General features: G+C 49.2%; 1 protein-coding gene across 2 annotated transcripts; it reads left to right on the top strand.

The window, feature by feature from the left end:
* Positions 1-18,227: 18,227 nt before the first annotated feature.
* On the top strand, positions 18,228-58,032 carry LOC140212112 (myotubularin-related protein 10-A-like). 2 transcript variants are annotated; one of them, XM_072282661.1, is made up of 16 exons: positions 18,228-18,349; positions 25,724-25,784; positions 33,610-33,737; positions 42,129-42,201; positions 43,332-43,462; positions 44,262-44,352; positions 44,459-44,609; positions 48,163-48,250; positions 48,332-48,417; positions 49,249-49,373; positions 49,454-49,532; positions 50,007-50,077; positions 50,729-50,901; positions 54,027-54,197; positions 54,674-54,937; positions 56,533-58,032. In XM_072282661.1, exons 1-16 carry the CDS (start codon positions 18,308-18,310, stop codon positions 56,944-56,946), a joined length of 2,148 nt encoding a protein of 715 aa, XP_072138762.1. In that variant the 5' UTR covers positions 18,228-18,307; the 3' UTR covers positions 56,947-58,032. The 2 variants fall into 2 exon arrangements, with proteins under 2 accessions (XP_072138762.1, XP_072138773.1); XM_072282672.1 differs by lacking the exons at positions 33,610-33,737; positions 42,129-42,201 and having other exon boundaries at positions 18,229-18,349.
* Positions 58,033-59,862: the final 1,830 nt, after the last annotated feature.

Here is a 59,862-nt window from a genome sequence, read left to right as displayed (position 1 = left end):
TTCACCACCACGGATTCAATCTGCAAATTAACCTTTAGGGAATCCTGCACAAGGACCCCCAAGTCCCTTTGCACCTCAGTTTTTTGCATTTTCTTTCCATTTAGAAAATAGTCCATCCTTTCATTTCTTCTACCAAAGTGCATGACCATCCACTTCTAGGCACTATTCCATCTGCCATTTCTTTGCCCATTCTCCTAATCTGTCTAAATTCTGTAGCCTCTCTATTTCCTCAAAACTACCTGCCCTTCCACCTGTCTTCATGTCGTCTGTAAACTTTGCAACAAAGCCATCAATTCCATCATCCAAATCAGACATATAATGTTAAAAGAACCAGTCCCAACACTGCTCCCTGTGGAACACCGCTAGTCACCGGAAGCCAGTCAGAAAAGGCTCCCTTTATTCCCACTCTGTCTCCTGCCAATCATCCACTGCTTTATCCATGCTAGAATCTTTCCTGTAACACCTTGAACTTGTAGCTTGTTAAGCAGCCTCATGTGTGGCATCTTGTCAAAATCCTTCTGCAAATCCAAGTACGCAACATCAACAGATTCTCCTTTGTCCTGCTTTTATTTGTTACTCAAGATTTTCCCCTGAGGAAACCCCACGCTGACTGCAGCCTATTTTATCATGTGCCTCCAAATACCCTGAAACCTCATCACTAATAATCGACTCCAATGTCTTCCCAACCACTGAGGTCAGACTAACTGGCCTATAGTTTCCTTTCTTCTGCTTCTCTCCCCTCTTGAAGAGTGGAGTGACATTTGCAATTTCCAAGTCTTCTGAAACCATTCTAGAATCTAGTGATTCTAGAAAGATCATTACTAATGCCTCCACAATCTCTTCAGCCACCTCTTTCTGAATTCTGGGGTGGACACCATCTGGTCCAGGTGACTTATCTACCTTCAGACCTTTCAGTTTCCCAAGAACCTCCTCTCTAGTTATAGTAACTTCACATACTTCATGACCCCTGACACCTGGAATCTCCACCATACTGCTGGTGTTTTCCACAGTGAAGACTGATGTAAAAGACTTATTCAGTTCATCCGCCATTTCAGTGTCCCCCATTACTACCTCTCCAGCATCATTTTCCAGTGGTCTGATATCCACTCTCGCCACTCTTTTATACTTTATATATCTGAAGAAACTTTAATACTATTGGATAGCTTTCATCATCATCTTTACCTAATAACTTTTTAGTTGCCTTCTGTTGGTTTGCAAAAGCTTCCCAATCCTCTAATTTCCTACAATTTTTTTTGCTCAATTATATGCCCTCTCTTTAGCTTTTATGTTGGCTTTGACTGCTGTTGTTAGCCACAGTTGTGTCATCTTTCCTTTAGGATGCTTCTTCCTCTTTATGATGTATATATCCTGCGCCTTCTGAATTACCTCAGGAAATTCTAGCCATTGCTGCTCTGCCGTCATCCCTGCCAGTGTTCTTTTCCAATCAATATTGGCATCTGTAATTCCCATTACTCCACTGGAATACTGATACATCTGACTTTAGCTTCTCCCTCTCAAATTTCAGGGTGAATTTGATCATGTTATGATCACGTCTATGGAAATGAATGAACAGTCAATGTTTTGGGCCAAGACCCTTCATCAGAGCTAGAAAGGAAGGGGGAAGGAAGCTAGCTAGAAGGTGATAGGTGAAGCCAGATGGGTGGAAAAGCTAAGGGCTGGAGAAGCAGGAATCTGATAGGAGAGGAGAGTGGAGGGGACAGGCTCTCCCTGCCCTTGGATTTCCTGAACAGATGTTGGTGCCTGCTGTGAGACATCAGCAAAACTAGAGGAGAGGTTGATCTTACAGAACATAGACACTTGTGGCACAGGAGACCGTGCAGTAAGAATCATATAGCATAGAAACAGGCTATTCAGCCCGTCTGTCCATGATTCACCCCTACATTAGTCCCTTTTGCTTGTGTTTGGCCATACCCCTCTAAACCAAAGGTTCCCAATCTTTTTTATGTCATTGACGTCCCACCGTTAACCCCTGCACTAAACCTTTCCTATCTATGTGCCTCTTCAGGTATCTTTTAAATGTTGCTGATGTACCTGTAGGTTTTCACAAATAAAACAAAGTGAAGCATTTTATGTTTAATGAAACCCGTAACACGTTTTGTTGAACTCCAAAACCTAAACACACAAGCACAGTATAACATAATCTTTACGTAACAACGTCATCGTCAGACCAGCCTCTTAAAATGAAACCTCAGCTCAATGGTGGTGGGCGTGAATTCCTCCCAATTATGTTACCCAACACAGCTCTACCCCCAGAGTTCACGAAAACTCGCACGGTGGGCCTGTCCAGAGCTTAAATGAGCTGACCAGCTTGGGTCCTGTGTTCCATGGGTGGAGGAACAACAGAGACCTCTGGCTCGTCCAGAGGTGTGTTGACGTGCTCATGGTCATGTCGTGACAGCAGGGCATGGTAGTGGAATCCTCCAAATCTTGCTGGGCCGGTTTAAGGCAATCTACTGAAATGTATTTAGGTTTACCCCTCTTATCTAAGATAAAAGTCTTCCTCTCCATTCCAAAATGTGGAAGCAGGCCATCATAAGGGGGCCTGAGGGGATGTTGGTGTGCATCGTGGTGGACAAAAACAAACAAGGTGGAATGTAGGTTAACAGGAACCCAAGAGTGCAGTACGCCATGGTGGGAGGGAGGAATAGGTGCAGAGGAATTTACTGAGGAGGGTGCAACGCTGTTGAGAGGCCGAACAGGCAGTCGTGGCATCAGGAATAAACTTGTAATGGCACCCGGTATACAAATTCAGCTGCAGACCCTCTTTTGAAGCTGTTCTGCCCCCCAACGGGACCCGTGGGAGACGATCACGCCAACACTCATCAGTCAGGGAAGCCCTCAGAGCAGCCTTTACAGGGCAAAGGCCATTGGACTGTGGGTGATACGCCATGGTGCGATGTGGCCTATCGTCGAGGTTCTGGGCCATTGCAGCCCAGGGGTCTGAGATGAATTGGGGACCACAGTCAGAGGAAATATCAGACGGGTGCCAACTGAGCAACGCAGCTGCTGATGAGCACCCGAGCCACCTCTGTGGCCATCGTCAATGCTAGGGGGATGACCCGAGGCCATCTGGGGGTACGGTCCACTGTGGTAAGAAGGTGCATGAAGCAGCGGGAGGGGGAAGGGGACCAACAAGCTCAGGGACCTCAAAAGGTGCCAATGGCGCCTGAAGACGATGGTTAATTTTTGCCCGCTGGCACTCCACGGGGGCTGCCGTCCAATCACGCACGTCCTTTCTAAGGCTGTGCAAGCAAACTTTAGTGCAAACAGTTTCTGAGAGGCCTTCCAGCCCGGATGTGAGAGGCCATGTGTGGAGTCAGGAACAGTCTGCCTCCAGTTTGCGGGCACTCTGGGGTGGGGGCAACCAGTTGAAACATCACACAGGAGAGAAACCCTGGCTTCCCTGAACTTAATGTCAGCCAACCACAGGCCCGTGACTGCTGTTCGGTAAACCTGGACTTATAGGTCAGCTGCCATGCTGGCATTGCCAACCCCTATGTGTACAGCCTCAGTGACCGGCCGTGAGAGGCAATAGGGCACAGCATTATTTTTCCCCTTGATACGTTGTGTGTCAGTTGTGAACTCTGATATGTAGACCAGATGGTGTTGCTGCCGTGCAGGCCAAGGGTCTGATATGTTGGCCATCGTGTGCACGAGGTGTTTGTGGTCAACAACCACTGTGAAAATGAAAATGGTGGACAGCCAGATCAGGGCCGAGAAGCTCACAGTCAAACGTGCAGTGCTTCTTTTCAGCGGATGGAGCCGCTGGCTGAAGACGGCAAGTGGCTGCCACATGACTCTGACCAACTGTTCATGCACAGCACCCACAGCATAGTCTGAAGCGTCAATAGTAATGGCTGTGGGTGCATTGAGGAGTGGGTGCACCAGCTGGTTTACATTAGGAAGAGCTTGATTGGTACATTCAAATGCCCTGGTCCGCTGACCAGTCAAGCATGTGATTAGGGGTACAGTATTGCCTTTAAGGGCCCAATACAGAGGAAGTGTGAGTTCAGCAGCTCGTGGAACGAAGCAGTGATAGAAATTCACCATGCTTCAAAACTCATAGTTTTTTAATAGTGTGTGGTGGTGGGAAATCCATATTAACGGTTACTTTTGACGGGAGGGGTTTTGCACGTTCTGCGGAGATGCGATGGCCGAGAAAGTCAATGACTGACGACCCAAACTGGCATTTAGCGGGGTTAATCGTCAGCCCGCGTTGGCTTAAGCACTTGAAAAGTGGTGGGGGGAGATGTGATGCGTGTTCAGATTTGGACACATTGGCAACAAGTATGTCATCCAGGCAAACAAGAAGAAAATCTAAGTCTTTTTAATACAGAGTCCATCAGCCATTGGAAAATCTGTGCTACATTTTCCAGCCCAAATGGCATGTGCAGAAACTTTAAAAGGCCAAAAGGGCTTTTGGGAATGTCCTCTGAGCACACAGGCACCTGATGCTAGTTGGACTAGATCAACTTTGGAAACAATTAATTTTCTGGCTAAACATGCCAAAAAGTCTTGGATGTGTGGGACCAGGTAACAATCGGGGGTGGTGGCCTTGTTAAGGCGTCAGTAATCGCCACGTGGGTGGCAACCACCATCGGACTGGGAGAACATATGGAGGGGTGAAGCCCAGGGGCTACTTGAGCGACCTACAATTCCGAGTCCTTCCACGATGGCAAACATGGACTGAGCAGTTGCCAGATTTTCTGGGTCCAGTCTACACTCATGGGCATGGACCGGTGGGCCAGTTGTGGAAATGTGCTGCTCGCACCCATGTTTTGTGACTGTGGTGGAGAATGTGGGCTTGGTGAGGTTTGGGAATTCGCCCAGCAGTCAGGTAAACTCACATGCGGTGGTTCACGTGCTTGACAGAGTCACTGTGGGGAACTTACTGGGGGAGTAGGGTAAGTCCTTGACATCCACAAGCCGACAGTTCAACAGATTGATCAACAGTCCTTGGATACACAGGAAATCTGCACCGAGCAGATGTCTAGCCACCTTAGCCAGGACCATGTCCTGTGTGTAACGTCACCCAGCGTGTCCCATGTCGAGTCTGGATCCAGCAGCCGTTGGCGGCCTTCAGTGAGGTTTCATTGCTCTTTGCCCTCTGATCAGTAGGCCATGCTGGCAGCACACTCACTTGAGCACCCGTGTCACACAGGAAACGTCGCCCTGAAAGGGTGTCCGTAATGTACAGTAGATGTCCCTGGCAGCTGGAACCCACCGTGTTCACAGACCTCTGAACCAATGAGCTGGCACTGTTGAAGCTGCAAGGCGATCAGCACTTCCTACTGTTCGTACCAAAGCGAGCGTGGTAAAAACAGTCCTGGTGCAGTCTGTTTCACAGCCGTGGGCATCCGTATGTTGAGAGCCTTGTTGACCGGGTTTATTGAGGTAGAGAAAGGAGGAGGAATGATGTACCAGTGTTATTTTAGCAAGCTTCCTATAGTCCATCACGGGTACATTAGTGAAGGCTATGCAGACTTGATCAGGCATTTCCTGCATGAATTGAATTGAATTGACTTTATTTCTCAGATCCTTTACATACATGAGAAGCAAAAATGTTTATGTTACATCTCCATCTAAATGTGCCTTGTGCAATCATAGTAATTTATAATAATTTATAATAAATAGAAGTCAATGTAATATAGATTACACTTAAATCAGCATGAGCTCATCAGTCTGATGGCCTGGTGGAAGAAGTTGTCCCAGGGCCTGTCGGTCCTGGCTTTTATGCTGTGGTACTGTTTCCTGGATGGTAGCAGCTGGAATAGATTGTGGTTGGAGTGACTTCGGTTCCCAATGATCCTTTGGGCCCTTTTTACACACCTGTCCTTGACAGCTTTGATAGCTTACCATCGCCAAGACCGGGCGAGGGGAGCAACTGTTCGGCACGCTCAGACTCCGATAGCCCAAGAGACTGTAAAAGGTGAGTTTCCAGCGATCGGTATTCATCCTGTTTGGGTGGGTGTTGTAGTAGACTCCCCACTCTCATAGTCATGGAACTACTGAACGAATATGTGGTGTTGTCCGCAGAGATTTTGAATTGGGCCTCAGATTGTGCAAACCAAGCGATGCATTTCGCTCCCAAAACTTCTGGCAGTTCCAAAGTGATTGCATTGGCAGACATGTTCAATACCTTCTGGGATTGTTATACAGTGTTCAGTTCACCAATGTAGGTTTTCACAAATAAAATGAAGTCAGGTGTTTTATGTTTAATGAAACCCTTAACACATTTTACTGAACTCCAAAATGTAAACACACAAGCCCGCTAAAAATCTTTACGTAACATCATCACGTCAGACCAGCCTCTTAAAGTGAAGCCCCCAACCCAATGGCAGTGGTTGTGGATTATGTACATTTCTCCCAATTATGCTACCCTACATACCTGCCTCGACCACTTCCTCTGGCAACTGTCTTCAGTCTCCTGTACCTCCTCCCCGATGGTAGCAATGAGAAGAGGGCATGTCCTGAGTGATGGGGGTCCTTAATGACAGACGCCACCTTTCTGAGGCATCGCCTTTTGAAGGTGTTCTCAGTGCTGGGGAGGCTACTGCCCATGATGGAGCTGCCTGGGTTTACAACTTTCTGCAGCCTTTTCCGATCCTGCGCAGTGGCCCCTGCATTCCAGACAGTGATGCAGCCCAGTCAGACTGCTCTCCACAGTACATCTCCAGAAATCTGCGGGTGATTTTTGGTGACATACCAAGCCTCCTCAAGCTCCAAATGAATTCTAGCCACTGTTGTGACGGCTTGGCCCAGATGGATGCTTGATGATAGAGACTGTCTTCTCGAGGCAGTACCTCCCGTAGAAGTACCAATCGTGGGGAGGGCTGCCTCTGAACTCTCTGCATCCTCGTGTTGGAATAGCCGGGATATAACCAGTCAGGATACTTTAAACAATATATCTGTAAAGTGTGTTCGGGCTCGGTGATGACCTTAACCACCTGAACCTCCTAGGAAAGACATTCATGTGCCTCCCTTGTCACTGTGTGCTGGGCCCAGGACAGATCATCTGAGATGTTAAAGACTGAAGCAACACACATCAAAGTTGCTGGTGAACACAGCAGACCAGGCAGCATCCCTAGAGGTACAGTCAGCCCGAAACGTCAACTGTACCTCATCCTAGAGGTGCTGCCTGGCCTGCTGTGTTCACCAGCAACTTTGATGTGTGTTGCTTGAATTTCCAGCATCTGCAGAATTCCTCATGTTTGCGTGTTAAAGATTGGCTTTGTTTGTCACACGTACATCAAATGTATTGTCGACGACCAACACAGTCTGAGGATGTGCTGGGGGGGGGGCAGCCCACAAGTGTCATCCTGATGAAGGGTCTCGGCCTGAAATGTCAACTGTTCATTCCTCTCCATAGACGCTACCTGACCCGTTGAGTTCCTCAGCATTTTGCGTGTGTTGCTCTGGATTTCCAGCACCTGCAGATTTTCTCTTGTGTTTATGGTGAGGGAGAGAGAGAGGGAGGGGTTGTCGAGCTATTACTTATCCAGTTGTCCTCTCACTGACCTGTTCAGGGCCGTGCTTAACCACACGATGGTGCGTGTTTAGGGGGCGGATACTCATGCAGCTTTGAGCCACACCTGCATTGATGGTCCGTGAGGAAGAGACGTTATTCCCAATCCATGGTGACTATGGTTTCCCGAGGAGGAAGTGCCGTGGCCCTGGAGGTGTGTCGTGGTTGGAGGGGGTTGACGCTGCTGAGCTCTAAACTGCATCTGATAAGCAGCGGACAGACACGTGTGTCCCTGTTACCCTGATGGTTGAGAGCAGCGTATCGAGGCCAGGAAAATCCCACCTGCAGTTGAACTCTTGACCAACACACACACACACACACACACACACACACACACACACACACACACACACACAATCACACTATCACAATGCTGGAGGAACTCAGCAGGTCAGGCAGCACGGAAATGTCAATGTTTCGGGCTGGGACCCTGCATCGGGTCTGGACAGGAAGCGGGAAGAAGGCAGAATGAGAAGGTGGAGATATCTCCCAGCTTCTCACATCATCCTCACACACCCTCCCCCATGTCCCACATTGAGCAGACTAAATGCGCTGAGGTTCCAGGGAAACAGGGCTCCTGTTAAACGTGTCATTTATTTTAACTTCTGTTTACCATGTTTGTAATTGAATTGACTTCACATACATGAGGAGTAAAAATCTTTATGTTACGTCTCCATCTAAATGTGCAATGTGCAATTTATAGTCATTTGTAATAATATTATGTACAACAGAACAGTCAGTATAGCTTAGATATACAATTGTATCAGAGTGAATTAATCAGTCCGATGGCCTGGTGGAAGGAGCTGTCCCGGAGCCTGTCGATCCTGGTTTTTATGCTGCGGTACCGTTTCCCGGATGGTAGCAGCTGGAATAGATTGTGGTTGGGGTGACTCGGGTCCCCAATGATCCTTCGAGCCCTTTTTTACACACCTGTCTCTGTAAATGTCCTGGATAGTGGGAAGTTCACATCTACAGATGTGCTGGACTGTCCGCACCACTCTCTGCAGAGTCCTGCGGTTAAGGGAAGAACAGTTCCCATACCAGGCAGTGATGCAGTCAGTCAGGATGCTCTCAATTGTGCCCCTGTAGAAAGTTCTTAGGATTTGGGTGCCCATACCAAACTTCAACCGTCTGAGGTGAAAGAGACACTTCTGTGCCTTTTTCACCACACAGCCGGTATGAACAGATCACATGAGATCCTCAGTGATGTGGATGCCGAGGAACTTAAAGCTGTTCACCCTCTCAACCCCAGATCCATTGACGTCATTAGAGGTGAGCCTGTCTCCATTCCTCCTGCAGCCCACAACCAGCTCCTTTGTTTTCGCGATATTGAGGGAGAGGTTGTTTTCTTGACACCACTGCGTCAGGGTGATGACTTCTTCTCTGTAGCTGCCTCGTTATTATTTGAGAATAGGCCAATCAATGTAGTATCGTCAGAAAATTTAATTAGCAGATTGGAGCTGTGGGTGTGTGGCGCGTGGCTAAGTGGTTAGGGCGTTGGGCTCACGATCCGAAGGTCGCGGGTTCGAGTCTCAGCCGAGGCAGCGTGTTGTGTCTTTGAGCAAGGCACTTAACCACACACCCCTCCAGTCCTCCCAGATGAAAATAGGTACCAGCAAAAATGCTGGGGGTTAACCTCGTGACAGACTGGCGTCCTATCCAGGGGAGAGTCTCGTACTCTGAGTCGCTTCACGCAACAGAAACTGGCATAAGCACTGGCCTGATGGGCCACAAGGCTCGTGACAGACTTTGACTTTGACTGGAGCTGTCGGGGGGTGACACAGTCATGGGTGTACAGAGAGTAAAGGAAGGGGCTTAGTACACAGCCCTGGGGGACTCTGTTGAGGATATTGTAGAGCTGCTAAAAACTCCTTTTTCTTTACCTATGAGAACAATAACCACCAAGTCCAACTGCAAAAGGAGGCGGGTTGGGCAAGGTGCTAGCAACCCAAACCCAGAACCACAGAAGCTCCATAGTCACCATCCTGGGAGAGGAAGGATCTTCAAAGACGGGCTACGCCTGGGGACATCTCGGAAGACCGGCCCAGCACAGAGAGCTCTGGCGTGCTCCTGTCAGCGGCCTATGCCCCAGTGGGTGTGATGAGCTTAAGCAGGTCACCTTCCCTCATCGTCATGACTCTTCATCTTAGCCAGCAGCCCTGCATGTCTCCCCTTTACACCAGTGCAGCCGTCCTCTGCAGTGTGGTGACCCGAATACATCAAAGTAAATTTATTACCAAAATACATATATGTCACCATGTACAACCCTGAGATTCATTTTCTTATGGCTATACAAAGAAACAAAAAAAAAACACAAACAAAATGATAATCATAAATAAATAAACAATAAATATCGAGAACCTGAGATGAGGAGCCCTTGAAAGTGAGTCTATAGGTTGTGGGAACAGTTCAGTGATGGAACGAGTGAAGCTGAGTGAAACTATCTCCTTTGTTTGAAGAGCCGGACGGTTCAGGGTTAATAACTGTTCCTGAACCTGCTGGTGCAGGTCCTGAGGCTCCTGTATCTCCTTCCTGATGGCAGCGGCGAGAGGAGAGCACGGCCTGGGTGGTGGGGGTCGCTGATGATGGAATGCTGCTTTCCTGTGACAATGCTCTGTGTAGATGTGCTCGATGGCGGAGAGGGCTTTACCCGTGACGGTCTGCTCCGTATCCACTGCTTTTTGTAGGATTTTCCATTCGAGGGCATTGGTGTTTCCATACCAGGCTGTGACACGGCCAGTCAATATACTCTCCACTACACATCTACAGACATCTGTCAAAGTTTTAGGTGTCATACCAAATCAAGCAGTCATAGCAAACGGCTAAGGAAGTCGAGGTGCTGCCGTGCTTTCTAGTAATTGCACTTACATGCGGAGCCCAGGACAGATCCTCCAAATAATAACACCGAGGAATTTATAGTTTTGACAATCTCCAGCTCTGGTCCGCCACTGAGGACTGGCTCATGGACCCCCTATAGTCAATGATCAGCTCCTTGCACTTGTTGTGGCACCACTCAGCCAGGCTTTTAATCTCCCTCCTGCATGCCGACTTGTCATCCCTCTGACTTGGCCAACGACAATGGTGTCACAAGCAGTAATCAGCTCCATATGCCTTTGAAGGTGTGCTTAGCCTAACAGTCATAAGTACAAAGTGAGTAGAGCCTGGGGATAAACACACAGCCCTGTGGTGCACCAGTGCTGATGGAGATTGTGGAAGACATGCTGTTGCCAATCCCAACTGACTGGGGTCTGCAAGTGAGGAAATCGACAATCAAATTGCACGTGGAGATATTGAAACTAGGGTCTTGAAGCTTATTGATTCGATTGAAGGGATGAGAGCAGTCAGTGAAGAGCATCTTGTTGTTTGTATCTTCGCTGTCCAGATGTTCCAGGGGTGAGTGAAGGGCCAATGAAATGGCATCTGCTGTGCCGGTCGGCAAATTGAGGTAGATCCATGTCACTTCTCGATCAGGAGTTAATGGGTTTCATCACCGACCTCTCAAAGCACTTCATCACAGTGAATGTAATTGCTACTGGACAACGGTCTTTAAGGTGGTCACCAGTATAGTTGAAACTTGCTTGAATCAGGTGGTTACCTCAGACTGCTGAAGCAAGAGGTTAAAGATATTGCTGAACTCTCCAGCCAGTTGGTCAGCACAGGTCTTTTGTACTTGGCTAGGTACCCCCATCTGGGCTGGGTGCTTCCTGTGCGTTTACCCTCTTCAGGGATGCACTCACGTTGGCCTCAGAGACTGAAATCACAGGGTCATTTGGGGGGGGGGAGGTCAATGGGAGGTTATGATGGTTCCTCCATGTCAGAATGACAATTGAAAGCATTGAGCTCATTGGGGAGCAAAGCAATGTTGTCACCTATGTCGCTTGGTTTCACTTTGTTGGAGGTGATAGCACTCAAGCCCTGTCACGGAGATTCAAGTTTGGTCCAGAAATGCCACTTTGCCAATGAGGTGACTTTCCAGAGATTGTACCTCTTGTATCTTACTCGGTCACCAGACCTGAATTCCACTAATCTAGTCCTCAGCAGATTGCCGATCTCATAGTTCATCCAGGGCTTCTGGTTGAAGAGACTCCAAATGATTTTGTCACCAAATAACTCTGTTGCATTTAGTATTTCAATAAGATTTGAGTAATCTTGTGTGTGTATATATTGTTTGATTAAGCCTTCTTGTTTATTTAAATAACTAATTACGGGCTATATATAAAAATATTTGAATCGCATATGTCACCACGCTACCGCGTGATACGTGGCACACCTCGCTTAAAGTAAGCATGAAGTTAAACTCACTTTTTGGACTCCCATGTCTTCCTTTGAATTAGTTTATTGTTTTGAAGTTACAAAACATAATATTGGCGATGAGGTAAAACAAAGCCTGAGGTGGCTATCTGGCTGTTGAAGCGAAGTAAGATGTTCAAACTAAAAAAAACAGTGAGGAATGGGGAGTGAAAAAAAAACACAGACCAGTACATATAGAGACTGCTGAGTTTTTTTTAAAAAGGTATTAAATGAAAGAATTCACGGTTTCATAAAGAGTGTGTACTAAGTGATAATAATCATTAAAAAAAAGCAGAAATGGCTGGCTACATCGGAAAGATTGACTCATTGAACAATGTTTTGAAGCAAATGCTATAGCCAGTGAGAAACTTTGCTGAGTGAATTGGGTTTAAAGGCATACAGTTTGCTTTGAAGTTTAACTGTTCCAACAAAACAATCCAAAATGAGATTTGCTGATATTGTGAAAGTAATGCAGGAGCAAATCTCATTGTCGATTGCAGAATGCTTCAGGTTTCATAGGCGGAATCAAAAAGAAGGGGTCTGTGTTTCAATGTACGCGGCTGAATTTAAGTAATTGAACTTTGTCAATTCAAAATGTATGTGGCTGAATTGAAGTAATTGTCTGAACTTTGTCAGTTCAATCATAGGCTTAATGATGCACTGAGAGATTATTTAGTTTGTGGATCTTACAAGAAAGCATTCAAAATCAGCCCCCAACTGAAGCACAACTTACACTGAAATTCCTGTATCAATGGAAATAGCAGACAGAGATGCAGTTGAGTTGCAGTCAGGAATGAGAATGAGTGGAACAAAATTGCAAAGTCTAAACAGAAACTGGTCTGGCCAAACAAATTGTGTTACTATTGTGACAGGGGCTCACATATACCAGAACAATACAGATTCAAAGACAAAACCTGTGGAAAATGCAACAAAGTAGGTCACATACAAGGAGCATGATGGGCAGATAAACTAAATGGATTGCACAAGGAAGAGAAAAAGTTGCAGTGTCGAAAAGAGCGGTAATCTGCTGTTGGTGAAAAATCTGATAATGATGTGTGAGGCACAGGACTGAGTACCCTTGACATTTACATGTGAAAACTAACAATAGATGAGCAATATGGCTTATGCCAGAAGTGAACGGCAAATTAATTAAAATGGAATTGGACACTATTTCAGTCATTCCACAAAATAAGTTAGAACAGCATGTCAAAGACACCAAACTGAACCTGTAGACATTCAGCTAAGAACTTATACCGGAGAAAAGATAACTCCTGTGGGAATGACGTCCATGACAGTGAAATACAACAACCAACAAGCCACTTTGAGCTTGTAACTGGTAAAAACAGGAGGGCCAGCATCGTGGGGTATGGTTGACTGAGACAACTACAACTTGATTGGGGATCCATCCACCATTTGTGTGGCACATCCCCGGCAACAGAGTCATCTGAAATTGAACTAGGAAAGGTACTGGATGATTCCACGACTGACTCCATGCCTAACACCCATGGTCCATTGCCCAGCAGAGGGCAAACAACTGTTGGTGCCAGCCTCTGTGCCTCTGGTTGGAAAGCATATTGGACCAAGGAAGGACCATGCTGCTCAGAGGAAGCGTGAAAGTGACAAGGAGCTTCAGGAATGTTTTAAGCATTTGGCATTTGTGAGTCTAAAGAACCAGACTCTACTCTGCATGCATTAGGGTTTTGTCATGAACTTCAAGTGGGAGACAAAAAGGTGTTTGTGAAAGTAGATGCAAAGACCAGAGACCAGCCAGATGGATGGAAGGCCAAATTAAAAGGAGTCGGTGGAGATACGAAAACAGAGAATTCATCAGACGAAGTTGTGGATATGGAATCGAAGGGGAGAGATCAGATCATAAAGGGAGCAAGAGAATGATAAATAAGTGAATACTCCAGAGAGCTAAATGCACCTTCCCAAGATCAAGACGCACAAGCTAGAAAAGCAGCTACCACTGTCAGAACCACTTCCTGCAGTCTCAGAGTCAACTGCGACACCACCACAGAGGGGGCCCCAGAGCCTGACGCACAGGCCTCACCTGCCAAGGAGAGTGAATCCCCCTCCCCCATAAGAAAAGATGTTATCCCACAAGATTAAGGAATCTTCCACAGCGACTAGATCTTCAGGCATGAATGCAACTATTTAAACATCAACAATGCTGTGGATGTCTGTATATAGTCAGTGCATTATATAATATACTGTGTTTATAGTTGAGCATTCTAAGTTATAGTTGAGTTGCTAAGTTTATAGCTAAGCAGGGAGGAGTGTTGTCTATTTGGTATTTCAGTAATATTTGAGAAATCATATATATTTGATTAAGCATTCTTGTTCATTTAAATAATTATGGGTTATATGTAAAAATATGTGAATTGCATACATCATTACATTATCATGTAATACATGTGTGCCTCGCTTAAAATAACACAGTTAGACTCACATTTCAGACTCCCCTGTCTTCCTTTGAATTAGTTTAATGTTTTCAAGTTACAAAAATAACACACTTGTCTGTGACAGTTTTTATAGAGTCCGTGACAACTATGGTATATACATTCAGATCCTCAAATGAGTCCTAAAACGCGGTTCCTCCTACCACTTGAAGCAAGCCCACAGCCGCCCGTCGCCTCAGCTCTGTTGTCCTAGTCTCTGGAGCTTTGCTTGTTCGTCTCTGCAGTATGAGGTAGGAGAAGGACAGCCAAGTGATCAGATTTCCTAAAATGCGGTCTAGCCATGGAATGGTAGGCATTCCTTATTGTAGGATTCCAGTGGTCCAGTGTATTGGGACCCCTGGTGCTGCAGGTCATTTGCTGATGATAAGTGAGCAGAGATTTCTTCATAGAAGCCCGATTGAAGTCCATGACCATGGCTTTAAATGTGAGGAGTGGGCCATTTCTTGTTTGATGATGGCAGCAATCAACATCTCAAGAGCCTGATTAACATCGGCTATTGGCGGTATGTAAACCACGGTCAGGATCACAGAGAACTCTTCTCGTAAGCAGAATGGTCGGCAGTTGTTCTACTCTTGTTTCCCTGACCTGGATAATGATTGTTAGATGTTCCAGGTCAGCGTAACAAGAGTACAACAAAACTGATGTTTCCAAGCACCACAAAGCATTTATCCTGAAACACAGACCCTCCATCTTTTGTCTTCTCCGAATCAGCGGTCTGGTCCACCCTATGTATCAAGAACCCTATGGGTCTTACCAACATATCCGGCATGTCCAGAGTGAACCATGTCTCTGTGTAACACAGGACACAGCAATTCCTCATCTCCCTCCGATATAGCAATCTTACCCTTAGGTTCTCATTCTCGTTCTCCAGCGACTGTACATTTTCTAACAAGATGCTGGGTGGAGGAAGTTTCATTCCTCTGTGTTTCAGTCTGGTCTGGAGTTCTCTCCTGCTCCCTCTCTTCCAGCTCTGGTGATGAACCTTTTTCCACTTAACCGTGCCGTACCTGGATGTTTGAGAGTTAAGTCTGCTGAAGATAGTGAAATTTCTAGTTCATTAAAGCGGTTAAACAGGTTTAGATTACGAAGACACACAGTCCTCTTTTAATGTCATTTAGTAATGCATGCATTAAGAAATGATACATTATTTCCTCCGGTGTGATATCACAAAACACAGGACAAACCAAGACCGAAAAAACTGACAAAACCACATAATTATACATATAGTTACAAACAGTGTAACAATACCATAACTTGATGAAGAAAGTCCGTGAGCACAGTAAAGTTCAAAGTTTCTCAAATATCCCACATCTCACACAGACGGGAGAAGGAAGAAAAACTCTCCCTACCATACCTGACCACAATCCGACTATGAGCCATCTGAAAACTTCCAGCTCTGATCAGCTCTCCGACACCAAGTACTGAGCACAATCTCTGTCCGAACGATTCGACCTCCTTCTCGGTTGCCAAAAGCAGGCAAGGCCGGGAATTTTGAGGCCTACCCTCCGAAAGATTCCCAATCACGCAGTAACAACAGCAGCGAACGGGCATTTCAGAAATTTCTCCAGATGTTCCTCTGTGCTTTCACGTCCATTCTCCATCAAATCAGAATTGTCCACAGCCCCTACTTAACAGATACAACATCATTTTTCACCGGAGAGCTGCGCACCAGCTATGGAATGGTAGGCGTTACTTTGCTTAAAGGGGAACTGCAGGCTGCAGATTGCAGTGAGTGCAATGTAGAAGTTTTGTAAGCAGCCTGCCACACGTCACTGCAGTTCACCGGCGTCTCCTTGGCATGCATCGCAGCCTGGTACGGAAACATCAATGCCAAAGCACAGAAAGTGGTGGACACAGGCCAGTCCATCGCGGGTAAAGCCCGCCACACTGCTGAGCACATCTACACGGAGCGCTGTCGCAGGAAAGCAGCGACCAACATCCAGGACCCCCACCACCCAGACCACGCTCTCTCCTTGTCGCTGCCATCGGGAAGGTGGTCCAGGAGATTTGTGTCCCACACCGCCAGGTTCAGGAACAGTAATTACCCCTCAACCGTCAGCTCCCGGGCCAGCACAGATAACTTCACTCACCCCAACACTGCACTGATCCCACAATCTACAGACTCACTTTCAAGGGCCCTTTCCAACTCGTCTTCTCAGTTTTAAATTTTTTATTTGCACAATTTGTTTTTTGTGGCGGGGTTTTGCACACTGGGGGAGGGGGTTTGTAAGAGCTTTTGTGTAGCTTTTCATTGATTCTATTGTATTTCTATGTTCCGCTATGAATGCCCACAAGAAAATGAATCTCAGGTTAGCAACACACATCAAAGTTGCTGGTGAACGCAGCAGGCCAGGCAGCATCTCTAGGAAGAGGTACAGTCGACGTTTCAGGCCGAGACCCTTCGTCAGGACGAACTGAAAGAAGAGATAGTAAGAGGTTAGTATATGGTTTTATTCATGTACTTTGACAATAAATTTACTTTGAGCTTTTGAACTCTTTTGCACATTGGTTGTTTGTTTACGTGTAGCTTTTCATGAACTTACTCACTAAAACTTAGACACTTGGAGTATCGCGCTCAGTGTTGGACACCCTGTTATGGGAAAGATGCTGGTAAGCTGGAGAGAGTGCCGAAGAGATTGATGGGATTTTCTGGTTTCTGACCCCTCCCCTCCACCTTCCTTTCCAGTCCGAACAAAGGGTCTCGGCATGAAACATCGGCTGTTTGTTCCCCTCCACTGATCCTGCCCGACCTCCAGCGTTTTGTGTGTGTTACTTACAGCTTCTCCCTCCTGAAAGTCCTTCACAAGTCTGCAACGTACATGACTCGAATGTGGTCTACTCTGTCCAGGACTGACAGCTTCTTCCCACAGACCGTAAAACCACTGAACTCCCCACCACCGCCCTGGTCTCATCACATTTAGAACACCAGTAGCATTATACTATTTGCTTTATATCTTGTGTCATAAATACAGCTCATTATTTGTTAATTTATTTGTCCTGTTGTGCACCCTGGTCCAGAGGAACGTTGTTTCGTTTGGTACCACACATGCGTACTGTTGAATGACAATAAACTTGAAGTTGATTAACAGGGTACTCGTTCACTTTCACTCCATCCGCCAAAAGCGGAATTTCCCAGTGCCCAAGCACCTTCATTCCTTCTCCACTTCTGTTCTGACATTGACATGATGAGGTCAGGTTGGGGAAGCATCATCTCATGTTCCATCTGGGTAGCCTCCAGCCTGATGGCATGAACTTCAGTTTCTCCTAATCATTTTTTCCTCTGCCCCTTTCCTCTTCTATTCCCCACTCTGGCCTCTTCTGTTCAACTGCCGATCAACTCCCCCGTCATTCTTTCTTCCCTTCCTCCCAGGTCCTCTCTCCTCCCCTACCAGATTCATTCATCTTCACCCCTTCGCCTTTTCCACCTGTCACCTCCCGGCTTCTAACTTCATTCCTCCCCCCAACACCCAGTTGACTGCACCTATCACCTTCCAGGTAGTCCTCCCTCCCTACCCCCCTCCACCTTTTTATTCTGGCGTCTTCCCATTTCCTCTTCAGTCCTGATGAAGCGTCGACTTCATTCATTTCCATAGTTGCTGCCTGACCTGCTGAGTTTCTCCATCATTTTGTGTAAATTGCTATGGATTAACAGATCCCGGTCCTCCCTCCGCTGTGGTTTTACACGCCCCCCAGCTGCAGTGGAAGAAGACAACAAGGTGCCGCCTGCTGCAGTGAAATAGCGCATCCATTATTGTCGGCCGATGGTAAATGCGCCGGCAGCCCCGTACCCCTGAAAAGGAACCTTCCCTTTAAGACAAGGCGCGCCCTACTTGCGGTAATACTCCGTCGGACACTTCCGGTGGACGAGGCCCCGCCCCCTGGTCGTAGTCCCGCCCCTCGGCGAAGCCCCGCCCCCGCCCCGTGGCTCTTTAAGTGGTGGCGCGGCCTCGGGCTGCAGGCTGAGCGCAGCGAATGAGGCAGGGGGGTCTCTCCTCCCCGCCGTCCCGCGATGGCTGAGTCGGGAGCCGGCGGGCGGTGCAAGCTCAGCTCGGTGAGTGTCATCCCGGGGGACGGCCACTGCGTGCCCCTTCCTCTCCGCCTGTCTGCTCCGGGAGCTTCCCGGCTCGGGACCCCCGTCAACATGACCGTCCCGGCGTGTCCAGGTGTCCGGTCACAGCCCCCCTTCCATTCGCTCACCGGCCCGGGAACACCGTTACTTTTCTTGCCCGTCCACGGCCCCGGTGCGGGTCCGGGACTCCGATCACTACTCCCTGACCGACACCTGCCGCACTAACGCCGGTTCGGTCTTCAGCCAGGCCTGGGACCACTTTTACCGACCCCGCCGGCACCCCTGACCTGCCCTCTCTCCCTTCCCCACGTCCGACCTGACCTGTCCGCCCCCACCGTTACCCAACCCCCAGGTTCCTTGGTCACCCCGTCTACCTCCACCCTCCCTTCCTGCCGCAAATCCGCTTTCAACCCGCTGCAACTGCCTGCCCGACTCTTTCCCCCTCCCGGGGTCCCGAGCCACTCTCGGTGGGTGGGTGGGTGTGCGTGCTGTCGTTCCATCTGAGCTTGGCACTGTCCTGTGTGAGTCAGCCTCGCTTTGTGCACTTCAGACCGGGGCGAGCTGCGTGAATCGTGGCTTTGTTTAGTCTGCTGTCTGCTCCAGACCAACGACAGGGTTCGGATACAGGGTGGGGAGGGGAGTAGGAGGCGTGGCTGTGTATCTGTCGCCCGGTTTGGACACGCGATGAGCCCGAACAGCAATGGGGAGCAGAAATCCTGAGTGTCTCTGCCCAGTGTTGGTGTTTGACGTTCCGCCAGAGCACCAGTAATAGTTTCCAGTGGGAATGAATACGCAGCTTGTCCTGCTCCCATCCACGGCCCTTCTGTGTTCCTGAGTCCAAAGGTGACTGTTGGTGCGGAGAGCTGTTGGTGTGTGCGCGCAGACAACTCCGGCCTCCCCCACTTTCGAGATGACCTCAGCCATGCAACTATCACGTGGAATGGGGGAATGGGCCGGGACCGCACTTGTTGGTGTCATGGTAGGGTTTGGAATTCTGGTGTGTAGGGGTCTGTCACTGTATACCACTGGGGTACAGTACCCATGGTGATGGGTCTGTCACTGTATAACACTGGGGTACAGTACCCGTGGGGACAGGTCTGTCACTGTATAACACGGGTACAGTACCGGTGGGGACGGGTCTGTCACTATAACACGGGTACGGTACTGGTGGGGACAGGTCTGTCACTGTATAACACTGGGGTACAGTACCGGTGGGGGCGGGTCTGTCACTGTATAACACGGGTATGGTACCAGTGGGGACGGGTCTGTCACTGTATAACACTGGGGTACAGTACCAGTGGGGATGGGTCTGTCACTGTATAACACTGGGGTACGGAACTGGTGGGGACAGGTCTGTCACTGTATAACACGGGTACAGTACTGGTGGGGATGGGTCTGTCACTGTATAACACGGGTACAGTACTGGTGGGGACGGGTCTGTCACTGTATAACACGGGTACAGTACCGGTGGGGACAGGTCTGTCACTGTATAACACCGGGGTACAGTACCGGTGGGGATGGGTCTGTCAGTGTATAACACCGGGGTACAGTACTGGTGGGGACGGGTCTGTCACTGTATAACACTGGGGTACAGTACTGGTGGGGATGGGTCTGTCACTGTATAACACTGGGGTACGGTACCGGTGGGGATGGGTCTGTCAGTGTATAACACTGGGGTATGGTACCGGTGGGGACGGGTCTGTCACTGTATAACACCGGGGTACAGTACCGGTGGGGACAGGTCTGTCACTGTATAACAAATGGGTACAGTACCGGTGGGGACAGGTCTGTCACTGTATAACAAATGGGTACAGTACTGGTGGGGACGGGTCTGTCACTGTATAACACTGGGGTACAGTACTGGTGGGGACGGGTCTGTCACTGTATAACACTGGGGTACAGTGCCGGTGGGGATGGGTCTGTCAGTGTATAACACCGGGGTACAGTGCCGGTGGGGATGGGTCTGTCAGTGTATAACACTGGGGTATGGTACCGGTGGGGACGGGTCTGTCACTGTATAACACCGGGGTACAGTACCGGTGGGGACGGGTCTGTCACTGTATAACACTGGGGTACAGTACTGGTGGGGATGGGTCTGTCACTGTATAACACTGGGGTACGGTACCGGTGGGGATGGGTCTGTCAGTGTATAACACTGGGGTATGGTACCGGTGGGGACGGGTCTGTCACTGTATAACACTGGGGTACGGTACCGGTTGGGACAGGTCTGTCACTGTATAACACTGGGGTACAGTACCGGTGGGGACGGGTCTGTCACTGTATAACACTGGGGTACAGTACCGGTGGGGACAGGTCTATCACTGTGTAACACTGGGGTACAGTACCAGTGGGGACGGGTCTGTCACTGTATAACCTCAGCTCCTGATTGATAAGTCAGGGAACTGGAGCTGGATACACTCAGGACCATCTGGGAGGCTGAGAACTTCCGAGATGATCTTTACTGAGACCAGAGTGCAGGCTTCAGATAGATGGGTCACCACCAGGAGAAGTAAGGGGAGGAAGCAGTCAGTGCAGGGTTCCCCCATGGTCATTCCCCTCAGCGACAAGTGTACCCCTTTGGGTACTGCTGGGGGGTTTGACCTATCACCACAGCAGCAGCAGCCAGGCTGGCTCCGAGATGCATCAGGGAAGGGTAAAGTCAGGTGGAGTGGTGGTTACAGAGGACTCGATAGTTAGGGGAATGGATGAGATTCTGTGGCAGGATGTCTCAGAGCAGCTGAAGATTCTCAAGAGGGAGGGTGAACAGCTAGAGGTGATGGTGCACATTGGCACCCGATGACTTGGGTAGGAAGGGGGAAGGAAGTCCTGCGCAGGGAGTATATGGAAGAGACTGAAGAACAGGGCCTCCAAGGTACTCATCTCTGGATGACTTCCAGTGCCACATGCTACTCGGGTCAGGAATAGGATGATGGTAAATGGCTGAGGGACTGGTGTGGGGAGCTGGGCTTCAGAATTCTGGATCGTTGCGATCTCTTCTGGGGAAAGTACAGTACGCCCCTGTTCAAAAAGGACAGGCTACACCAGAGCCTGCAGGAACCTTGAGGGCAGCTTTGCCGGAGCTGTTGGGAAAGGTTTAAGCTAAGTTGGGAAGTGAAAGGAACTGGCTGAGGATGGGGAAGTTGGTTTACAAGTTGCAGCGAGACGGAGGATGGACAAGTGGATGATAGGGTAAAACTGCAGTCAGAGGGATGAAGTGAAATGTAACATGGGGATTAAAATTCAAGAGGGTAGTGAACACAAGACTGAAGGTATGATATTTGAATGCACGCAGTGTATAGTATAAGGGTAGATGATCTTATAGTGCAGTTAGAGATTGGTAGGTATCATGTTGTGGGCATCACTGAACCTTGGCCGAAAAAAAGATCAGCTGAGAGCTTAACATCCAGGAATACACCTTGTATCAAAACGACGGGTGGGTGGGCTGACTCTTTGAAAAATTATATCCTTAGAAAGAGTTGACATTGGATCAGAAGATGTAGAATCGGGGCAAAGAGACCCTAATGGGAGTTGTATACAGGTCTCTGACCATTAGGCAGGCTGTGGGATATAAATTCAATGGGAAATGGAAAAGGCATGTTAAAAGGGCAGTGTTATGATAGTCATGAGACATTTCAATATGCCCGTAGGTTGGGGAGAATCAGGTTAGTGCTGGATCCCAAGAGTTAGAATTTGTAGAATACCGAGGAGAGGGCTTTTAGAGCAACCTGTGAATTGAGCCCTGTGCGGCTGGTTTCTAAATTGGGTGCTGTGTAATGAACCAAAACTTGATGAGGGAACTTGAGGTAAAGGAACCCTTAGGAGGCAGAGATCATAATATGATAGAATTCACCCTACAATTTGAAAGGGAAAATATAAAGTCAGATGAATCATGATTTTAGTGGAGTACAGTGAATTATAGAGGCATGAGAGGAGCTGGCCAAAGTTGGCTGGAGGGGACACTGGAAGGGATGACATAAGGATAGCAGTGGCTGGAGTTTCTGGGACAATTTGGAAGGCTCAGGTTAGATGCATCCCAAAGATGTAGGGAGGGTGAGGCAACCGTGGTTGTCAAGGGAAGTCAATGACAGCATAAAAGCAAAAGAGTAAAATTTGGTGGGAAGGTAGAAGATTGGGAAGCTTTTTAAAAACCAACAGAAGGCATCTTTTAAAAAAAAAACATAAAAAGAAAAGGTGAACTATGATTATGAAGACACGCAGTCCTCTTTTTTTGTCATTTAGTAATGCATGCATTAAGAAATGATACATTATTTCCTCCAGTGTGATATCACAAAACACAGGACAAACCAAGACTGAAAAAACTGACAAAACCACATAATTATAACATATAGTTACAACAGTGCAATAATACCATAACTTGATGAAGAAGTCCATGAGCACAGTAAAGTCCAAAGTTTCTCAAATGTCCCACATCTCACGCAGACGGGAGAGGGAAGAAAAACTCTCCCTGCCATGCCGACCACAATCCGACTCTGAGTCATCCGAAAACTTCGAGCTCTGATCAGCTCTCCGACTCCGAGTACTGAGCGCCACCTCTGTCCAAACGATTCGACCTCCTTCACGGTCACCAAAAGCAGGCAAGGCCGGGGATTTTGAGGCTTACCCTCCGAAAGATTCCCGACCACACAGTAACGACAGCAGCGAACAGGCATTTCAGAAATTTCTCCAGATGTTTCTCTGTGCTTTCACGTCCCTCTCCATCAAATCAGAACCGTCCACGGCCCCTATTTAACAGTTATGACATCATTTTTCACCGGAGAGCTGCGCACGCGGAGGCGCGCCGCCAACTTCTCCTCCCGTCTATGAAGGTACGCGAGCCAATAATATAAAAGAGGATCCAAAAAGTATTTTTCAGGTAGATACAGAGTTAGAGAGGTGACAGTGGGTATTGGACCACTGGAAAATGACACTGGAGAGGTAGTAATGAGGGACAAAGAAATGGCGGATGGACTTAAGTATTTTTGCATCTGTCTTCACTGTGGAATTGTGCAGTGTGGCGGAAATTCAAGAGTGTCAGGGGGCAGAAGTGAGTGCAGTTGCTATTACTAAGGAGAAGCTGAAAGGTCTGAATGTAAATAAGTCAGATGGATTACGCACCAGAGTTTTGAAAGAGGTAGCTGGAGAGCTTGCGGGTTATTAGATTCTGGAATGGTTCCAGAAGACTGGAAAATTTGCAAATGTCACTCCACTCTTTAAGAGGCAGAAGAAAGGAAATTTTACGTCAGTTAGCCTGACTTTAGTGGTTTGGAAGACTTTGGAGAGAAATTATTAAGGATGTGGTTTCAGAGTGTTTGGAGGTGCATGATAAAGGCCAATGTCAGCATGGTTTCCTGAAAGGGAAAACTTGCCTGACAAATCTTGCAATTCTTTCAGGAAATAACAGGCAGGACAGATGAAGGAGAGTTATTGGATGTTGTTTACTTGGATTTTTCAGAAGGCCTTTGGCAAGGCGCCACACATGAGACTGCTTAACAAGATAAGAGTCCGTGGTATTACAGGAAAGATGCTGGCATGGATAGAAGCTTGGCTGATGGGCAGCAGGCAAGGAGTGGGAATAAAGGGGGCCTTTTCTGATTGGCTGCTGGGGACCAGCAGAGCTCGGTATTGGGAGTGGGAGTCGGTATTGAGAGTGCTTCTTTTCACCTTGCGTTAACAATTTCAATTAGGGAATTGATGGCTTTGTGGCCAGGTTTGCAGCTGATGCAAAGATAGGTGGAGAGGCAGGTAGTACTGAGGAAGCAGGGAGTTTGCAAAAAGGTCGTGGGCAGATTGGAAGAAAGGCGAAGAGGTGGCAGGTGGAATATACTGTAGGGATGTGTACGGTCAGGCACATTGATAATTTCAGTCCGGGGAGGAGAGTCAAAAGTATAAGGTTCAAAGGGACTTGGGAGTCCTTATGCAGGATTCCCTAAAGGATAACTTGCAGGTTGAGTCAGTGGTAAGGAAGGAAAATGTGATGTTAGTATTCATTTTGAGATGGCATCCATTCGTCTTGCGAGACCATGGATCTGCGCCTGGAAAGTCTTGCTTCAGTCCAGGTCTCCAGGGCGCAGGCCTGGGCGAGGTTGTATGGAAGACTGGCAGTTGCCCATTCAGCCAGTCTCCCCTCTCCATGGCACCGATGTTGTCCAAGGGAAGGGCAAGGGCTGATACAGCTTGGCAGCAGTGTCGTCGCAGGAGTTGCCAGAACGAGGTTGAAGGCAACGTCGGACTGCCTTAGGGACTCCAGCTCCAGATTTGTCCTCAGGGTTTACTCCCGAAGCCTTTCCCATGAGTGGGTATGGCCGCAAGGCAGCGGAGGTTTGAAATCAGAGTTTTCCCTCTCTTAGATGGACTGTCTTCCCAGGCTGACGAGCTCTATCTACCCGAAGCACTGGTTTTAAGGCACCAGGACCCACCTTCGCCTCTTCTCCTGTCAGTAGAAACAGTTCTGCTGGGCTTAGAGGCTAAGCCACACGAGAAGGCCAGGAGTTGGACATGGTTGTCAGAGGCTGTTTGAGGTGCATGCCGTGAGGAGCACTTTTAGATAGTGGGAGCTTGTCCCCACTACCACTCCTCGGCTTGACAACCTTGGAACCTCTCATTTTGAGAACACTAGAATATAAGAGCAAGGATGTAACACTGAGGCTTCATAAAGCACTGGCCAGACCACGCTTGGAGTATTTTAGGCCACTTGTTTAAGAGAACGTGCTGGCACTGGAGAGATCCAGAGGAGATTCACGAGAATGATTCTGGGAGTGAAAGGGTTAATGTGTGAGGTGTGTTTGATCACTCTGGGCCTGTAGTTGCTGGAGTTTAGAAGAATGGAGGTGGGGGGGAGGGTGATCTAAACAGAGTGAATGTGGAGAGGGTGTTTTCTCGTGTGGGTGAACCGAGGACCAGAAGGCATGGTCTTAGAATAGAGGAATATCCGTTTAGAACGGAGATGAGGAGAGGTGAATCTGTGGAATTCATTGACACAGGCGGCTGTGGAGGCCAAGTCATTGGGTGTATTTAAAGCAGAGATTGATAGATTCGTGATTAGTAAGGGTGTCAAAGCTTACGAGAAGGTAGGAGAATGGGGTCGAGAGGGATAATAAATCAGCCATGATGGAATGGCAGGGCAGACTCAATGGGCTGAAAGGCCTAATTCTGCTCCTATATCTCATGGTTTTATACAGTACCGTTGGGGATAGGTCTGTCACTGTAACACCAGGGTATGGTCTGCTCTCCAGTGACCCTTTTCACCTCCCTCCCCGTCTTTGAGGTCAGCTGTGACAGGCGCTGGAGGGGCAGGCTTGAGGAGGTGCAAAAGGCAAAGTCTCTCTGCCTGACATGAATTCCACCTGTTTATTACAGCCGGCGACTGCTCCATCGTTTGAAATGACTGAGCGCGTGCTGGGAGTGAAGCTGCTGCCCGGTAAGAGGGGTCAATGAGAAGGGAGATTCGAGCTCTCCCTGAGGGGTGGGGAATCTCCCTGTCCCTGGGGTGCAGACAGCAGGTGAGGGTGGGGGAGGGCAGCCAGTGACTGGCGGGAGAGATGGGATGTGGTGTCTGGGCAGGAAGCTTGCAGAGTGGGATGCTTAAGGAAACTTTGCAGAGAATTGTGGGAGGGAATGGTGGGGAGAGAGTTCTAGGGATAAATCAAAGTATTGAGTACAAGAGTTGGAATGTTATGATGAGGTTGTATAAGGCATTGGTGAGGCTGAATCTGGAGTATTGTGTACAGTTGTGGTCATCAAATTACAGGAAGGATATAAATAAAGTTGAAAGAGTGCAGAGAAGGTTTACAAGGATGTTGCCGGGACTTGAGAAACTCAGTTACAGAGAAAGGTTGAATAGGTTAGGACTTTATTCCCTGGAGCGTAGAAGAATAAGGGGAGATTTGATAGAGGAATATAAAATTATGATGGATATAGATAGAGTGAATGCAAGCAGGCTTTTTCCACTGAGGCAAGGGGAGAAAAAAAAACCAGAGGACATGGGTTAAGGGTGAGGGGGGGAAAGTTTAAAGGGAACATTATGGGGGGCTTCCTCACACAGAGTGGTGGGAGTGTGGAATGAGCTGCCAGATGAGGTGGTAAATGTGGGCTCACTTTTAACACCTAAGAAAAACTTGGACAGGTACATGGATGGGAGGTGTATGGAGGGATGTGGTCCGTGTGCAGGTCAGTGGGACTAGGCAGAAAAATGGTTCGGCACAGCCAAGAAGAGCCAAAAGGCCTGTTTCTGTGTTGTAGTTTCTATGGAAGATGGAGAGGAAGGGAAGGGAGGGGGATGTTCATTTAGAACCGAGATGAGGAGGAATTTCTTTTTAGCCAGAAGGAGGTGAATCTGTGGAATTCATTGCCACAGACAGCTGTGGAGGCCAAGTCATTGGGTACATTTAAAGAAGAGGTAAGAGGGAATACAGGGAGAGTCACAGTGAGAAGGAGGAGGTGAGGAATGTGGTTTGGGGGGGATTAGAGTCGGGAAAGGGGAGGGAGTTGGAATAAGGGAGAGGAAAAAATGGTTGGATGGTCTTGAGGGGGAGGAAGAGTCCGGGTGAAGGGAGAGGGAAGCGGGGGGTGAGATGAGGTGATGGGGAGTGTTGAGGAGCAGGACAGCCTGTATGGGAGAGTGGGGAGAAGGTGAAAGATGGGGAGGGTGGAGAGAAGGCTCTGGTTTGGTTGGGATATTCTGTGACTGAACCTACAGTCTGGGTGGGGATTGCTGTCAACTGCTCTGTAATCAGGTGCCCACAGCCCTGGCACACTCCACTGGCACACCATACCCTGCTCAGACATCTGGGTGTCTGTTGTGCCCCAGCAGACCATGCCACAGACCACTTTGGGTTTTGGGACAGGGTCATCTAGCCTCTGGAAGTTGCTCTGTGACAGGACCCACTCTCACCCCCACTTCTCACTCCACCCTCTCCCTGATGAGTCTTCAACCCGACCCACACCCATTTCACCCTGTGACCGGTGAGCTCTGTGCTGAAGACCAAAGTGGGAGGCTTGATATCTACAAGGCCAGGCCCATGGGCTCTGGGTGGAGGTGTGCTGGAAGGGGTGGGTGAGGAGAGACTCTCAGCTGGTGAGGGTGTGGATTAGTTTCTCCTCTGTCCTCACCCGAGTTTATTCAAAGTAAATTCATTACCTAAGTACACATATGTCACCATGTACAACTGAGATTAATTTCCTTGCAGGCAATCACAGTTTAATGCAAAGGAACATGGTAGAATCAATGAATGACCGCATCCAAAAGGCCTGACAATAATTAATGTGCAATAGACAACAAACTCTGCAAATAATGGTTCAATTTGATATCAGAGAATGTATACAACCCGAAATTCTTACTCTTCACAGACATCCACAAGATGAGAAACCCAAAAGAATGTATGATAGTAATATCAAAGTTCCCCGCCCTGTCCCACACACAAACAGCAGCAGAGGCAACACCCCCCCCCCATGAAAACAGCAGCAAAAGCCCCCAAAGAGACCTTGAACTACAGTCCAACAGAACTACAGACCATCCCAGCACTTTGGTGTATCAGACAGGCCCCCCCCCAGTGAAGGGACGAGAGGTCACTCCTGCAACGAGAGTGGAGACCAGCAACTCGCTGTTCCAATGTTCCAGTCCTCCACGTTACTCCTCCAAGCTCTGGACTCTGAGACCGTTGTGCTCTGACCCTCCAGTGAGAGACAGAGCTGTTGCTTGAGTACAGGGTCTTTCTGACAAGCAGCACCCTCCGCCTCCTGTCTTGACGTCTCAGTCGGTGAAATCGCCAGGGGACTGGGTTGTCTGCGGGGTTGCCGCCCACCCCGAAGGCAGACACCTTCCAGGCTGCTCCTGGAGATATCGAGATGCCTGGCCACTTGGCCAATACAAAAACTCACTGCTTGCGGAGAAGTGTAGTTTGAACTGTAGATCGCGGACTCCGACAGACCCCCAGCCACCTGGGGGGTGGGGGGAAGACATGAGAGAGGGTTAAGCTGTTTCGCAGACGAACTGGAAGAAGTCGCCTGGGTCTGCAAAAACCACTGGCACCATCTTTCCTCGTTCCTCCCAAAAGAAAATAATAATAAATAAGCAATAACTATCAAGAACATGAGATGAAGAGTCCTTGAAAGTGAGGTTGTGGAATTTAGTCCAGTGCTGGTGTGACTGAAGCTCCCCGTCCCTCCACCAATTCATAGTTACAGGGTAACCAGTTCTGTTCTACGCTGTTGAGGAAGGGAGGGGCTCACCTCGAATTCTGATTCATTTATTTATCACTTTGTACATTGAAACACACAGCGAAATGCATTGTCTGCATCAATAAACAACACTCTGGGGGCGTGCTGGGGGGGGGGGCAGCGCACCAGTATCGCCATGCGGTCCAGCGCCAACATCGCATACCCGCAATGTTCAGCTGCCACAACGCAAGCACCAGCAAATAGGCCCTTCAGCCCACCAAGTTGGTCCTAACCCATTTACAGCAATCCCATTTTAATCCCCCCACATTCCCATCAGATCCCACCCCTCGGATTCTACCCCTCACCCACACAGTGGAGGGGGGGCATTTCCACGGGGCGATTAATGCACGGAGCCCATACATCTTTTGGAATTGGGGAGGAAACCAGATTCCCTGTGGGGGGGGGGAGAGGGATGAACCCATTGGTCACAGAGCACGTGAATTTCACACACAGGCAGACACGCACACACCTCCAACCCCAGTGCTTGTCCCTGGATTCTCAGACTTCTAGACACCGGGCTTCCTTTGAACTTCACCCCCTGAGCTCACCAATCAGGAGTTTGACCTTCGGGCCAAGACCCTGGTTAAGTGCTGTAGTTAACTGGAATTCTTCCCTCCCAAACGCACCCCCACCCCAGCCCCCGCCGCTCTCCAGAGAGGGTTCATTGCACTCAGACAGATGGTAGAGTCATTTAATACCTATTGATTATTGTCACGCATACCAAGACAGAGTGAAAAAACTTCTGCTTGCATGTGAGATTGTTCCATTCATCAGAACGCCGGGGGAGTAATGTGAAACGTAATGCAGAATGAAGTGTTACAGTTACAGAGAGCACAGCGCAGGCTACAAGGGTCACAACGAGATAGCCTTCACTGAATGAAAGCTGGACTGCTTTATTATTTGTTACAAGAACATTGAAAAGCTTCAGAATCAGGTATACTGCCACCAATGTATGTCATGAAACGTGTTGTTTTGCAGCTGCACTCCAGTGCCATACACAGCAACGCATTAAATTGCAAAAAGAAATGTACATGTGTAAAGAACTAGTGCGTAAAGGGAGCAAAGTTGGGTTCATGGACCGTTCAGAAATCTGATGGCGGAGGGGAAGAAGCTGTTCCTGAAATGTTGGGTGTGTCCCCGATGGCAGCAATGAGAAGGGGGCACGTCAATAGAACATAGAAACCTACAGCACATTACAGGCCCTTCGGCCCACAATGCTGTGCTGACCATGTAACCTACTCTAGAATAAAAGGCATCCGTTAGTCTTGCGAGACCATGGATCTGCACCTGGAAAGTCTTCACTCTCCAGGGCGCAGGCCTGGGCAAGGTTGTATGGAAGACCAGCAGTTGCCCATGCTGCAAGTCTCCCCTCTCCACGACACTGATGCTGTCCAAGGGAAGGGCATTAGGACCCATACAGCTTGGCACCAGTGTCGTCACAGAGCAATGTGTGATTAAGTGCCTTGCTCAAGGACACAACACGTTCCCTCAGCTGGGGCTCGAACTCACGACCTTCAGGTCACTAGTCCAATGCCTTAACCACTTGGCCACGTGCCCACACCCTACGCTAGAAACTGCCTAGAATTACCCTACCACATAGAAAAATAGGGGGCTAAGCTCCATGTGCCTATCTGAGAGTCTCTTAAAAGACCCTATTGTGCCCACCTCTACCACCGTCGCTGGCAGTGCAATCCACACACCCACCACTCTGTGTTTTTATTTTTTAAAAACTGGTCACCAACTGACCTCCATGCAGAATATGACCCGTCTACAACCACTCTTTGCCTTCTGTGGGCAAGTCATTCTGGATCCACAAAGCAATGTCCCCTTGGATCCCATGCCTCCTTACTTTCTCAATGAGTCTTGCATGGGAAACCTTATCAAATGCCGTGCTGAAATCCATATACACTACATCCATTGCTCTGTTGTCATCAATGTGTTTAGTCACGTTCTTAAAGAAATCAATCAGGCTCATAAGGCACGACCTGCCTTTGACAAAGCCATGCTGACTATTCCTAATCATATTATGCCTCTCCAAATGTTCATAAATCCTGCCTCTCAGGATCTTCTCCAACAACTTACCAACCACTGAGGTAAGATTCACTAGCTTATAGTTTTCTGGGCTATCTCTACTCCCTTCCTTGAATAATGGAACAACATCTGCAACTCTCTAATCCTCCGGAACCTCTCCCATCCCCATTGCTGATGCAAGGATCATCACCAGAGGCTCAGCAATTTCCTCTCTTGCTTCCCACAGTAGCCTGGGGTACATCTCATCTGGTCTTGGCGACTTATCCAACTTAATACCTTTTAAAAGCTCCAGTGCATCCTCTTTCTTAATGTTTATACATTCAAGCGTTTCAGTCCTCTGCAAGTCATCCCCACCACTGCCAAGGTCTTTTTCTCTGGTGAATACTGAAGCAGAGTATTCATTAAGTACCTCCGCTACCTCCTCAGACTCAGTGCACACATTTCCACTATCGCATCTGATTGGTCATATTCTCATCCCCTTGCTGTTTACATACTTGTCGAATGCCTTGGGGGGTTTCCTTAATCCTGCTCACCAAGGACTTCTCATGGCCCCTTCTGGCTCTCCTAATTCCATTCTTAAACTCCTTCCTAGCAAGCTTGTAATTTTCTAGAGCTCTAACAGTACCTAGTTTCTTAAACCTTTCATAAGCTCTTCTTCTTAACTAGATTTTCTACATCCTTTGTACACCATGGTTCATTTACCCGACCATCCTTTCCCTGCATCAATGGAACATACCTGTGCAGAACTCCATGCAAATATTCCCTGAATATTTGCCTCATTTCTGCCGTGCATTTCCCTGAGAACATCTGCTCCCAAGTTTCTGCCTAACAGCATCATATTTCCCCCTACCCCAATTAAATGTTTTCCCAAATTGTCTGCTCCTATTCCTGTCCAGCGCTATGGTAAAGGAGATAGAATTGTGATCACTACCTCCAAAATGCTCTCCCACTGAGAGATCTGACACCTGACCAGGTTCATTTCCCAATACCAAATCAAGTACAGCCTCTCCTCTAGCTGGCTTATCTACATATTGCATCAGGAAACCTTTCTGAACACACCCAACAAACTCCACCCCATCTAATAGTCATAGTCATACTTTATTGATCCCGGGGGAAATTGGTTTTTGTCGCAGTTGCACCATAAATAATAAATAGTAATAAAACCGTAAATAGTTAAATAGTAATATGTAAATTATGCCAGGAAATAAGTCCAGGACCAGCCAATTGGGTGACTTCCTATGACGCTCTGTGTTGCATCTCGGTGGAATGAGTCTCTGGCTGAATGTACTCCTGTGCCCACCCAGTACATTATGTAGTGGATGGGAGACATTGTCCAAGATGGATGCAACTTGGACAGCATCCTCTTTTCAGACACCACCATCAGAGAGTCCAGTTCCATCCTCACAACATCACTGGCCTTACGAATGAGTTTGTTGATTCTGTTGTTGTCTGCTACCCTCAGCCTGCTGCCCCAGCACACAACAGCAAACATGATAGCACTGGCCACCACAGACTCATAGAACATCCTCAGCATCATCCAGCAGATGTTAAAGGACCCCAGACTCCTCAGGAAATAAAGATGGCTCTAACCCTTCTTGTAGACAGCCTCAGTGTTCTTTGACCAGTCCAGTTTATTGTCAATTCGTATCCCCAGGTATTTGTAATCCTCCACCATATCCACACTGACCACCTGGATGGAAGCAGGGGTCACCGGTGCCTTAGCTCTCCTCAGGTCTACCACCAGCTCCTTAGTCTTTTTCACATTAAGCTGCAGATAATTCTGCTCACACCATGTGACAAAGTTTCCTAGCGTAGCCCTGTACTCAGCCTCATCTCCCTTGCTGATGTGTCCAACTATGGCAGAGTCATCCGAAAACTTCTGAAGATGACAAGACTCTGTGCAATAGTTGAAGTCCGAGGTGTAAGTGGTGAAGAGAAAGGGAGACAAGACAGTCCCCTATGGAGCCCCAGTGCTGCTGATCACTCTGCCGTATCCGCTGCTCAATTCTGTATAAACATGGCATTTCTCACAGTGTGAGTGACAGGCCGCTGGTCTCTTGTGCACAACTAAAATAAAGTATGATTGAGAAATGAGTGCATTTGCTCCGAGACCAGTTCATCGGTGACACCGGAAGCTGTCCTGAGCCTGCTGGTCCGTGATTTCAGACTCTCGTATCTTCTGCCTGACAGGAGAGGAGAGCAGATGACCTGGGTGGGCAGCAGGATCTCTGGTTATCTCGTCTGCCTTCGGACCCCCGTACACAGTGACCTCTTCACTTCACAAACTACCTCACTGTGGCCCTCGCTCCTTACTGTCTGCCTGCACTGCACTTTCTCTGTAGCTGCTACACTTTATTCTGCTTTCTGTTTCCCATCCAGCTCCTCGATGTGGTTATGTGTGGAATGATCTCTCTACTTCCCAGAGGTGTGCAAAACCATGAGTGGTATGGACAGGGTAAACACAGGCTTTTTCCACTGGAGTTGGATGAGCCTAGGATCAGAGAGCATGGGTTAGGGGTGAAAGGGGAAATGTTTAAGGGGAACTTCACTCTGGGTGGTGAGAATGTGGAATGATGGGAGCTGCCAGTGGAAGTGCTGGATGCAGGCTTGATTTCAACATTTAGGTGAAGTTTGGATAGATGTATGAATGGGAGAGATATGGAGGGCTATGGTCCAGGTGTAGATCAATGGGACCTGGCAGAATAAGAATTTGGCACAGACTAGATGGGCTGAGTGGCCTGTTTTTGTACTGTGGTGCTTTATGACTCGATCTGTCTGGACTGCACACAAACAAAAGATTTTCGCTGGATCGCAATACAATGAAACGGTTGCTTTTCCTGAGGCAGCGGGAATCGCAGACGGAGTTGGTGGAGAGGGGGCAGCTTTGCGGGGTGTCTACCTCTCCCTAGGCGGTGCTGGGAGTTGGGGGAGGGTCGCCGCCGGTTTCTGTGTCCAGCAACGACTCTGTTTTCTCCCCAACCATCTGCTCGTTGCAGGGGAGAAGGTGAAGGGGGAAGTGGATGCCAGGAGGTACGACTCCCACGGGGCTTCCGCCCGTGGGATCTTGCTGTGCACCAACTTCCGCGTGGCCTTTGTCCCGGCCGGGGTTGGGGACCCCCAGCAGGTAAGGAAGTGCGCTCCTGCCCTCTCCCGCTCGGACCCCTGCATCCATCCCCACCTCTCCCCCAGCCCTATACCGCCGAGGTAATCCCTCCCAGAAGGAGGTACTTAGACCAGCATCGCAGGCTTTGCCCCTTATCTGCCTCCCGTACGTCACCCTGGGGTAATTACCACCCCCCCCCGATGTCACAGCCACTCCCGATAAGGAATTGGGTTTGTCCAATGTTTTTTTATTGTGACACATGGCTCAGATTTGCACCTCCTGTCACATTAGATGTGACCCTCCCACGCAGTCCCGGCCAGTAAGGAGGGGAGTGTTGTGGGAGATTGAACATGGGGGGGTTAGCGGTTACCGTGACGCTATCACAGCACTGGTGATCAGGGTTCAATTCCTGCCACTGTCTGTAAGGAGTTTGTACGTTCTCCCCGTGACCGTGTGTGATTCCCTCCCACAGCCCTGGGACGTGCTGGTCAATTGGTTACGTGGCGTAATTGGTGACGTGGTCGCGATGTGTCAGTAGGACCTGTTACTATCCAGTGCCTCTAAATAAAGTGAAAACGGGATGTTGGAGTACAGGAACTGCCCAGAATAATGAATCAGGCTGATTATCACGGGCACCTGATGAGAAATGTGTCCATTTACGGCAGCAGTACAATGCGAAGAGTGCAAAAAAAAACAAACAGGTATACGCAAGAGATTCTGCAGATGCTGGAAATCCAGAACAACGAAGGGTTCCGGCCCGAAACGTTGACTGTTCGTTTCCATGAATGCCGCCCGACCTACTGAGTTCCTCCAGCGTGTTGTGAGTGTTGCTTTGACCCCCACATCTGCAGAGTAAACATAGAAACATAGAAAATAGGTGCAGGAGTAGGCCATTCGGCCCTTCGAGCCTGCACCGCCATTCAGTATGATCATGGCTGATCATCCAACTCAGAACCCCGCCCCAGCCTTCCTTCCATACCCCCTGACCCCCGTAGCCACAAGGGCCATATCTAACTCCCTCTTAAATATAGCCAATGAACTGGCCTCAACTGTTTCCTGTGGCAGAGAATTCCACAGATTCACCACTCTCTGTGTGAAGAAGTTTTTCCTAATCTCGGTCCTAAAAGGCTTCCCCTCTATCCTCAAACTGTGGCCCCTCGTTCTGGACTTCCCCAACATCGGGAACAATCTTCCTGCATCTAGCCTGTCCAATCCCTTTAGGATCTTATACGTTTCAATCAGATCCCGCCTCAATCTTCTAAATTCCAAGGAGTACAAGCCCAGTTCATCCATTCTTTCTTCATATGAAAGTCCTGCCATCCCAGGAATCAATCTGGTGAACCTTCTTTGTACTCCCCCTATGGCAAGGATGTCTTTCCTCAGATTAGGGGACCAAAACTGCACACAATACTCCAGGTGTGGTCTCACCAAGGCCTTGTACAACTGCAGTAGTACCTCCTTGCTCCTGTACTTGAATTCTCTCGCTATAAATGCCAGCATACCATTCGCCTTTTTCACCGCCTGCTGTACCTGCACGCCCACTTTCAATGACTGGTGTATAATGACACCCAGGTCTCGTTGCACCTCCCCTTTTCCTAATCGACCACCATTCAGATAATAATCTGTTTTCCTATTTTTGCCACCAAAGTGGATAACTTCACATTTATCCACATTAAATTGCATCTGCCATGAACTTGCCCACTCACCCAACCTATCCAAGTCACTCTGCATCCTCTTAGCATCCTCCTCACAGCCAACACTGCCACCCAGCTTCGTGTCATCCGCAAACTTGGAGATGCTGCATTTAATTCCCTCATCCAAGTCATTAATATATATTGTAAACAACTGGGGTCCCAGCACTGAGCCTTGCGGTACCCCACTAGTCACCGCCTGCCATTCTGAAAAGGTCCTGTTTATTCCCACTCTTTGCTTCCTGTCTGCTAACCAATTCTCCACCCACACCAATACCTTACCCCCAATACCGTGTGCTTTAAGTTTGCACACTAATCTCCTGTGTGGGACCTCGTCAAAAGCCTTTTGAAAATGCAAATATACCACATCCACTGGTTCTCCCCTATCCACTCTACTAGTAACATCCTCAAAAAATTCTATGAGATTCGTCAGACATGATTTTCCTTTCACAAATCCCTGCTGACTTTGTCCGATCATTTCACCGCTTTCCAAATGTGCTGTTATCACATCCTTGATAACTGACTCCAGCAGTTTCCCCACCACCGACGTTAGGCTAACCGGTCTATAATTCCCCGGTTTCTCTCTCCCTCCTTTTTTAAAAAGTGGGGTTACATTAGCCACCCTCCAATCCTCAGGAACTAGTCCAGAATCTAACGAGTTTTGAAAAATTATCACTAATGCATCCACTATTTCTTGGGCTACTTCCTTAAGCACTCTAGGATGCAGACCATCTGGCCCTGGGGATTTATCTGCCTTCAATCCCTTCAATTTACCTGACACCACTTCCCTACTAACATGTATTTCGCTCAGTTCCTCCATCTCACTGGACCCTCTGTCCCCTACTATTTCTGGAAGATTATTTATGTCCTCCTTAGTGAAGACAGAACCAAAGTAATTATTCAATTGGTCTGCCATGTCCTTGCTCCCCATAATCAATTCACCCGTTTCTGTCTGCAGGGGACCTATATTTGTCCTTACCAGTCTTTTCCTTTTTACATATCTATAAAAGCTTTTACAGTCTGTTTTTATGTTCCCTGCCAGTTTTCTCTCATAATCTTTTTTCCCCTTCCTAATTAAGCCCTTTGTCCTCCTCTGCTGAACTCTGAATTTCTCCTTGTCCTCAGGTGAGCCACTTTCTCTGGCTAATTTGTATGTTTCTTCCTTGGAATTGATACTATCCCTAATTTCTCTTGTCAGCCACGGGTGCACTACCTTCCTTGATTTATTCTTTTGCCAAACTGGGATGAACAATTGTTGTAGTTCATCCATGCAACCTTTAACTGCTTGCCATTGCATATCCACCGTCAATCCTTTAAGTGTCATTTGCCAGTCTATCTTAGCTAATTCACGTCTCATACCTTCAAAGTTACCCCTCTTTAAGTTCAGAACCTTTGTTTCTGAATTAACTATGTCACTCTCCATCTTAATGAAGAATTCCACCATATTATGGTCATTCTTACCCAAGGGGCCTCTCACGACAAGATTGCTAATTAACCCTTCCTCATTGCTCAAAACCCAGTCTAGAATAGCCTGCTCTCTAGTCGGTTCCTCGACATGTTGGTTCAAAAAACCATCCCGCATACATTCCAAGAAATCCTCTTCCTCAGCACCTTTACCAATTTGGTTCACCCAATCTACATGTAGATTGAAGTCACCCATTATAACTGCTGTTCCTTTATTGCACACATTTCTAATTTCCTGTTTAATACCATCTCCGACCTCACTACTACTGTTAGGTGGCCTGTACACAACTCCCACCAGCGTCTTCTGCCCCTTAGTGTTATGCAGCTCTACCCATATCGATTCCACATCTTCCCGGCTTATGTCCTTCCTTTCTATTGCGTTAATCTCTTCTTTAACCAGCAACGCCACCCCACCTCCCCTTCCTTCATGTCTATCCCTCCTGAATATTGAATATCCCTGAACGTTGAGCTCCCATCCCTGGTCACCCTGGAGCCATGTCTCTGTGATCCCAACTATATCATAATCATTAATAACAATCTGCACTTTCAATTCATCCACCTTATTACGAATGCTCCTTGCATTGACACACAAAGCCTTCAGGCACTTTTTTACAACTCTCTTAGCCCTTATACAATTATGCTGAAAAGTGGCCCTTTTTAATGCTTGCCCTGGATTTGTCGGCCTGCCACTTTTACTTTTCTCCTTTGTACTTTTTGCTTCTACCCTCACTTTACACCCCTCTGTCTCTCTGTACTGGTTCCCATCCCCCTGTAGTGAACTAACCTCCTCACGCCTAGCCTCTTTAATTTGATTCCCACCCCCCAACCATTCTAGTTTAAATTCACCTCAGTAGCCCTCGCTAATCTCCCTGCCAGGATATTGATCCCCCTAGGATTCAAGTGTAACCCGTCCTTTTTGTACAGGTCACGCCTGCGCCAAAAGAGGTCCCAATGATCCAAAAACTTGAATCCCTGCCCCCTGCTCCAATCCCTCAGCCACACATTTATCCTCCACCTCATCGCATTCCTACTCTCACTGTCGCGTGGCACAGGCAGTAATCCCGAGATTACTACCTTTGCGGTCCTTTTTCTCAACTCCCTTCCTAGCTCCCTATATTCTCCTTTCAGGACCTCATCCCTTTTCCTGCCTATGTCATTGGTACCTATATGTACCACGACCTCTGGCTCCTCACCCTCCCACTTCAGGATATCTTGGACACGATCAGAAATATCCCGGACCCTGGCACCAGGAAGGCAACCTACCATCCGGGTCTCTGGACTGCGTCCACAGAATCGCCTATCTGACCCCCTTACTATCGAGTCCCCTATCACAACTGCCCTCCTCTTCCTTGCCCTACCCTTCTGAGCTGCAGGGCCAGACTCTCTGTAGTTTGTGTTTGCGACACACACAAAGCTGGAGGAACTCGGCAGGTCAGGCAGCATCTATGAAGGCGAATAAACAGTTGCTGTTTTGAGTCAAGACCCTTGTTTTGAACCTGAGAAAGGCTCTCGGCCTGAAATGTCCATGTCTTGGATGGAGGGGTTCCTGGTCAGTTTTTTTTAATGCCATGGACCAATACAGTTGTGCAGGCAAGTTGGGAACTCCTGCTGGAGGGGATGAATCCTGGAGTTGCCACTGCCTTGAGGTATTGCCTTTGGAAGATGTCCTGGATGACGGAGAGGGTTGTGCTCGTGATGGAGCTGGCTGACTCTCGTCATCCTGTGGATTGGAGCCCCCGTACCAGGGGGTGATGCAGCCAGTCACAATGCTCCCCACCGTACACCTGTACAGATTTGCTGGGATCTTTGAAACACACAATCTGCACAGACCCTCAGTGAAGTAGAGCCATTAGCCGTACACAATCCCAAATTCAAGCAAGTCCCCTATCCCTCCATTCTCTGCATCTTTACGTGTCCATCTGTTCAACGGCCTCTTCAGCGTGTCGGAGGCTGAGAGAACACGTGAGAGGAGTGTATAAAATCGTGAGAGGCAGAATGTTTTAACCAGAGCAGGAACGCTCAATGCCAGGTGGCACAGATTCAGGGTGGGGTGGGAGAAGGTTTAAGAAAGATGTGCGAGGTGAGGTTTTTGTTTACACAGAGAGTGGTGGGTCACAAGAGTTATCGAGCACAGGAACAAGCTATGCGGCCTATCTAGTATGTGATCTTCACCTTGAGCGCATCACCCCTACTGGGCGCTGACAGCAGCTCACTACGGTTGTCTGACCTGGGCCAGTCTTTCAACTTGCCCATCTTCATCTCCCAGGGACGAGCTCTCTGGGTTTTTCTGGGATAGGGTGTCCAACCCTCCCTCCTTCTCAGCCAGGCTTGGGACCCTGGCAGGGTTCCATCTAGTCTTGGCTGATCTGACTAATCTCATCGACCCAGATCTGGACCATGGCTCCCCCCTGCAATCCATCATACCTACCCAAACTTCTCTCAAACCACTTGTGCTGGCAGATTGTTCCACACCCTCGCCACCCATCGAGCGGAGGAGCTCCCTCTCGGTGCAGGTGGGCAGACAAACAGGTGCGATAGCCTCAGCGAGGTTGTGGGGTCGAGAGTCCCTCCTGTCGTACTAGGGGACTGTAATATATTGTTACGACAATGGCGTGGAAGCTGTCCTTGAGCCTGGTGGTTCATGCCTTCAGGCTTTTGTATCTTCTGCCCGATGGGAGAGGGGAGGAGAGAGAATACCAGGGTGGGTGGGGTATTGACTTTGCTGGCTGCTTCACTGAGACAGTGGGAAGTGTGGACAGAGTCCATGGAGGTGAGGCTGGTGATGTGTTGAGCTGTGTCCATGACTCTCTGCGGTTGCTTACCATTTCACAGAGCAGTTGCCATACCGAGCCTGATGCAAGACGGCAGGATGTTTTCTCTGGTGCGTCAATAAAAATCAGTGAGGGCCAACGGGGACCTGCTGAAGTCCTTTAGCCTCCCGAGGCGATGGGAGAGATTCCTTGGCCGTTATTGGTGACATTCACACCCAGGAGCCGGAAACGCTCAGTCCTTTTGACCTCGACACCTACACTTGCTTCTACCTCGAACCCCATGATATAGACAGGAGCATGTGCACCCCTCCTCCCTTCCTGAAATCGCTGACCCACTCATTGGTTGTAATGGCAGAGGAAAATGTTATCATGACACCATCTCTCTTTTGACTTCCTGTACTCAGAATCAGGTTTAATATCACTGGTGGACGTCCTGAAATTGATTGATTTTGAGGCAGCAGTACAAAATAATAGGGGGAACACATGAATTATATTAAATAGTTAACTTGAATTAGTAGTGCAAAAATAGAACTCAAAGAAGTGGTGAGGTGGTGCTCATGGGTTCAATGTCCATTCAGAAGTCTGATGGCAGAGGGGAAGAAGCTGTTCCTGAATTGTTGAGAGTGCATCTTCAGGCTTCTCATCTCATTCTTGGTGGTAGCAATGAGATCAAGGCATGTCCTGGGTGACGGGGGTCCTTAATGATGGACGCTGCCTTTCTGAGCCGTCGCTCCTTGAAGATGTCCTGGATACTACGGAGGCGAGTGCCCATGATGGTGCTGACTGAGTGTACAGCTCTCTGCAGCTTGTTTCGATGCTGTGCCCGACCCCCCCCCAGACGGTGATGAAGTCAGTCAGAGTGCTCTCCACAGTACATCTGTAGAAATTTTCAAGTATTTTAGGTGGCAAACCAAATCTCCTCAAACTACTAATGGAATATAGTCGCTGGTTTATCATCATCGACTCGTGTTGTAAAATTTATTCTTTTGTGGCAGGTGTACATAAAGTTTCTATAAACTACAAAAATAAGCAGTGAAAAGCAGAATAGTGAGGTGGTGTTCATGACCAATTCAGAGGGGAAGAAGCTGTTCCTGAATCATCGAATGTGGGTCTTTTGGGTGGGAGGGGGGAGATATCAGAGGTAGATATTTTAGACAGTGGTGGGTGCATGGAACGTGTTGCCAAGGGTGGTTGGTAGGGGCTGATACTACAGGGATTGTTAAATAAGCACATGGTGTGAACAGTGATGCAAGCAGACAGATTGCCCTCCGCAGCACATCCATATTCAATGACTCTGCCATCGGGGCAGAAGATACAAAACTTTGATGGCACATACCCCCAGGCTCAGGAGCAGCTTCTACCCCAACGTTATCAGACTGTAAACAGACCCCTCACATACTGAAAGATGGATTCTTGACCTCACAAGCTAATTCTTTTGGAAACACACAAAGGATGCTTAGTGTGTCACCTCAGGCTCGTGCACCCCCTCCCTGACGGTAGCAAGGTAAAGGGATCATGTCCCGGATAGTGAAGATCCTCGCGGATGGATGCCTCTCTCTTGAGGTGCTGCCTTTTGAAGATGTCCTGAATGCTGGGGAGGCCAGTGCCCATGATGGGGCTGGCTGAGTTTACAACCCCCTGCAGCTGTTTCCGAATCTCTGTCCCGGACGGTGATGCCACCAGTCAGAATGCTCTCCGCGTGACGTACCGAATCTCCTCGACTTCCAGCGTAGGGAGAATTGCCAAGGTAATGTGAATGCATGGGACAGGGGTCAGCGTGAAGGGCCGAGATCGGAGTTGTTCTATCTCTCTGTGGCTTTCTGGCTTCCAGTCCTGTGAGCCGTCAGTGGTGACGTCGATCTGAGTGAGTGTGGAGAGCTCTGTGAGTAAACCAAGGCCAGTTTGTGAGCCACGGTTATGTCCTTCACGGGGGACGATGTCTTCAGGACGTCCTGAGCCACAGCTCATTGGGACATTCTGTTCCTTGGCCCTGAACTGCCGAATTCTTGGATTGGGATCCCGTGGGCTCCTGGCGCGCTCTGAAGCTCAGAGAGGCGGTCTTACTGCCGGATTCTGACGAGTGGCGGGGGGGTGGCAAATACAGAGAAAAGTGTTCCCCTATTGGGTTTCTCCAACGAGAGGATTGTCACCCCAGGGCAAGAGGGTTTGTTCTTTCAGTTGTACTTAGAACAGGCTGTTCGGCCCATCAGGTCTCTGCTCACCCATCTATACCAGTCCCATCTACTCTGGAGGGCAATTTACAGCGGCTGATCCTGATCAGTGGAGACTGGGATCGAACCGGGGACCCTGGACTGACGAAGCAGCGGTTCTCCCCGCTGCGCCACCACTGGAGGCTGTGAGGAGCATTTGTTGGGATGACCGATACGGGAAGGGTGGGATGTTTCCGAAAGAAAGTTGAGCGCACCTCGCTACTCGGACCCTATCCTGTCAATGATTGGTTCTCCCCCCATGCCCACCCTCTACAGGCGCTGGACGCTGGTACTGCCCCTCTGGGACCAGACGAAGTGGCCTTGTCCTGCATTGAGCGGCTGGTGGCAGGTGAGTGCAAGGTGTGAAAACCGCCACTCCGGGTCCCGCGCACCAGGCCTGTTGGCCCATCCTATCCCTGCTAGCCCCTTCGGGAAAATCTCTCTGACCAACCCCCACTACCTTTCAATTGACCCCCAGCAGTCCCCCATCCATCTCCACACTAGGTTTAGCCTGTCCCCAAGGTCCTCTTATCAGAACTGGAAAGATTGACCCCCTCTCTTCGCTCCGCTTTGGGTGATTCCGGCCCCTCTATCGATCCTCGCCCCTCAGTAAGGCTCCAACAGATAGCCTACGTCAGTTTATATCCATCTGTGAGGTCTCGTTATTAGAAACGAGAATAATTTACCCCCTATTTTATCCCCCTGAATCAGTGGGGGTGTTCCACCCCTCCACGGCCAAGTTCTCTGTTAAATCTTATTTCCCAGTAAGTCTCCCAACAGATGACACACCCAGGAATGCCACTGGTCTAAAGGTCCTACTCTTCGAAATGAGAAGGATTGACCCTGATGCCCCTCTCAAATCCACAGCCCCCTTGTTGACCCTCTTCCCCCACCCAACAGGTCACCCACCCAGGAATGCCAACCTCCCCCACCCCGAGGACAAGGAAGGTTTGGAGAGAAGAGGGACACTTGTGCTTCCCGCAGTTCACTCCCCTCCCACCCGTTGGTCCTCATCCTGAGATCTGGGTGCTGGCTGAAGGGCCACCGCAAGGGCCAGCTCTGTCGGATGGGCGGATGTCTCTGCTACCCCGCTCGGTGGTGGGTTGGTGGGAAGGGGAGAGGGGATGGCATGGCACTGACACCCAAATATTAAACTGACCCGACCCCCTCACCCTCCCTCCAGCACGTTCTGACCCGGGAGGGCAACGGAGCCTCTTGTCAGCAGTCCAGCAGGCGGGGGGAAGGGTGTTTGGAATGGAACGGGGAAGCTGGGGAGGGGAGGCATTGGGGTCTGGGACAGCACGGGGAGTCTTCTGGGTCAGAAGGGGAGGAAGTGGACGGACAGAGTTCCGGGACAGCATGGGGAGGGGTCCTGGGGCAGGGGAGGGACAGAGGGAGCGAGTTCTGAAGCCAGGGTTGGGATGGGGCCGGAGGGGTTGACCCTTCCCAGATTTTAACCCTTCCCTCTCTGTGTCTCAGTGAGCAGCTCCCGCAGTAAAGTGCTGACGGCCTCTTCCAACCTCAAGTTCCAGCCCGAGGAGATCCGGCTGCATTGCAGGGACTTCCGACTGCTGCACTTCCAGCTGGAGCCCGGACACCGCTCCCGGCAGGTACTCTCAGCCCCTCCCTGTCCCCTTGTGGCCCCAGTCCGGCTAGTCTCCTCTGAACTCTCGCATTAACAAGACGTTTTCATCCACAGAACTGCTGCGCACTGGACTTTTCCCTCTGTTTTTCTCTGTAAACTCGAGAGACTGTTGTGTGTGAAAATCCCAGGAGTTCAGCAGTTTGTGAGATACTCAAACCACTCCATCTGGCACCAACGGTCAAAGTCACTTAGACCACATTTGTTCCCCATTCTGATGGCTGAATGTCTGCCTAATAAATTGGCCACTGAGTGTAAGTGTTGGACCCAGGGCAGGTCATCTGAGGTTTTAACACCCTGGAGTTTAAAGGACTGGCTCTCCTTCCCTCTGATTTCCCCAGTGTAGACGGGCACAGGTTCCCCCTCTCCTGCCCTTCCGGAGGTCATCAATCAGCTTCTGCTAATGTGAGGTGAGAGGTTGTTGTTGGGCACCAAACAATCCGTGACCAAACTTGCTGAGCCAGTCTAAGGTTCCACTTGTGATTTCTCAACAACGGTTGTGTCGTCCATGAATCTGAAGATGGTGTTGCAGCTGTGCTTAGCCGCACAGTCACGTGTGTAGAGAGAGCAGAGCAGGGGGCAGATCAAGCAGCCTTGAGGTGTGCCTCTGTTCGTGGTCAAAAAGGGGATGGTCTTGCTAGCCCTCACTCACTGTGTAACTGTACAGAGTCACTGTTTATTCAGGGTGAGGGTCAATGTACAGTTACAGTGAGTCTCTGTTTCAACAGGCATGCAAGAGTTAACACTGTGGACTTTGTTTTTAACAGATAGTCACACTGATTGCTCAGAGTTCTCGACCGGAGTCTCTGCGGGATCTGTTTTTGTTCGATTACGCTCTGGAAGTGACTGCAAACACTGGTTAGTGTCAGAGTGTCTGCCCTGTCCAAAGGACCGATGTTTGCGGTGTGATTGGTCTGTTCACATGGAGTCCCTGTGTGAATCTGTGTCTACCCTGTGTCTGCAGCTCCCCGCCGATGTAACGCTGACTTGGAGAAGGATTTCTCACGCACCCGGTTGTTTGAATCCCATTTGGACTGGGAGAGTGAACTGGACAGGACGGGAGCGCGAGGCTGGAGGGTCAGCCTTGTTAACGAACGTTTCGAAGTCTCAGCCAGGTGATAGCTAAACTCTTGTGCTTTGTAACGGTGAAACATTACACTAATTCACAGGAGGACACGCGAGTCCAGGAATGTTGGTCTAACTTCAAGTTTACTTTTAAGTGAGGTGCATGAGGTAGTGTGATGATGTTTGCAAGTTGTGTATTTTTACATAAAGTAGAGGCCTCTGTTAGTCTTGCGAGACCATGGATCTGTGCTTGGAAAGTCTTCACTCTCCAGGGCGCAGGCCTGGGCAAGGTTGTATGGAAGACCAGCAGTTGCCCATGCTGCAAGTCTCCCCTCTCCACGACACCGATGTTGTCCAAGGGAAGGGCACTAGGACCCATGCAGCTTGGCAGCAGTGTCGTCGCAGAGCAATGTGTGATTAAGTGCCTTGCTCAAGGACACAACATGCTCCCTCGGCTGGGGCTCGAACTCACGACCTTCAGGTCACTAGTCCAATGCCTTAACCACTTGGCCACGTGCCCACATTTTTACATATAACCCATAATTATTTAAATGAACAGGAATGCTTAATCGAGCAATGTATATGATTACTCAAATATTACTGAAATATTAAATACACAACACTCCTCCCTGCTTGGCTATAAACTCCAACTCAATAGAGAATGCGCCCCAACTATATACAGTACATTATATAATACAACTGCTGTACAGATATTCGCAGCATAGTCAATGTTTAAATTGTCCCATTCAGGCCTAAAGATTTGATCACTGTGGAGGATTTCTTACTCTTTGGGGGGGGGGGGGTAACATCTTTCTTGACAAGAGGGGTCACTCTGCTTGGCAGGTGAGACTTGTGGCTGTGAAACAACCTCAGGTTCTGAGGCCTCCTCCGTGATGTTTGTAGGAGTTTACTTTGAGTCTGCAGGAAGTGATTCTGACAGCTCTGATCACCTTCCCTATTTCTCAGCTTCTCTCTCTGGATCTACTTCGATCTTCTGCTTTCTTTCCCCTTTTCTTTCCAGTTTCTGCGTCCTGATCTTGGGAAGGTGCATTTAGCTCTCTGGAGTATTCACTTATTTATCATTCTCTTGCTCTATTTATGATCTGGTCTCTCCTCATCCACAGCTTCATCTGATGAATTCTTTGTTTTTGTATCTCCATTGATTCCTTTCATTTTAGCCTTCCATCCATCTGGCTGGTCTTTTGGCTTTGCATCTACTTTTACAAGCAGCTTTTTGTCTCCCACTTGAAGTTCATGACAAAACCCTAATGCAAGTAGAGTAGATTCTGTTGTTTTAGACTCTCAAAATCACAATGCTTAAAACTTTCCTGAAGCTCCTTGAACTCTCTTCCAGCTTAAAACCAAGCCACATTTTGCAATTATCTGCCTGACTAACATATCAGAAGCTTTCTCAGATATGTTGCTTATGAAAACGGTTGTAGTCCGACCACTGCTTTGTCACTTCCGTGCTTCCTCTGAGCAGCATGGTCGTTCCTTGGTCCAATATGCTTTGCTACCAAAGGCACAGAGTTGGCACCAACACCTGTTTGCCCTCTGTTGGGCAACGGTTCATGGTTTTCGACAGTTGTGGAATTATCCAGTACCTTTCTTAATTGGCTTTCAGTTTTCTTCATTGCAGAGTATATGACACACAAATGGTGGATGGATCCCCAATCAAGTAGATGTCTCAAACAATCCCATCCCCACAATGCTGACCCTCCTGATTTTACCATATATAAACCCAATGTGGCTTGTTGGTTGTTGTATTTCACTGCCATGGACGTCATTCCCACTGGCGTTATCTTTTCTCCAGTACAAGTTCCTAGTTGAATGTCTACAGGCTTCAGTTTGGTGTCTTTGACATGCTGTTGTAACTTATTTTGTGGAATGACTGAAACAGCTGAGACAGTATCCAATTCCATTTTAATTAATTTGCCATTCACTTCTGGCATAAACCAAGTTGCTTGTGTATTGTTAGTTTTCACATTTAAATCTCAAGGCTACCCACTCTGTCACTCACACCATCATCAGATTTTTCATCAACAGCATGTAGATTAGTGCTCTTTTTGAAATTGTAACTTGACTTTTTATCTTTTACTCTTCTCTGTGCAGTCCATTTATTTTTGTCTGCCTGACATACTCTTTGTATGTGTCCTACTTTGTAGCATTTTCTGCAAGTTTTCCCTTTAAATCTGCATTGGTCTGGTGAATGTGAGCCCCCTGTCACAATGGTAACACGATTTGTTCGGCCAGGCTGGTTTCTGTTCAGATGTTTCAATTTTGTTCACACTCACTTTCATTCCTGACTGCAACTCAATTGCGATTCCATTGGAACAGTAGTTTCAATTGCTCTTTTAAATGCATGTTGTGCTTCAGTTTGGAGCTGTTTTTGAATGCTTTCTTGTAAGATTCCACAAACTGAACAATCTCTCAGTGCATCATTACACCCATCACTGAACTGACAATTTCAGTTCAACCACATATGCTAAAATGGACTACCCTCCTTCTTTTTGATTCCATTTATGAAACCTAAAATGTTCTGCAATCAATAATGGCTTTGGTTTTAAATGTTCCTGCATTACTTTGACAATATCAGCAAAGGGCTGCAGCAGTCAAACTTTGAAGCCAACAGTATGCCTTTAAACCCAATGCACTGAGCAAAATTGGTATTTGTTTGTCATTGGCTACTTCATTTGCTTCAACAAAATACTGTTCAATTTGCTCAGTATATAAAATCCAGTTATTTGTTGTGCAATCAAACAAGTCTATCCTTCTGATGTAGCCAACTATTTCAGCTTTTTTAATGATCATTATAACCAGGTACTCACTCTTCATGAACCCATGAATTCTTCCTTTTTACTGCCTTTTAAAAAAAAAACTCGATCATCTCTTCCCTTCTGAAAAACGTGCTGTGCAGTTGATTTTTTAAAAACTCTTCTATCTCTGCACATGCTGGGCTGTGTTTTTAACTCGCCGTACCTCGCTGTGTTTCTTTTAGTTCGATTATCTCTCTGTGCTTTAACAGGTCGGTAGCCAATTCACATTTGTTTTAAAAATACCTCGTCGCCAGTGCTACGTTTTGTAACTTTAAAACTCAAAACTAATTCAAAGGAGGACTGGGTTGCAGGTCTAACTTCGAGTTTACTTTCAAGCGAGGTACATACTTGTCATGTATGCAATATTACGTGATGATGTATGCAATTCATGTATTTTTACATAAACATGTAGTTAATTATTTAAACAAATGAATGCTAAAAGTATCTTTATTATATATAATTACTCAAATATTATTTAAAATATAGAATACACAGCATAAACCCATTCCAGTACTGACATACAGATCTGTCCCCACCGGTACTGTACCCCGGTGTTACAGTGACAGATCCATCCCCACCGGTACTGTACCCCAGTTTTATACAGTGACAGACCCGTCCCCACTGGCACTGTACCCCAGTTTTATACAGTGACAGACCCATCCCCATTGCTACTGTACCCCAGTATTGCACAGAGACATAATCAATCCTGCCAGTCCCGTGCCCCAGCGCTACACAGCGACAGGCGTGACCCCACCCACTGACCGACATGCTGTTGTGTCGTCCACAGTCTCTCAAGGTTCCTGGTGGTTCCCCGGACGATTCTCGACCTGGATATCAAGAGCCTGTCTGCCTTGTTTACTGAGGGGCGCATCCCGGTGAGTATATCACGTGTGAAGGGGGTTGTGTGTGGGTTCACTGCCCTGCCCGACATAACCGTTGTCTGTACCTCTCTGCAGCGATGGCACTGGCATCATGCTGGCAGCAACTTGCTGAGGATGGGCACCTTCCAGAGCACCAGCTTCACCCAGAGGGACGGGCTCAGGTGGGTATCACTCTACTGGGGTTGGTGAGTCACAGGGCTGGGTGACAGGGACATCAACTCCCTCTGCACTGTCCCATCACACACTCCCGGGGTCAGACACAGAGTGAAACTCCCTCTACACTGTCCCATCACACACTCCCGGGGTCAGACACAGAGTGAAACTCCCTCTACACCGTCCCATCACACACTCCTGGGGTCAGACACAGAGTGAAACTCCCTCTACACCGTCCCATCACACACTCCCGGGGTCAGACACAGAGTGAAGCTCCCTCTACACTGTCCCATCACACACTCCCGGGGTCAGACACAGAGTGAAGCTCCCTCTACACTGTCCCATCACACACTCCCGGGGTCAGACACAGAGTGAAGCTCCCTCCACACCGTCCCATCACACACTCCCGGGGTCAGACACAGAGTGAAGCTCCCTCCACACCGTCCCATCACACACTCCTGGGGTCAGACACAGAGTGAAGCTCCCTCTACACCGTCCCATCACACACTCCCGGGGTCAGACACAGAGTGAAGCTCCCTCCACACCGTCCCATCACACACTCCCAGGGTCAGACACAGAGTGAAGCTCCCTCTGCACTGTCCCATCACACACTCCCAGGGTCAGACACAGAGTGAAGCTCCCTCCACACCGTCCCATCACACACTCCCAGGGTCAGACACAGAGTGAAGCTCCCTCTGCACCATCCTATTTCACACTCGCAAACGCAGACAGACTGTGAAGCTCCCTCCACGTCGTCCTATCATAGTCTCAGGTCAGACACACTAGACACACAGTGAATCACTCCCCACCCGGTAACCTGTTGGTGTTGTGCTCGTCAGTAAGCTGGAAGAGATGGTGTGCGGAGGCCACACGCAGTTGGTGATCGCCGATCTTGGGGAGGATTTACCAAGCCCAGCCGACATCCAGCAGGCCTACAGCCGGCTCCGCTCACTGTGCGCATGTGGTGAGTCCTTCCCTCCCTGTGCCTCTCGTCACCCTCCCCTCAGCCCACCGGCCCCTCACCTGCTGCGTTTCCCTCCGCAGAACTGCCGGGCGCCACTCGGGACAGTGACGAGAAGTGGCTTTCGTCGCTGGAGTCCACGCGCTGGCTGGAGTATGTCAGGTACAGAGGGGAGATGTTGCCCCAGGGTGGGGCCAGGTCCTGGGCGTTGTAGAGTGGGAGATGGAGGGGGGAGAGAAAGGGTGGGGCAGGAGAAGGGTGCTGTACTTGAAGGTGTTTCAAGGAGATAGGTGGGCGTTGGGAGTGCCATGGGTGGGAGGAATCGGGGCAGAAGGTGGGCACTGTGGGTGGGGTAGAGATTGGGGAACTCCACCCCCCCTACCCGGGTTGCCATGGTAGTGATGCGATCAGCGCAACGCTATTAAAGCTCAGGATGTCCCAGAGTTCAAAGTTCAATTCTGGCCTTTGTCCATTCTCCCCGTGAGTTTCTTCCCACAGTCCAGACACCGATGGGCTCGTCATCGTCCTGCGATTAGGCTAGCGTTAAATTGGCGGGTTGCTGGGTGTCGCGGCTCGCTGGGCCTGAAGGGCCTGTTCCGTGATAAAATAAATAAGTAATGTGTCTCCGGCCTACAGGCTGTGCCTGAAGAAGGCAACAGAGGTGTCGGCGCTGCTGTGGAACCAGAGGCTGACTGTCACGCTGCAGGGTGAGTGCCCTCCCCTCCCCTCCCCATCCTCCATATGGTACGGGATCCCCTTCACCTCCCCGCCCCTCTGACCCTCTCGGACCCCCTCACCTCCCCACCCCTCTGACCCTCTCGGCCCCCCTCACCTCCCCACCCCTCTGACCCTCTCGGCCCCCTCGCCATCTCTGCATCCTTAGCAGAACACTCCATGTACTCCTTCTCCCTCCAGTCCGTCCCTGGGAACCCAAACCCTCTCTCATTCCCATTTTCAATGGTCCCATCACCATCTCCATTCCTGGGACCCCTCCTGTCACTGTGGGATCGGATCTGAACCCTCGGCCCCCTCCTCGTCACTCGCAAACTGCTCTCCGCACCTCCTCTCTTTCGGACCCTTCACCTGCCTGGGGGGTGGGGTAAGGTTGGTTCCCTCTTCTCTCTTTTGGGATGCTCATTCCTGGCGTGGGATCCTGCCTGGGAAGTGGGTGGGGATGTGTCTCTCTCGCGCGCGCGTATGCTCGCGCTCTCTCTCTCTCTCTCTCTCTCGGGGATTTGTGTCTGTCTCTCTCTCTGTCCAGATCCCAGTGGGTGGGGATGTGTCCCTTTCTGTCCCTGGGACGTGGTGGGTGGACTGTACAGACCGCTGACAGACTGCTGGCTCGTGTGTCCCCGCAGAGTCGGACGATCGGGATCTCTCTTGCCTGGTGTCGTCCCTGGTCCAGCTGATCTTGGACCCCAGCAGTCGGAGCCTGTCCGGATTCCAGAGTCTGGTGCAGAAGGAGTGGGTGTCAGCCGGACATCGGTTCACTGACCGCCTCGACCTCCTGCGAGCATCCGACAAGGAGGAGGTGGGTCCCATCGACGGTGTACAGCACGGGTTCCCAATCTTGTTGATGCCTTGGACCTCTACCATTAACCAAGGGTCTGTAGATCCCAGGTTGGGAATTTCTGGTGTAGATGGAGCTTCACTGTGTCTGACCCCGGGAGTGTGTGATGGGACAATGTAGAGGGAGCTTCACTCTGTGTCTGACCCCGGGAGTGTGTGATGGGACAGGGTAGAGGGAGTTTCACTTCAGAAGCCGGCTGGTTTCATCTCCCAGGTGACTGTGGGATTCCTGTTGGACCGAGAGAGTGACTTCTTTCGGCTTCTGACGTTAAGACTGACTGCCGTGGTCCAGACATCAGCAATACTTTGGACTCAGCCAGTCTGACGCAGGGTTTCAGCCTGAGACGTTGACAATTCTCCCTTCCCCGCCCCCCCACAGAATCTGTTTGACCTGCTGAGTTCCTCCAGATGGCTTGACCCTCCAAACCATCCCATCACTGTGAAGATCCCCCTGCACTGTCCTATCACTCAGTCCTGGTTTTAGACACTAATCCCTGAATACCCTCCCCTCACTCAGCGAACCCAGCGAGAGAGCCCCCTGGATTGCCCCCTCCCCGATTGGAACCACATCTGCTGCCTCTCCCCGCCTCTGAGGGCAGTGGACCAGGCCCACGTCTGCAAAGTGGGACTTCTGCTTCACTTCGGACGTGACCCCACCCTGAGATCTCCAACCCTCTTCCTCTGCAAGTCTCACCCAGCCTTGGAGCTTCAATAAATTTATCTGCAAGGTCAAAATCTTTCTTCCCCCTTTCTCAAAAACAAGAAGTTTTGAAATAAACTTCACAGTGGATATTCAGTCCCTGTACATTTCCGTGCCTCATGAAGGCCTCAAAGCTCCCCGCTTCTTTCTTGATAAAAGAACTAACCAGTCCCCCTCCACCAGCATCCTCCTCCGTCTGGCCGAACTGGTGCTCGCCCCGAACAATTTGTCCTGAGACCCTTCCACCTCCGCACCATCTACTGCAAGTGGATCTTCCTGGTGCCAAACAATTTAAATCCAACTCCTGTTCTGACATGGCTTCCTCTTTTGCCAAAATGAGGCCACCCTCGGGGTGGAGGAGCAACACTTGTCTCAGTAGCCTCCAACCTGATAGCACGAATATCAATTTCTCCTTCCGGTAAACAAATTCTCCCCACCCTTCCTATATCTTCACTCTGACCTTTCACTCCTTCTCATCTGCCCATCACTTCCCCCTGGTTCCCCTTCTCCCATGGTCCACTCTCCTCTCCTATCAGATTCCTTCCTCTCCAGCCCTTTATCTTTCCTACCCTCCTGCTTCACCTATCACCTTCTAGCTATCTTCCTTCCCCTACCCCGCCTTTTTATTCTGGTGTCTTCCTCTTTCCATTCCAGTCCTGAAGTAGGTTCTTGGCCAAAATGACGACTGTTTATTCGTCCATAGATGATGCATTTTGTGTGTGTTGTGTTGAATCTTCCCACAGCCCTTAACTGCAGGATATGGGAACATAGAACAGTCCTGGCCCTTCAGCCCACGATGTTGTGCTGACCCTTTAATCTGTTCTAAAATCAATCTAACCCTTCCCTCCCACATAGCCCTCCATTTCCCATCATCCATGTGCCTATCTCAGAGTTTCTTAAATGTTCCTTTTGTACCCCTGGTAGTGCGTCCCACATGGGAGATGGGGTACAAATTAGAGACCCCCCTCCCCCACCGTCTCTCCTCCCTTCTCACTCCCACCCACCCCATCCCTCCTTGGGTTCTGTGGTGTTGGGACTTGCTGCTTTGGTACCTCACCCTTCGCCACGTGTCCTCGGATGCTGGAGACTCATCATGGAGTTTGTGGAGGGAGATGCGCTGTATATATTTTGTAATCCAATTCATTTCTAATATTTTTTGACACAAGAATAAACTATAGTTTTAACACTAGGTGAAGTGGAGTGTGTGGATATATCTATTGTAAAATTGACCACACCGTGGGTCTACACCATTTTTTATCAGTTTCAAATTTTCTAATTTTATATTTTGAGATGGAATGCGAAAGAGGCTACCCCAGCCCTTCGAGCCACAGTGCCCAGCAATCCCAGTTAACTCTAACGTAATCACGGGACAATGGGCCAGAAAAGCCTGTATCTCTAAATAAATAAATAACAGTAATCCCAGTCCAAAACCTTCTACACCAAGTCGTGGACTAGGTACTTTGATGTTGACACAGTCTCTGCCTCCAACGCCCCCTCAGACACTGTTCCTCTCTCCAGTCCACCAGTCTGAGGGAGAACTTCTTGCCTGTATCCCCTCCATTCCTTGTTGTAATCCGATGCCTGTGGCCTCTCCCTCTGCCACGGAAAACAGTTTCATGTTATCTGTGCAACATCATGGCATTGGACCAAAGAACAAACACTCAACCTTTACAAGATTTACAGTATTGTTCTAGACTTAATCAACAGAAGTGCATTCTGTGTCTGACCCTGGGAGTGTGTGATGGGATGGTGTAGAGGGAGCTTCACTCTGTGTCTGACCCTGGGAGTGTGTGATGGGACAGTGTAGAGGGACTTTCACCCTGTGTCTGACCCCGGGAGTGTGTGATGGGACGGTGTAGAGGGAGCTTCACTCTGTGTCTGACCCCGGGAGTGTGTGATGGGGCAGTGTAGAGGGAGCTTCACTGTGTGTCTGACCCCGGGAGTGTGTGATGGGGCAGTGTAGAGGGAGCTTCACTCTGTGTCTGACCCCGGGAGTGTGTGATGGGACAGTGTAGAGGGAGCTTCACCCTGTGTCTGACCCCGGGAGTGTGTGATGGGACGGTCTGGAGGGAGCTTCAGTCTGTGCCTGACCCCGGGAGTGTGTGATGGGACAGTGTAGAGAGACTTTCACCCTGTGTCTGACCCCGGGAGTGTGTGATGGGACAGTGTAGAGGGAGTTTCACTCTGTGCCTGACCCCGGGAGTGTGTGATGGGACAGTGTAGAGGGACTTTCACCCTGTGCCTGACCCCGGGAGTGTGTGATGGGACGGTGTAGAGGGACTTTCACCCTGTGTCTGACCCCGGGAGTGTGTGATGGGATGGTGTAGAGGGAGTTTCACTCTCTGAGCAGTGATGGCGTCCCAGCTGTCAATCGTGTGTTTCCCCAGTCTCCGGTATTCCTGCTCTTTCTGGACTGTGTGTGGCAACTACTGGAACACTACCCGTTCTCCTTCGAGTTCACCGACACTTACCTGCTGACTGTCCGTAACAGCACGCACACTCTCCTCGCTGGCACCTTCCTCTTCAACAGCTGCCGGGAGCAACTCAGGACTCAGCAGGTACGGAACCGTCATAGCCCTTTCCACTCTCTTCCCCCCCCCCCCCCACGCCCGCCCTCGGTAACCCCACACCCAGGTTATTCTGTCACTCACAAATCCACACACAGTACAGACAATTGCAGTGCAAACCTTGCTGCAGCTTCACAGGAACACAACATTGACGAGAGAAACATTCTTAGACATGTTATGCACAATTTTGACAAGAAAGATAAATTGGAGCAAAAATCCGTCCAACAATGCATACATTCTATCTCTGTCCGCCCCAGCCGTCCCCCGCCTTCGCCGTCTGTCTCGTCCTCTCTGCCTCACGCTGTCCAGCATCACGCAACGAAAGCAGTGCTCTGAAGAAAACCATGAATTAAATAATGTCTGTCTCTCTCTGAGAGCAAGCTCCCAGCCCTGCCCAGACTTTGTCCTGCGCTAAGCTCCCACCCGCTGCCCGCTGCCCTCCGGTGACCATCTGTGCCTCTCCCCAGGCCTCACCCAGTGAGCAGCAGTCCCCCGTGTCCCCGCTCTCCAACGGCTGGCCCCACACTGGCGGGGTGATGCCCGAGGAGCAGGTGGTTCTGAAGGGGGGCTACTTCGCCCAGGACGAATCGTTCTGCCCCCTGCCCTCCGTTTGGGACTGGTCACTCCTCTACTCCCAGGACCATCAGCAACAATTCCGGAATGTCCTGTACACCAGGGAATCCCAGGACGTGTTGCGGAACGGAATGGTGGAGCAGTACGCAACTCCCCAGGTGAGTTGGTTGATGTCCCGCTCCCTGTCACTCGATGGGCTGAATCCTTTTGGGGGGTGGGGGCGGAGGGAATCAGCTAGGGTTCCTGTTCCCCATCACTGCCCTGTGACCCTGGGGTCAGAGAGAGAGAGAGGGAACCAGCCAGGGTTCCTGTTCCCCATCACTGCCCTGTGACCCTGGGGTCAGAGAGAGAGAGAGAGAGAGGGAACCAGCCAGGGTTCCTGTTCCCCATCACTGCCCTGTGACCCTGGGGTCAGAGAGAGAGAGAGAGAGAGGGAACCAGCTAGGGTTCCTGTTCCCCATCACTGCCCTGTGACCCTGGGGTCAGAGAGAGAGTGAGAGAGAATCAGCCAGGGTTCCTGCTCTTCATCACTGCCCAGTGACCCTGGGGTTAGAGGGAGAGAGAGGGAATCAGTCAGGGTAGCTGGGAACTAAAGGGTTAACATAGTCATAGTCATACTTTATTGATCCCGGGGGAAATTGGTTTTCGTTACAGTTGCACTATAAATAATTAAATAGTAATATGTAAATTATGCCAGGAAATAAGTCCAGGACCAGCCTATTGGCTCAGGGTGTCTGACCCTCCAAGGGAGGAGTTGTAAAGTTTGATGGCCACAGGCAGGAATGACTTCCTATGACACTCTGTGTTGCATCTCGGTGGAATGAGTCTCTGGCTGAATGTAGTCCTGTGCCCACCCAGTACATTATGTAGTGGATGGGAGACATTGTCCAAGATGGCATGCAACTTGGACAGCATCCTCTTTTCAGACACCACCGTCAGAGAGTCCAGTTCCATCCCCACAACATCACTGGCCTTACGAATGAGTTTGTTGATTTTGTTGGTGTCTGCTACCCTCAGCCTGCTGCCCCAACACACAACAGCAAACATGATCGCACTGGCCACCACAGACTCGTAGAACATCCTCGGCATCGTCCGGCAGATGTTAAAGGACCTCAGTCTCCTCAGGAAATAGAGACGGCTCTGACCCTTCTTGTAGACAGCCTCAGTGTTCTTTGACCTTGAACATAAGAGTGTTTGATATCTGTGGGCCTGTAATCACTGAAATTCAGAAGAATGAGGGAGAATCTCATTGAGACCTATCGAACGTTGAAAAGCTGAGATGGCGTGGATGTGCAGAGGATGTTTGCTATGGTGGGGGAGTCCAGGACCAGAGAGCGCAGCCTCAGAATAGAGGGATGTCCATTAAGAACAGGGTGAGGAGGAATTTCTTTAGCCAGAGGGAGGTGAATCTGTGGAATTCATTGCCACAGAGGGCTGTGGAGGCCAAATCATTGGGTATATTGAAAGTGGAGGTTGATACGTTCTTGATTAGTCAGGGTGTCAAAGGTTTTGGGGAGAAGGCAGGAGATGGGGTTGAGAGGGAAAATAAATCAGCCATGACGAAATGGTGGAGCAGACTGAATGGGCTGAATTATTTCTACAATCACCCAGTGACCCCGGGGTGACAGCAAGAGAGAGACAGCGAGACAGAGAGAAAAAAAACAGCCAGGGTTCCTGTTCCCCATCACTGCCCAGTGACCCCGGGGTCAGAGAGAGGAGGGAATTGTATAATTTTGGACTTCCTCTATTTCAGGCTGACGTGTCACCCTGGAGATCAGTTCACCTTCTGACCAAGGGCGGCTGCCTTCTGCCCAGCCAGCCAGTGCCTTGGAAGCTGCCGTCCGTGTCGCGAAGACTGGCCAAGTGGAGCCGCTCGCTGGAGAGCCTGCTGGAGCCGGAACCGGAGGCCGGCAGGGAAAACCCCCGGTCCCTGCCCTCCCTCTCCCCCACCGCCCTCCCCCTGCCCTCCCTCCCGCTCCCGGCCGCGGCCCTCTCACTCTGGCGTGGCTGCTACCTGCGCTGGGAGCGAGTCCCCACCCCTGGCACGTTCAGGGCCTGTCTGGGGAGCCTGAATGCTGAAGTCCGCTCGCTGGGCTGTAGGCTTCGGCCCGAGGCGCCTGCCAACGGGCCCCGTAGCCCTGGCAACCGGGCCTCCGAGCAACAATGACTACCGTAGGCCCTAGCAGCCCTCTGAATTCCTCTTAAAGGTACGTGGCCTGCCCCTCTACATTGTTTCGGGACTGGCACCTGGTTGGTTGCCCTCCCTTCCTCTGCAGTATTATGGGATGTAGTGGGGGGTTGGTGGAGAGAGTGTTTGGGTCCAAAACGGGGGAATAGGATGGAATCTAACCCTCAGACCAAAGAGGTGGGGGTTGGTGTGGGTCAAATCTGCCCTTCAGCCCTATTTGCCGCTCCCCAACTATATTTGCCCCCGCTTTCCACCACAACCCCCTGTCCTCGTCCTTCATGGGTAGGTGGGGGGTGGTGGTGGTCTGGGTCATTTCCAGACAGTGTTTCATGGGGGTGCCTTCCCCCCCGCCCCTGCAATAAGCTGAGACTAACCTTCGGGTAGAGGGGCCACAAATTGTCCTGTTTACCCCTTCCCCTGCATCCCTCACTCTCCAATGTCAGTCCACAGCTCGGTACTGAATTTACTTACAAGCCCACCACCCCTACTGGGTCCTAGGCCGCTGACAGTATCTCGCCAGAATCCTCCATCCTGGGCCAGTCGTTCAGATTGCCCCAGGGGTAGCCCATCTTCCTCCCCCAGGGACGAGGTCTTCGGAGTTTCTGTCGGTGTTTCTGTAGCACTGGGTTTTTACCAGATGGGGCTGCTCACCCCATGTCCTCACCTCTCCTCGTGTCACAGCCGGGGCTTGGGACTATCCATGGTGGAGTTAGCCCAGTGGTGAAAGTCATGGTTAAAGATTCACGGTACACTCTTCCGGTACTTAGCCTAAGGTACTTGGGTGTTGAGAGGGTTGGGGGTGGATTATGGGGAGATGGAGTACAAATTAGGGACCCCCCCCCCATCTCCCCATCTCTCCTCCCTTCTCACTCCCACCCGCCCCCCATCCCTCCTTGGGTTCTGTGGTGTTGGGATCGCTGCTTTGGTACCTCACCCTTCGCCACTTGTCCTCGGATGCTGGAGACTCATGGAGTTTGTGGAGGGAGATGCGCTGTATATATTTTGTAATCCAATTCATTTCTAATATTTTTTGACACAAGAATAAACTATAGTTTTAACACCAGGTGAAGTAGAGCGTGTGTGGATATATTTATTGTAAAATTGACCACATGGTGGGTCTACACAATTTTTTATCAGTTTCAAATTTTCTAATTTTATATTTTTTTTAGATTATGAGGACACGCAATCCTCTTTTATTGTCATTTAGTAATGCATGCATTAAGAAATGATACATTTTTCCAGAATGATATCACAGAAACACATGACAAACTGACTTAAAAACTGAAAAAACCACATAATTATAACATATAGTTACAACAGTGCAAAGTACATACAGGTTACCCCCACCATCCGAAGGTGGAGCGTTCCTATGAAACGATTCGTAAGCTGAAATGTCATAAAGTGAAGAAGCAATTACCATTTATTTATATGGGAAAATTTTGTGAGCGTTCGCAGACCCAAAAATAACCTACCAAATCATGCCAAATAACACATAAAATCTAAAATAACAGTAACATATAGTAAAAGCAGGAATAATATGATAAATACACAGCCTATATAAAGTAGAAATACTTTTCCACAATCATTGCCGGCACTGTTCTCCGTAGCGAAAATCTCACGCAAGCGCTGTTGGCAAGAACATGCTCTCCAGTAACCTTTAAGCTATGAAGCTGCCAAATCATACCAAATAACACGTAAAAATACACAGCCTATATAAAGTAGAAATAATGTATGTACAGTGTAGTGTCACTTACTGGAATCGGGACAGCGCCGAGCACACTGATGGTGGTGTGTTAGACTGAGTCGTCACAGGTTGGGATGGTGCAGTGGCCCCCACCCTCCATGCCGCCAAGCGATACATTGCTGCGAGGCACGCAGGGGTCCAGCGGTAGCCGGGAGGCACACAGCACATCTTTAAGAAAAAAGCTGAAATAAATATGCTAATTAATTAGGTGCTGCCCGGCACGTAATTGTCGGCCCAGATCAATGCCAATTTCAGATTGCGTTGTCTTTGGTCTGGGCCGACAATTACATGTCAGCGGCACCTAATTAATTAGCATGTTTATTTCAGCTTTTTTCTTAAAGATGTGCTGTGTGCCTCCCGGCTACTGCTGCATTCTCTGCAAATCGGAACAGTATCTGTCCGCGGCCTGGCTGTTGGGGTGGTGGGACAGTGGGGTGTCATCTTGTCGTCTGTTTCCATTAGAGCAGGCAGCTCTTCTTCTCCTATGACTGCCCACCTCGATGTTGAAGGTCGAGGTTCATCGTCTGCTGTGGCTGCTGTGGAAGGCTTGCTTGACTGCTGAGCCTCACGCATTTTTCTATCACACAGCTCTTTGTAAGGACTGAAACTATCTTGCAAATATCCCCTAAGCTGACGTACCCTTTCAAAATTAAAGTCATACTTTATCATTACTCATTCGGTTTCGATTGTTATCTTTTCCTCTTCCAATTGCATCAGCTCTTCATCTATCAGTTCTTGGTCATGGGATGCCAAAACCTCTCCAACATCATCTTCGTCAGCTTCCGCAAGCCAAACTCACTTAGTCCTTCCTTCATTCACCATGATCAAAACGCTTAATTATGTCTAGTTTTACGCTAAATGTAACACCCTTACGAGCTCTTTCAGGCTTTTCCAATACCTTAGAACTCATCTTGCTAACGGCTGCTCAATGCAACGTGTTTAAACAATGCAGTTCCAAACCCGGGGGAAAGCGGCTGCTCGGGGTGTGCGCTGCCTTTCATCGCGCGCTGAATTTTTTTTCGTAACCGTGAAAACACCTTCTGAAAGTGAAAACAGGGTATTAATGTAGGTCTTTCGTAAAGCAAATATTCGAGAAGCGGGGGACACCTGTACCGTAATTTGATAAGAACAGACCATGGGCACAGTAAAAG

Source organism: Mobula birostris, chromosome 2 (assembly GCF_030028105.1).
Source record: "Mobula birostris isolate sMobBir1 chromosome 2, sMobBir1.hap1, whole genome shotgun sequence".
Taxonomy (NCBI): Eukaryota; Metazoa; Chordata; class Chondrichthyes; order Myliobatiformes; family Myliobatidae; genus Mobula; species Mobula birostris.
Note: the sequence above shows the minus strand (reverse complement) of the source record. Positions and strands in the feature narration are given on the sequence as shown.

Coding starts and splice junctions, on each gene's coding strand:
- LOC140212112 (XM_072282661.1), top strand. CDS start 18,308: ATGGCTGAGTCGGGAGCCGGCGGGCGGTGCAAGCTCAGCTCG. Junction 42,202..43,331: donor CATTGAGCGGCTGGTGGCAG/GTGAGTGCAAGG, acceptor TCTGTGTCTCAG/TGAGCAGCTCCCGCAGTAAA. Junction 48,251..48,331: donor TTACTGAGGGGCGCATCCCG/GTGAGTATATCA, acceptor ACCTCTCTGCAG/CGATGGCACTGGCATCATGC.